This window comes from Hyla sarda, unplaced genomic scaffold (assembly GCF_029499605.1).
Source record: "Hyla sarda isolate aHylSar1 unplaced genomic scaffold, aHylSar1.hap1 scaffold_1765, whole genome shotgun sequence".
Classification (NCBI taxonomy): Eukaryota; Metazoa; Chordata; class Amphibia; order Anura; family Hylidae; genus Hyla; species Hyla sarda.
In genome coordinates this window covers 1-69,482 of record NW_026608409.1, presented here as the reverse complement: position 1 = coordinate 69,482, position 69,482 = coordinate 1, and the positions used below count along the sequence as shown (strand labels likewise).

Sequence of the window (69,482 nt, the reverse complement as noted above, 5' to 3'; positions counted from 1 at the left end):
ATGATGTCACTCACTTCCACAGGCCTTGCAGAGTGTAAACAACAACAACCCAGCTTTGTTGTGTATGTAACCAAAGGGATTTGTGATGTCACCTAGAACCTTCACAGCAGCGACAGCTTTATGAGGAGCATCAGCACTGCTCTGCCTGAGCAGAACCATCACCGCCATAGGTTGTCAAATAACCCGGATTTAACCCACACAGGTAAGTCCAATGGGGTGCAGGCATGTCCTCTATGCTTACAGCTTCCCGTGGGTGTTGGTTTGATACCGTTTGGGGACAGCCAAGGAGGCATCTGCAGGCAACAAAGGTAGGTGTGTGCTTGTGTGTGTGTTTCCTATGCAGATCCTAAGCCCAGTGTCACATGCAAGTAGGAGGAGTAAGAAGGGTTCCTGGCAAATCCGGGTTATGGATTGCATTTAAAAAGGCCCCGTGGGAGTGCAATGGGCCCCTGTCTTGCTGCTTAGCAATAATGGTATGGGTTTAGGTTCTGCTGTGTGTACTGGTGGTTGACTGCCCCCCAGCCCAGAGTGTGCATGGAAAATTGTCTGGCAGCCTCCCTGACAGCAAGCAGTGATAGTGCCCATGAAGGGGACCTTGTTGGGCCCGCCCCTTTCACGGTTATCGCTTCTCGGCCTTTTGGCTAAGATCAAGTGTAGTATCTGTTCTTATCAGTTTAATATCTGATACGTCCCCTATCTGGGGACCATATATTAAATGGATTTTTGAGAACGGGGGCCGATTTCGAAGCTTGCTTCCGTCGCCCTATGCATTGACCCGATATGGCAGTATCTTCGGGTACAGTGCACCACCCCCTTACAGGGTTAAAAAGAAAGATTCCTACTTTCATTGCTACCTGCTTGCTGGCTAGCCAGCTAGCCAGCCCTGTGGGCCTTGCTGCTGCTGCAGCCAAAAAACAAAAGGTGGTGCTGCTGCTGCTTCTGCTGCTTCTGCTTCTGCTTGTGTCTGGCCCCTGTTGGAGCGTCCAGGCACAGGACTTCTGCTGCTGCTGACTAAATGGCCTCCTTAATTGGATCATTTGAGTAGCCAGCACACCTGTGCAGGTAGGGCATGACATGATAGGCAGCTGCCTTGATAGCGGGTGGGTGCTGAATGTTCCTAATTGACAAAATAAGATTAATGCTTATGAAGAAATATAAAATCTCATCCCTTCCCCAATATCGCGCCACACCCCTACCCCTTAATTCCCTGGTTGAACGTGATGGACATATGTCTTTTTTCGACCGTACTAACTATGTAACTATGTAACATAACATGGGGGGGGGGTCTCCTGGCTGTTCACACAGGTGTGTCATTGCTGTACATTGACCATGCATTGCTTCTGTGGTATTGCAAAGGCAAAGACAAATGCTTCCAGCCATCCATTGCACTAATGGATTGGTCATCAGCTGGCTGTCTATGTCCCGCATCAATATAGACCAAAGTACAGAGGGTTAGGCTATGCTATTGTGCACCTACCTGATGCATCAGAAGGTGCGAGGCCCTTGCTAAATTCTGTGCACAGACTTTGAGATCTATGCTTTAGACTGTATCTAAACCTGCTCCAACATGGACTGACATTCTGGCCTACTTTCAGCCGATGCGACTTGTCTGTCGCTGAACAGTCGCTTTTTATGTATTCAGCACCTATGTATAATGTTGTAAAAATGCTCTAGAAGCTAAAGTCGCAGAAATGTCACACATATTTGGCCTGCAACTTTCTGTGCGACAAATTCAGACAGGAAAAATCAGTATAAATCCTTAGAAAATTATCCCCCAGTGTCTCCATCTGCTGGCGGTATTGAATAAGCATTGCTGCACTGATGGGGTATGCATTAGACGAAAAAAAAGAAGAAAAAGAAGAATAATACGCCCAGAAAAGAGGCGAAAAGGAGAAAAACGTAAAAAAACGTGAAAAAAAAGTAAGAGGAAGAGAAGGGAAAAAAAGGTGGAAATGGGTTTAAAAGTGATTTCGGCGGAGAAATATATATATATATATATATATATATATATATATATATGCGCACACACACACATAGATATAAACGTATTCTCCGTTGAGATATTGCAGCCGCTGCTGTGTCCAGGCCCAGGAGCCTTAGCACTGTGCTGTGATGTCACTCAATACCACTGACATCACTAGGTGTAAACAACATCTCTCCTTTGCTGTGTATGTGACTATGGAGCTGTTTGGTGATGTCGTCTATTACGGCCTTCATAGAAGCAACAGGAGATTGTTGCATCCATCTTGAACCCTCAGAACTACAGTGCTATGATGTCACTCACTTCCACAGGCCTTGCAGAGTGTAAACAACAACAACCCAGCTTTGTTGTGTATGTAACCAAAGGGATTTGTGATGTCACCTAGAACCTTCACAGCAGCGACAGCTTTATGAGGAGCATCAGCACTGCTCTGCCTGAGCAGAACCATCACCGCCATAGGTTGTCAAATAACCCGGATTTAACCCACACAGGTAAGTCCAATGGGGTGCAGGCATGTCCTCTATGCTTACAGCTTCCCGTGGGTGTTCGTTTGATACCGTTTGGGGACAGCCAAGGAGGCATCTGCAGGCAACAAAGGTAGGTGTGTGCTTGTGTGTGTGTTTCCTATGCAGATCCTAAGCCCAGTGTCACATGCAAGTAGGAGGAGTAAGAAGGGTTCCTGGCAAATCCGGGTTATGGATTGCATTTAAAAAGGCCCCGTGGGAGTGCAATGGGCCCCTGTCTTGCTGCTTAGCAATAATGGTATGGGTTTAGGTTCTGCTGTGTGTACTGGTGGTTGACTGCCCCCCAGCCCAGAGTGTGCATGGAAAATTGTCTGGCAGCCTCCCTGACAGCAAGCAGTGATAGTGCCCATGAAGGGGACCTTGTTGGGCCCGCCCCTTTCACGGTTATCGCTTCTCGGCCTTTTGGCTAAGATCAAGTGTAGTATCTGTTCTTATCAGTTTAATATCTGATACGTCCCCTATCTGGGGACCATATATTAAATGGATTTTTGAGAACGGGGGCCGATTTCGAAGCTTGCTTCCGTCGCCCTATGCATTGACCCGATATGGCAGTATCTTCGGGTACAGTGCACCACCCCCTTACAGGGTTAAAAAGAAAGATTCCTACTTTCATTGCTACCTGCTTGCTGGCTAGCCAGCTAGCCAGCCCTGTGGGCCTTGCTGCTGCTGCAGCCAAAAAACAAAAGGTGGTGCTGCTGCTGCTTCTGCTGCTTCTGCTTGTGTCTGGCCCCTGTTGGAGCGTCCAGGCACAGGACTTCTGCTGCTGCTGACTAAATGGCCTCCTTAATTGGATCATTTGAGTAGCCAGCGCACCTGTGCAGGTAGGGCATGACATGATAGGCAGCTGCCTTGATAGCGGGTGGGTGCTGAATGTTCCTAATTGACAAAATAAGATTAATGCTTATGAAGAAATATAAAATCTCATCCCTTCCCCAATATCGCGCCACACCCCTACCCCTTAATTCCCTGGTTGAACGTGATGGACATATGTCTTTTTTCGACCGTACTAACTATGTAACTATGTAACATAACATGGGGGGGGGGGTCTCCTGGCTGTTCACACAGGTGTGTCATTGCTGTACATTGACCATGCATTGCTTCTGTGGTATTGCAAAGGCAAAGACAAATGCTTCCAGCCATCCATTGCACTAATGGATTGGTCATCAGCTGGCTGTCTATGTCCCGCATCAATATAGACCAAAGTACAGAGGGTTAGGCTATGCTATTGTGCACCTACCTGATGCATCAGAAGGTGCGAGGCCCTTGCTAAATTCTGTGCACAGACTTTGAGATCTATGCTTTAGACTGTATCTAAACCTGCTCCAACATGGACTGACATTCTGGCCTACTTTCAGCCGATGCGACTTGTCTGTCGCTGAACAGTCGCTTTTTATGTATTCAGCACCTATGTATAATGTTGTAAAAATGCTCTAGAAGCTAAAGTCGCAGAAATGTCACACATATTTGGCCTGCAACTTTCTGTGCGACAAATTCAGACAGGAAAAATCAGTATAAATCCTTAGAAAATTATCCCCCAGTGTCTCCATCTGCTGGCGGTATTGAATAAGCATTGCTGCACTGATGGGGTATGCATTAGACGAAAAAAAAGAAGAAAAAGAAGAATAATACGCCCAGAAAAGAGGCGAAAAGGAGAAAAACGTAAAAAAACGTGAAAAAAAAGTAAGAGGAAGAGAAGGGAAAAAAAGGTGGAAATGGGTTTAAAAGTGATTTCGGCGGAGAAATATATATATATATATATATATATATATATATATATATGCGCACACACACACATAGATATAAACGTATTCTCCGTTGAGATATTGCAGCCGCTGCTGTGTCCAGGCCCAGGAGCCTTAGCACTGTGCTGTGATGTCACTCAATACCACTGACATCACTAGGTGTAAACAACATCTCTCCTTTGCTGTGTATGTGACTATGGAGCTGTTTGGTGATGTCGTCTATTACGGCCTTCATAGAAGCAACAGGAGATTGTTGCATCCATCTTGAACCCTCAGAACTACAGTGCTATGATGTCACTCACTTCCACAGGCCTTGCAGAGTGTAAACAACAACAACCCAGCTTTGTTGTGTATGTAACCAAAGGGATTTGTGATGTCACCTAGAACCTTCACAGCAGCGACAGCTTTATGAGGAGCATCAGCACTGCTCTGCCTGAGCAGAACCATCACCGCCATAGGTTGTCAAATAACCCGGATTTAACCCACACAGGTAAGTCCAATGGGGTGCAGGCATGTCCTCTATGCTTACAGCTTCCCGTGGGTGTTGGTTTGATACCGTTTGGGGACAGCCAAGGAGGCATCTGCAGGCAACAAAGGTAGGTGTGTGCTTGTGTGTGTGTTTCCTATGCAGATCCTAAGCCCAGTGTCACATGCAAGTAGGAGGAGTAAGAAGGGTTCCTGGCAAATCCGGGTTATGGATTGCATTTAAAAAGGCCCCGTGGGAGTGCAATGGGCCCCTGTCTTGCTGCTTAGCAATAATGGTATGGGTTTAGGTTCTGCTGTGTGTACTGGTGGTTGACTGCCCCCCAGCCCAGAGTGTGCATGGAAAATTGTCTGGCAGCCTCCCTGACAGCAAGCAGTGATAGTGCCCATGAAGGGGACCTTGTTGGGCCCGCCCCTTTCACGGTTATCGCTTCTCGGCCTTTTGGCTAAGATCAAGTGTAGTATCTGTTCTTATCAGTTTAATATCTGATATGTCCCCTATCTGGGGACCATATATTAAATGGATTTTTGAGAACGGGGGCCGATTTCGAAGCTTGCTTCCGTCGCCCTATGCATTGACCCGATATGGCAGTATCTTCAGGTACAGTGCACCACCCCCTTACAGGGTTAAAAAGAAAGATTCCTACTTTCATTGCTACCTGCTTGCTGGCTAGCCAGCTAGCCAGCCCTGTGGGCCTTGCTGCTGCTGCAGCCAAAAAACAAAAGGTGGTGCTGCTACTGCTTCTGCTGCTTCTGCTTCTGCTTGTGTCTGGCCCCTGTTGGAGCGTCCAGGCACAGGACTTCTGCTGCTGCTGACTAAATGGCCTCCTTAATTGGATCATTTGAGTAGCCAGCACACCTGTGCAGGTAGGGCATGACATGATAGGCAGCTGCCTTGATAGCGGGTGGGTGCTGAATGTTCCTAATTGACAAAATAAGATTAATGCTTATGAAGAAATATAAAATCTCATCCCTTCCCCAATATCGCGCCACACCCCTACCCCTTAATTCCCTGGTTGAACGTGATGGACATATGTCTTTTTTCGACCGTACTAACTATGTAACTATGTAACATAACATGGGGGGGGGGGGGGGGGTCTCCTGGCTGTTCACACAGGTGTGTCATTGCTGTACATTGACCATGCATTGCTTCTGTGGTATTGCAAAGGCAAAGACAAATGCTTCCAGCCATCCATTGCACTAATGGATTGGTCATCAGCTGGCTGTCTATGTCCCGCATCAATATAGACCAAAGTACAGAGGGTTAGGCTATGCTATTGTGCACCTACCTGATGCATCAGAAGGTGCGAGGCCCTTGCTAAATTCTGTGCACAGACTTTGAGATCTATGCTTTAGACTGTATCTAAACCTGCTCCAACATGGACTGACATTCTGGCCTACTTTCAGCCGATGCGACTTGTCTGTCGCTGAACAGTCGCTTTTTATGTATTCAGCACCTATGTATAATGTTGTAAAAATGCTCTAGAAGCTAAAGTCGCAGAAATGTCACACATATTTGGCCTGCAACTTTCTGTGCGACAAATTCAGACAGGAAAAATCAGTATAAATCCTTAGAAAATTATCCCCCAGTGTCTCCATCTGCTGGCGGTATTGAATAAGCATTGCTGCACTGATGGGGTATGCATTAGACGAAAAAAAAGAAGAAAAAGAAGAATAATACGCCCAGAAAAGAGGCGAAAAGGAGAAAAACGTAAAAAAACGTGAAAAAAAAGTAAGAGGAAGAGAAGGGAAAAAAAGGTGGAAATGGGTTTAAAAGTGATTTCGGCGGAGAAATATATATATATATATATATATATATATATATATATATATATATATATATATATGCGCACACACACACATAGATATAAACGTATTCTCCGTTGAGATATTGCAGCCGCTGCTGTGTCCAGGCCCAGGAGCCTTAGCACTGTGCTGTGATGTCACTCAATACCACTGACATCACTAGGTGTAAACAACATCTCTCCTTTGCTGTGTATGTGACTATGGAGCTGTTTGGTGATGTCGTCTATTACGGCCTTCATAGAAGCAACAGGAGATTGTTGCATCCATCTTGAACCCTCAGAACTACAGTGCTATGATGTCACTCACTTCCACAGGCCTTGCAGAGTGTAAACAACAACAACCCAGCTTTGTTGTGTATGTAACCAAAGGGATTTGTGATGTCACCTAGAACCTTCACAGCAGCGACAGCTTTATGAGGAGCATCAGCACTGCTCTGCCTGAGCAGAACCATCACCGCCATAGGTTGTCAAATAACCCGGATTTAACCCACACAGGTAAGTCCAATGGGGTGCAGGCATGTCCTCTATGCTTACAGCTTCCCGTGGGTGTTGGTTTGATACCGTTTGGGGACAGCCAAGGAGGCATCTGCAGGCAACAAAGGTAGGTGTGTGCTTGTGTGTGTGTTTCCTATGCAGATCCTAAGCCCAGTGTCACATGCAAGTAGGAGGAGTAAGAAGGGTTCCTGGCAAATCCGGGTTATGGATTGCATTTAAAAAGGCCCCGTGGGAGTGCAATGGGCCCCTGTCTTGCTGCTTAGCAATAATGGTATGGGTTTAGGTTCTGCTGTGTGTACTGGTGGTTGACTGCCCCCCAGCCCAGAGTGTGCATGGAAAATTGTCTGGCAGCCTCCCTGACAGCAAGCAGTGATAGTGCCCATGAAGGGGACCTTGTTGGGCCCGCCCCTTTCACGGTTATCGCTTCTCGGCCTTTTGGCTAAGATCAAGTGTAGTATCTGTTCTTATCAGTTTAATATCTGATACGTCCCCTATCTGGGGACCATATATTAAATGGATTTTTGAGAACGGGGGCCGATTTCGAAGCTTGCTTCCGTCGCCCTATGCATTGACCCGATATGGCAGTATCTTCGGGTACAGTGCACCACCCCCTTACAGGGTTAAAAAGAAAGATTCCTACTTTCATTGCTACCTGCTTGCTGGCTAGCCAGCTAGCCAGCCCTGTGGGCCTTGCTGCTGCTGCAGCCAAAAAACAAAAGGTGGTGCTGCTGCTGCTTCTGCTGCTTCTGCTTCTGCTTGTGTCTGGCCCCTGTTGGAGCGTCCAGGCACAGGACTTCTGCTGCTGCTGACTAAATGGCCTCCTTAATTGGATCATTTGAGTAGCCAGCACACCTGTGCAGGTAGGGCATGACATGATAGGCAGCTGCCTTGATAGCGGGTGGGTGCTGAATGTTCCTAATTGACAAAATAAGATTAATGCTTATGAAGAAATATAAAATCTCATCCCTTCCCCAATATCGCGCCACACCCCTACCCCTTAATTCCCTGGTTGAACGTGATGGACATATGTCTTTTTTCGACCGTACTAACTATGTAACTATGTAACATAACATGGGGGGGGGGGGGGTCTCCTGGCTGTTCACACAGGTGTGTCATTGCTGTACATTGACCATGCATTGCTTCTGTGGTATTGCAAAGGCAAAGACAAATGCTTCCAGCCATCCATTGCACTAATGGATTGGTCATCAGCTGGCTGTCTATGTCCCGCATCAATATAGACCAAAGTACAGAGGGTTAGGCTATGCTATTGTGCACCTACCTGATGCATCAGAAGGTGCGAGGCCCTTGCTAAATTCTGTGCACAGACTTTGAGATCTATGCTTTAGACTGTATCTAAACCTGCTCCAACATGGACTGACATTCTGGCCTACTTTCAGCCGATGCGACTTGTCTGTCGCTGAACAGTCGCTTTTTATGTATTCAGCACCTATGTATAATGTTGTAAAAATGCTCTAGAAGCTAAAGTCGCAGAAATGTCACACATATTTGGCCTGCAACTTTCTGTGCGACAAATTCAGACAGGAAAAATCAGTATAAATCCTTAGAAAATTATCCCCCAGTGTCTCCATCTGCTGGCGGTATTGAATAAGCATTGCTGCACTGATGGGGTATGCATTAGACGAAAAAAAAGAAGAAAAAGAAGAATAATACGCCCAGAAAAGAGGCGAAAAGGAGAAAAACGTAAAAAAACGTGAAAAAAAAGTAAGAGGAAGAGAAGGGAAAAAAAGGTGGAAATGGGTTTAAAAGTGATTTCGGCGGAGAAATATATATATATATATATATATATATATATATATATATATATATGCGCACACACACACATAGATATAAACGTATTCTCCGTTGAGATATTGCAGCCGCTGCTGTGTCCAGGCCCAGGAGCCTTAGCACTGTGCTGTGATGTCACTCAATACCACTGACATCACTAGGTGTAAACAACATCTCTCCTTTGCTGTGTATGTGACTATGGAGCTGTTTGGTGATGTCGTCTATTACGGCCTTCATAGAAGCAACAGGAGATTGTTGCATCCATCTTGAACCCTCAGAACTACAGTGCTATGATGTCACTCACTTCCACAGGCCTTGCAGAGTGTAAACAACAACAACCCAGCTTTGTTGTGTATGTAACCAAAGGGATTTGTGATGTCACCTAGAACCTTCACAGCAGCGACAGCTTTATGAGGAGCATCAGCACTGCTCTGCCTGAGCAGAACCATCACCGCCATAGGTTGTCAAATAACCCGGATTTAACCCACACAGGTAAGTCCAATGGGGTGCAGGCATGTCCTCTATGCTTACAGCTTCCCGTGGGTGTTGGTTTGATACCGTTTGGGGACAGCCAAGGAGGCATCTGCAGGCAACAAAGGTAGGTGTGTGCTTGTGTGTGTGTTTCCTATGCAGATCCTAAGCCCAGTGTCACATGCAAGTAGGAGGAGTAAGAAGGGTTCCTGGCAAATCCGGGTTATGGATTGCATTTAAAAAGGCCCCGTGGGAGTGCAATGGGCCCCTGTCTTGCTGCTTAGCAATAATGGTATGGGTTTAGGTTCTGCTGTGTGTACTGGTGGTTGACTGCCCCCCAGCCCAGAGTGTGCATGGAAAATTGTCTGGCAGCCTCCCTGACAGCAAGCAGTGATAGTGCCCATGAAGGGGACCTTGTTGGGCCCGCCCCTTTCACGGTTATCGCTTCTCGGCCTTTTGGCTAAGATCAAGTGTAGTATCTGTTCTTATCAGTTTAATATCTGATACGTCCCCTATCTGGGGACCATATATTAAATGGATTTTTGAGAACGGGGGCCGATTTCGAAGCTTGCTTCTGTCGCCCTATGCATTGACCCGATATGGCAGTATCTTCGGGTACAGTGCACCACCCCCTTACAGGGTTAAAAAGAAAGATTCCTACTTTCATTGCTACCTGCTTGCTGGCTAGCCAGCTAGCCAGCCCTGTGGGCCTTGCTGCTGCTGCAGCCAAAAAACAAAAGGTGGTGCTGCTGCTGCTTCTGCTGCTTCTGCTTCTGCTTGTGTCTGGCCCCTGTTGGAGCGTCCAGGCACAGGACTTCTGCTGCTGCTGACTAAATGGCCTCCTTAATTGGATCATTTGAGTAGCCAGCACACCTGTGCAGGTAGGGCATGACATGATAGGCAGCTGCCTTGATAGCGGGTGGGTGCTGAATGTTCCTAATTGACAAAATAAGATTAATGCTTATGAAGAAATATAAAATCTCATCCCTTCCCCAATATCGCGCCACACCCCTACCCCTTAATTCCCTGGTTGAACGTGATGGACATATGTCTTTTTTCGACCGTACTAACTATGTAACTATGTAACATAACATGGGGGGGGGGGGGGGGGGTCTCCTGGCTGTTCACACAGGTGTGTCATTGCTGTACATTGACCATGCATTGCTTCTGTGGTATTGCAAAGGCAAAGACAAATGCTTCCAGCCATCCATTGCACTAATGGATTGGTCATCAGCTGGCTGTCTATGTCCCGCATCAATATAGACCAAAGTACAGAGGGTTAGGCTATGCTATTGTGCACCTACCTGATGCATCAGAAGGTGCGAGGCCCTTGCTAAATTCTGTGCACAGACTTTGAGATCTATGCTTTAGACTGTATCTAAACCTGCTCCAACATGGACTGACATTCTGGCCTACTTTCAGCCGATGCGACTTGTCTGTCGCTGAACAGTCGCTTTTTATGTATTCAGCACCTATGTATAATGTTGTAAAAATGCTCTAGAAGCTAAAGTCGCAGAAATGTCACACATATTTGGCCTGCAACTTTCTGTGCGACAAATTCAGACAGGAAAAATCAGTATAAATCCTTAGAAAATTATCCCCCAGTGTCTCCATCTGCTGGCGGTATTGAATAAGCATTGCTGCACTGATGGGGTATGCATTAGACGAAAAAAAAGAAGAAAAAGAAGAATAATACGCCCAGAAAAGAGGCGAAAAGGAGAAAAACGTAAAAAAACGTGAAAAAAAAGTAAGAGGAAGAGAAGGGAAAAAAAGGTGGAAATGGGTTTAAAAGTGATTTCGGCGGAGATATATATATATATATATATATATATATATATATATATATATATGCGCACACACACACATAGATATAAACGTATTCTCCGTTGAGATATTGCAGCCGCTGCTGTGTCCAGGCCCAGGAGCCTTAGCACTGTGCTGTGATGTCACTCAATACCACTGACATCACTAGGTGTAAACAACATCTCTCCTTTGCTGTGTATGTGACTATGGAGCTGTTTGGTGATGTCGTCTATTACGGCCTTCATAGAAGCAACAGGAGATTGTTGCATCCATCTTGAACCCTCAGAACTACAGTGCTATGATGTCACTCACTTCCACAGGCCTTGCAGAGTGTAAACAACAACAACCCAGCTTTGTTGTGTATGTAACCAAAGGGATTTGTGATGTCACCTAGAACCTTCACAGCAGCGACAGCTTTATGAGGAGCATCAGCACTGCTCTGCCTGAGCAGAACCATCACCGCCATAGGTTGTCAAATAACCCGGATTTAACCCACACAGGTAAGTCCAATGGGGTGCAGGCATGTCCTCTATGCTTACAGCTTCCCGTGGGTGTTGGTTTGATACCGTTTGGGGACAGCCAAGGAGGCATCTGCAGGCAACAAAGGTAGGTGTGTGCTTGTGTGTGTGTTTCCTATGCAGATCCTAAGCCCAGTGTCACATGCAAGTAGGAGGAGTAAGAAGGGTTCCTGGCAAATCCGGGTTATGGATTGCATTTAAAAAGGCCCCGTGGGAGTGCAATGGGCCCCTGTCTTGCTGCTTAGCAATAATGGTATGGGTTTAGGTTCTGCTGTGTGTACTGGTGGTTGACTGCCCCCCAGCCCAGAGTGTGCATGGAAAATTGTCTGGCAGCCTCCCTGACAGCAAGCAGTGATAGTGCCCATGAAGGGGACCTTGTTGGGCCCGCCCCTTTCACGGTTATCGCTTCTCGGCCTTTTGGCTAAGATCAAGTGTAGTATCTGTTCTTATCAGTTTAATATCTGATACGTCCCCTATCTGGGGACCATATATTAAATGGATTTTTGAGAACGGGGGCCGATTTCGAAGCTTGCTTCCGTCGCCCTATGCATTGACCCGATATGGCAGTATCTTCGGGTACAGTGCACCACCCCCTTACAGGGTTAAAAAGAAAGATTCCTACTTTCATTGCTACCTGCTTGCTGGCTAGCCAGCTAGCCAGCCCTGTGGGCCTTGCTGCTGCTGCAGCCAAAAAACAAAAGGTGGTGCTGCTGCTGCTTCTGCTGCTTCTGCTTCTGCTTGTGTCTGGCCCCTGTTGGAGCGTCCAGGCACAGGACTTCTGCTGCTGCTGACTAAATGGCCTCCTTAATTGGATCATTTGAGTAGCCAGCACACCTGTGCAGGTAGGGCATGACATGATAGGCAGCTGCCTTGATAGCGGGTGGGTGCTGAATGTTCCTAATTGACAAAATAAGATTAATGCTTATGAAGAAATATAAAATCTCATCCCTTCCCCAATATCGCGCCACACCCCTACCCCTTAATTCCCTGGTTGAACGTGATGGACATATGTCTTTTTTCGACCGTACTAACTATGTAACTATGTAACATAACATGGGGGGGGGGGTCTCCTGGCTGTTCACACAGGTGTGTCATTGCTGTACATTGACCATGCATTGCTTCTGTGGTATTGCAAAGGCAAAGACAAATGCTTCCAGCCATCCATTGCACTAATGGATTGGTCATCAGCTGGCTGTCTATGTCCCGCATCAATATAGACCAAAGTACAGAGGGTTAGGCTATGCTATTGTGCACCTACCTGATGCATCAGAAGGTGCGAGGCCCTTGCTAAATTCTGTGCACAGACTTTGAGATCTATGCTTTAGACTGTATCTAAACCTGCTCCAACATGGACTGACATTCTGGCCTACTTTCAGCCGATGCGACTTGTCTGTCGCTGAACAGTCGCTTTTTATGTATTCAGCACCTATGTATAATGTTGTAAAAATGCTCTAGAAGCTAAAGTCGCAGAAATGTCACACATATTTGGCCTGCAACTTTCTGTGCGACAAATTCAGACAGGAAAAATCAGTATAAATCCTTAGAAAATTATCCCCCAGTGTCTCCATCTGCTGGCGGTATTGAATAAGCATTGCTGCACTGATGGGGTATGCATTAGACGAAAAAAAAGAAGAAAAAGAAGAATAATACGCCCAGAAAAGAGGCGAAAAGGAGAAAAACGTAAAAAAATGTGAAAAAAAAGTAAGAGGAAGAGAAGGGAAAAAAAGGTGGAAATGGGTTTAAAAGTGATTTCGGCGGAGAAATATATATATATATATATATATATATATATATATATATATGCGCACACACACACATAGATATAAACGTATTCTCCGTTGAGATATTGCAGCCGCTGCTGTGTCCAGGCCCAGGAGCCTTAGCACTGTGCTGTGATGTCACTCAATACCACTGACATCACTAGGTGTAAACAACATCTCTCCTTTGCTGTGTATGTGACTATGGAGCTGTTTGGTGATGTCGTCTATTACGGCCTTCATAGAAGCAACAGGAGATTGTTGCATCCATCTTGAACCCTCAGAACTACAGTGCTATGATGTCACTCACTTCCACAGGCCTTGCAGAGTGTAAACAACAACAACCCAGCTTTGTTGTGTATGTAACCAAAGGGATTTGTGATGTCACCTAGAACCTTCACAGCAGCGACAGCTTTATGAGGAGCATCAGCACTGCTCTGCCTGAGCAGAACCATCACCGCCATAGGTTGTCAAATAACCCGGATTTAACCCACACAGGTAAGTCCAATGGGGTGCAGGCATGTCCTCTATGCTTACAGCTTCCCGTGGGTGTTGGTTTGATACCGTTTGGGGACAGCCAAGGAGGCATCTGCAGGCAACAAAGGTAGGTGTGTGCTTGTGTGTGTGTTTCCTATGCAGATCCTAAGCCCAGTGTCACATGCAAGTAGGAGGAGTAAGAAGGGTTCCTGGCAAATCCGGGTTATGGATTGCATTTAAAAAGGCCCCGTGGGAGTGCAATGGGCCCCTGTCTTGCTGCTTAGCAATAATGGTATGGGTTTAGGTTCTGCTGTGTGTACTGGTGGTTGACTGCCCCCCAGCCCAGAGTGTGCATGGAAAATTGTCTGGCAGCCTCCCTGACAGCAAGCAGTGATAGTGCCCATGAAGGGGACCTTGTTGGGCCCGCCCCTTTCACGGTTATCGCTTCTCGGCCTTTTGGCTAAGATCAAGTGTAGTATCTGTTCTTATCAGTTTAATATCTGATACGTCCCCTATCTGGGGACCATATATTAAATGGATTTTTGAGAACGGGGGCCGATTTCGAAGCTTGCTTCCGTCGCCCTATGCATTGACCCGATATGGCAGTATCTTCGGGTACAGTGCACCACCCCCTTACAGGGTTAAAAAGAAAGATTCCTACTTTCATTGCTACCTGCTTGCTGGCTAGCCAGCTAGCCAGCCCTGTGGGCCTTGCTGCTGCTGCAGCCAAAAAACAAAAGGTGGTGCTGCTGCTGCTTCTGCTGCTTCTGCTTCTGCTTGTGTCTGGCCCCTGTTGGAGCGTCCAGGCACAGGACTTCTGCTGCTGCTGACTAAATGGCCTCCTTAATTGGATCATTTGAGTAGCCAGCACACCTGTGCAGGTAGGGCATGACATGATAGGCAGCTGCCTTGATAGCGGGTGGGTGCTGAATGTTCCTAATTGACAAAATAAGATTAATGCTTATGAAGAAATATAAAATCTCATCCCTTCCCCAATATCGCGCCACACCCCTACCCCTTAATTCCCTGGTTGAACGTGATGGACATATGTCTTTTTTCGACCGTACTAACTATGTAACTATGTAACATAACATGGGGGGGGGGGGGGGTCTCCTGGCTGTTCACACAGGTGTGTCATTGCTGTACATTGACCATGCATTGCTTCTGTGGTATTGCAAAGGCAAAGACAAATGCTTCCAGCCATCCATTGCACTAATGGATTGGTCATCAGCTGGCTGTCTATGTCCCGCATCAATATAGACCAAAGTACAGAGGGTTAGGCTATGCTATTGTGCACCTACCTGATGCATCAGAAGGTGCGAGGCCCTTGCTAAATTCTGTGCACAGACTTTGAGATCTATGCTTTAGACTGTATCTAAACCTGCTCCAACATGGACTGACATTCTGGCCTACTTTCAGCCGATGCGACTTGTCTGTCGCTGAACAGTCGCTTTTTATGTATTCAGCACCTATGTATAATGTTGTAAAAATGCTCTAGAAGCTAAAGTCGCAGAAATGTCACACATATTTGGCCTGCAACTTTCTGTGCGACAAATTCAGACAGGAAAAATCAGTATAAATCCTTAGAAAATTATCCCCCAGTGTCTCCATCTGCTGGCGGTATTGAATAAGCATTGCTGCACTGATGGGGTATGCATTAGACGAAAAAAAAGAAGAAAAAGAAGAATAATACGCCCAGAAAAGAGGCGAAAAGGAGAAAAACGTAAAAAAACGTGAAAAAAAAGTAAGAGGAAGAGAAGGGAAAAAAAGGTGGAAATGGGTTTAAAAGTGATTTCGGCGGAGATATATATATATATATATATATATATATATATATATATATATATATATATGCGCACACACACACATAGATATAAACGTATTCTCCGTTGAGATATTGCAGCCGCTGCTGTGTCCAGGCCCAGGAGCCTTAGCACTGTGCTGTGATGTCACTCAATACCACTGACATCACTAGGTGTAAACAACATCTCTCCTTTGCTGTGTATGTGACTATGGAGCTGTTTGGTGATGTCGTCTATTACGGTCTTCATAGAAGCAACAGGAGATTGTTGCATCCATCTTGAACCCTCAGAACTACAGTGCTATGATGTCACTCACTTCCACAGGCCTTGCAGAGTGTAAACAACAACAACCCAGCTTTGTTGTGTATGTAACCAAAGGGATTTGTGATGTCACCTAGAACCTTCACAGCAGCGACAGCTTTATGAGGAGCATCAGCACTGCTCTGCCTGAGCAGAACCATCACCGCCATAGGTTGTCAAATAACCCGGATTTAACCCACACAGGTAAGTCCAATGGGGTGCAGGCATGTCCTCTATGCTTACAGCTTCCCGTGGGTGTTGGTTTGATACCGTTTGGGGACAGCCAAGGAGGCATCTGCAGGCAACAAAGGTAGGTGTGTGCTTGTGTGTGTGTTTCCTATGCAGATCCTAAGCCCAGTGTCACATGCAAGTAGGAGGAGTAAGAAGGGTTCCTGGCAAATCCGGGTTATGGATTGCATTTAAAAAGGCCCCGTGGGAGTGCAATGGGCCCCTGTCTTGCTGCTTAGCAATAATGGTATGGGTTTAGGTTCTGCTGTGTGTACTGGTGGTTGACTGCCCCCCAGCCCAGAGTGTGCATGGAAAATTGTCTGGCAGCCTCCCTGACAGCAAGCAGTGATAGTGCCCATGAAGGGGACCTTGTTGGGCCCGCCCCTTTCACGGTTATCGCTTCTCGGCCTTTTGGCTAAGATCTTGTATCTTGTCAAGGGGCTCTGAGTTCGTCGAACCTTCGGCCTTGAGGCATCGGCGGTTTTTTAGCCGTCTTAAGCCTCATGCTGCTATAGGAGGAGGACTTACAAAGAACGGGAAGGCGATCCCCCATGGCGACCCTTAGGTTTGCTGCGCATACTGAAACTCGGATTAAGAACACCTTCCGTATTGAAGTGGATGAGGAGAAAAAGGAGAAGATGACTTTGGAATTTTTTGTCAAGAGAATTATGCTGGATTTATTGCACATTCAGAGAGAAGATGTGTTTTGCCTAAAAGACCCAGGTAAAGGACTTTTCATTCTTACCTTGACTTCCGCATCTGCATGTGACCATATGTTTGAGAAAGTTCGGGAGCTTGCCAATGAGGAGGATATGAAAGGACTTGTTTTCATTGCTCTATATTCTAATGGCGATGTTCCACTGGTGGTTACTATGCACGATCCATACGTGGATATAAGAGACATTGTCTTATTTTTAAACCAATATTGTGCGGAAGTCAAATACTCTCATAAAATAATGAATGCAATGGACTTTTGGACTGGAAAGCATAAGTTTGCTGTTAAGTTCAGAGAAGATGTGAGAGGAATTGGAGGTCTGTGTCGCCCACCTGCAAATTTTTTAATTGGGCGTAAACGTGGCTATTTATTCTACCCTGGGATGCCGTATTATTGCAGGAAATGCCATGAATATGGTCATACACAAGAATCTTGCAAAGAGGAAGTGGTTATTTGCAAAAGATGTGGCCAAAAAGGCCACACCACTTTGGACTGTCAAAATGAGATTCTGTGTAATGTGTGTAAGCAGAAAGGACACGCTTTTAAGGATTGTCCTCAACGCTCCTGGGCCAATATTGTGGCTACGTCGGCTGGTCCCTCGATGAGGAAGAGCTCCATGGATGCTGTGCCTGTGCCTAAGACCCACACCCTGAAAGTGATGCCTGAGTCTTCTGCTACCGGAATTCCTGTGATACCTGCTGTGGCTCATGTCTCCAAAAGCATTGTGTCCCCGGGGAAGGTCGTGGGACCTGAGACAGAAGTGAGGGGTTCTCCTCTCATGGAAGTTGAGGGTCCTGGACCGCCCAGAAGGGATACAGAGGAGATGGATGTAGAAGAACGGCGAAAGAGGAAAAGCAGAGACCGGAAAGAGGAAAAGGGCCTTAACATCAAAAGGAGTGGTCGAGTTAGTGCGGACGAGGGGAACGTGGAGATTGTCTGCCAAAAGGTTATAACAGCATCCGACCCTGTTAATATTGAGGAATTTGTGTCACCACCTACAGATTGGGGTTCTTTGTCTGAGGATAATGAATGACCCAGGAGCTACCAAGTGTTAATATCTCCTCCTTCAATGTGAGGAGTTTGAAGAGCCCAGAGAGGAGGGCTGCTTTATTTTCTTTCTTGTCTTCTTTGCCTACAGACATTTTATTTTTACAGGAATGTGCCATTGATTATGATATCAATTATTCATCTTTGAGATCTGAATGGACTCTTGGCCCGTCTGTGTGGTCAGGGGATAATGAGAGGAAAGTGACTGGTGTTGGCATACTGTTCAAGAGCAGTGAGTATAAAGTTACCTCCTTCACAGACATTGTACCCGGTAGAGCCCTGCTCGTTCATATTATTTATAATGACATGAATATGAGACTTTTAAATGTATATGCCTCTCCAGATAAGGATGAAAGATCTGATTTATTAGAGAAAATTCAGTTTTATTTACCGGGTTCATCCCCGCTTATCATCGCTGGTGATTTTAATTGTATAATGGCAGGAGAGGAGCGGGCTGGAGGATCTGAACAAAGGAAAGATAAGACTGGAAAACAACTAAAGGATTTTATAGTTGATTTTAATTTAAAAGATTTGTGGAGAACCTCTTTCCCTAATGACCCTGGGTATACCTGGGGGAATAGCCTTTATATGTCAAGGATTGATTATATTTTTGCTTCTGGATTTGCATTTTATGGGAATATGCAATTGACTTCTACCTTTTTTTCAGATCATAAGATTTTATCTGCTACATGTAAGTTTGATGGGGTTTGCAGAGCCAAAGGAGTCTGGCGTCTGAATGTCTCTTTGCTTGAAGATGAAGAAATTAAATGTAATTTTATCTATCTTTTTAAAAAATTGCAGAACTCAAGGACTAATTTTAATTCTCTTTTAGCATGGTGGGAATTCTGCAAGGTAAAATTTAAAGAGTATTTTATTAAGATGGGTGTTAAAAAAACAAAAGAGAAATTGAAATGGTATAGAGATCTTAACACAAAACTACAAACCTATTATCAACTCAAAGAGCTGGGTGTATATGTAGACGATCTGATTTTAAGTGTTAAAAGTGATATTCAGAAGGCTATAACTAACAAAGGGAAAGAAATAATTTTTAACTCCAAAGTTGAATGTAAAGAGAAGGATGAAAAGTGTACAAGATTCTTTTTTAAAAAGGTAATGGAAACAAAAAAGTTAATGATTAACATTGAGGATGAAACTACTAATGTAGGAATGTTATCCAAAGCTAAATCCTTTTATCAAGATCTGTTTAATGAGAAACCCATTGATATATCTGCTGCTAATTTTCTCCTAAGCACTTTAGATTGTGGTTTAAGTAAGGAGGACCAAGATGCACTTTGCACAGAAGTAAGATGCCAAGAATTAGAAATTGCTGCTAAAAGTTTATCCACAGGTAAAACACCAGGTTCTGATGGACTTCCTGTAGAGTTTTATAAAACCTTTTGGGAAATTTTTAAAGATGATTTGCTTAATATTTTTAAGGAGGCTTTTAATTCTGATGTTCTACCTTTATCTTGGAGGAGTGGTATAGTGTCTCTGATCCCCAAAAAGGGGGATAGGAACAGCTTAGAAAATTGGAGACCAATTACGCTTCTTAATGTTGATTATAAGATTATGTCAAAAATTTTTGTTAACAGAATGAAGCCATTTTTGCACAAGGTCATCCATGTGGATCAGGTATGTGGTGTCCCAGGAAGGAGTGTAGCTGAACCTTTAAATGCTATTAGGGACGTCATATGGTATCAGCAAGAGCGGAATCAAAATATAGCCATTCTATCTCTAGATTTTCATAAAGCGTTCGATAGAGTATCACATTGTTTTTTATGGATGGTTTTACAACGCATGGGTTTTCCTAACATACTTATTAAGCAAATTGCTCTCTTATATAAAGGTTCTTTTAGCAGGATTTTAATAAATGGTTTCCTTACAGATTTTATTAATTTATCATCAGGGGTAAAGCAAGGCTGCCCTCTGTCTCCTATACTGTTTATATGTGCAATAGAACCTCTGTTAAACTTAATAAGGAATGATAAAATAATAAAAGGAGTGCCAGTTCCTGGAGGTAATAATGCCACCCTTAAAGTGTGTGGCTATATGGATGATATTAATGTTTTTTGTGAAAGTTCCTTCTCTTTACAAAGAGTTGTTGATGTTACTGATTTCTTTTGTAAAGCTTCTGCTTTTAAACTTAATTTATCTAAATGTGACTGTTTTTATATAGGTAAATGGGAAAACGTGCAAATACCAAACCTAAAATTACAGTCAGGAAAAATAAAAATCCTTGGAGTCATCTTTGATAAAAATAACAATGGTGAGGAAAGTTGGCTAATGGTAAAAGAAAAGGTAAAGAAGAAAGTAGACTTTTGGTCCCTTAGGAAATTATCTTTAAAAGGTAAAATTTTGGTGATTAAGGCTATGCTAATACCCATTATGCTCTATTTAAATATGATTTATCCTCCTAATGAACTTATGTCTAGGCAACTTCAGAGGATTCTCTTTGAGTTTCTATGGAGTTCTAAAGCAGAAAAATTAAAAAGAGATATTATGTATAAGTCACAAAAAAATGGAGGAAAACAGGTTCCCTGTATTAGAAAATTTTTATACTTAAGGTTTTTTAGTTGGTGTTTTAGGGGACTTTTTATGAAAAGTGTATGGTCCTGTTTTTTAAAGTACTCTGCGGGACATATTTTTAGAAGAAGAAAATGGGTGTTTTTATCATTATCTTCTCCTGTACTTTTAACTCCGCCTAAACATTATGCCATCTTAGAAAAAATTATACGTATGTATAACCTTAAAGACTTTGACTTGTTAACCTTGAGGGATGCTCGCAAGATAGAAGTACAGTTAAATTTGCAAGAAGAAATATGTATGGTCTCTAATTTTTCTTATAATAGGTGTGTACAAATATGGAAAAAGGTAAACGAGCCATATCTTTTTAATGAGCACAAGGATTTAGCATGGATGATTATCCATGAGTGTCTTCCGGTAAGATTTTTCCAATATAGAAGAGGTCTAAATGCTGTATGTGTCTGTCCCCGGGAAAATTGCACTATAGATGAAACTGTTTTGCACCTTTTCTGGAATTGTTATTTTGCACAAAAGGTTTTTAGACTAATTGGTTCTTTATTGAAATTCCTAACAGGTCTAAAAGTTTTAAATCATGAAGTTGTTTTATATGGCAAAAGTGATGGAGTTACGAAAGAAAAAGAGAGAATTTTGTGGATTTTTATCAACTGTACAAAAAATGTATTATGGAAAGTTCGTAATATCCTTGTCTTCAAAAGAGATTTTATTTGTGAAAAAGAATGTTTGAAGATGATATACAGTGAAGTTTACTTGTACTATTTAATTGATAAAAAGAGATTTGGGCAGAAAAAAGCATTAGCTATGTGGAATTTACATTTATGGAAAACAGTATTTGAAGTATTGTAAAAATTTTCTTGTGATGTATTTAAGTTTTTGAGTTTTTTCAATAAAAATGTAAAAAAATCTGTTCTTATCAGTTTAATATCTGATACGTCCCCTATCTGGGGACCATATATTAAATGGATTTTTGAGAACGGGGGCCGATTTCGAAGCTTGCTTCCGTCGCCCTATGCATTGACCCGATATGGCAGTATCTTCGGGTACAGTGCACCACCCCCTTACAGGGTTAAAAAGAAAGATTCCTACTTTCATTGCTACCTGCTTGCTGGCTAGCCAGCTAGCCAGCCCTGTGGGCCTTGCTGCTGCTGCAGCCAAAAAACAAAAGGTGGTGCTGCTGCTGCTTCTGCTGCTTCTGCTTCTGCTTGTGTCTGGCCCCTGTTGGAGCGTCCAGGCACAGGACTTCTGCTGCTGCTGACTAAATGGCCTCCTTAATTGGATCATTTGAGTAGCCAGCACACCTGTGCAGGTAGGGCATGACATGATAGGCAGCTGCCTTGATAGCGGGTGGGTGCTGAATGTTCCTAATTGACAAAATAAGATTAATGCTTATGAAGAAATATAAAATCTCATCCCTTCCCCAATATCGCGCCACACCCCTACCCCTTAATTCCCTGGTTGAACGTGATGGACATATGTCTTTTTTCGACCGTACTAACTATGTAACTATGTAACATAACATGGGGGGGGGGGGTCTCCTGGCTGTTCACACAGGTGTGTCATTGCTGTACATTGACCATGCATTGCTTCTGTGGTATTGCAAAGGCAAAGACAAATGCTTCCAGCCATCCATTGCACTAATGGATTGGTCATCAGCTGGCTGTCTATGTCCCGCATCAATATAGACCAAAGTACAGAGGGTTAGGCTATGCTATTGTGCACCTACCTGATGCATCAGAAGGTGCGAGGCCCTTGCTAAATTCTGTGCACAGACTTTGAGATCTATGCTTTAGACTGTATCTAAACCTGCTCCAACATGGACTGACATTCTGGCCTACTTTCAGCCGATGCGACTTGTCTGTCGCTGAACAGTCGCTTTTTATGTATTCAGCACCTATGTATAATGTTGTAAAAATGCTCTAGAAGCTAAAGTCGCAGAAATGTCACACATATTTGGCCTGCAACTTTCTGTGCGACAAATTCAGACAGGAAAAATCAGTATAAATCCTTAGAAAATTATCCCCCAGTGTCTCCATCTGCTGGCGGTATTGAATAAGCATTGCTGCACTGATGGGGTATGCATTAGACGAAAAAAAAGAAGAAAAAGAAGAATAATACGCCCAGAAAAGAGGCGAAAAGGAGAAAAACGTAAAAAAACGTGAAAAAAAAGTAAGAGGAAGAGAAGGGAAAAAAAGGTGGAAATGGGTTTAAAAGTGATTTCGGCGGAGAATATATATATATATATATATATATATATATATATATATATATATATATGCGCACACACACACATAGATATAAACGTATTCTCCGTTGAGATATTGCAGCCGCTGCTGTGTCCAGGCCCAGGAGCCTTAGCACTGTGCTGTGATGTCACTCAATACCACTGACATCACTAGGTGTAAACAACATCTCTCCTTTGCTGTGTATGTGACTATGGAGCTGTTTGGTGATGTCGTCTATTACGGCCTTCATAGAAGCAACAGGAGATTGTTGCATCCATCTTGAACCCTCAGAACTACAGTGCTATGATGTCACTCACTTCCACAGGCCTTGCAGAGTGTAAACAACAACAACCCAGCTTTGTTGTGTATGTAACCAAAGGGATTTGTGATGTCACCTAGAACCTTCACAGCAGCGACAGCTTTATGAGGAGCATCAGCACTGCTCTGCCTGAGCAGAACCATCACCGCCATAGGTTGTCAAATAACCCGGATTTAACCCACACAGGTAAGTCCAATGGGGTGCAGGCATGTCCTCTATGCTTACAGCTTCCCGTGGGTGTTGGTTTGATACCGTTTGGGGACAGCCAAGGAGGCATCTGCAGGCAACAAAGGTAGGTGTGTGCTTGTGTGTGTGTTTCCTATGCAGATCCTAAGCCCAGTGTCACATGCAAGTAGGAGGAGTAAGAAGGGTTCCTGGCAAATCCGGGTTATGGATTGCATTTAAAAAGGCCCCGTGGGAGTGCAATGGGCCCCTGTCTTGCTGCTTAGCAATAATGGTATGGGTTTAGGTTCTGCTGTGTGTACTGGTGGTTGACTGCCCCCCAGCCCAGAGTGTGCATGGAAAATTGTCTGGCAGCCTCCCTGACAGCAAGCAGTGATAGTGCCCATGAAGGGGACCTTGTTGGGCCCGCCCCTTTCACGGTTATCGCTTCTCGGCCTTTTGGCTAAGATCAAGTGTAGTATCTGTTCTTATCAGTTTAATATCTGATACGTCCCCTATCTGGGGACCATATATTAAATGGATTTTTGAGAACGGGGGCCGATTTCGAAGCTTGCTTCCGTCGCCCTATGCATTGACCCGATATGGCAGTATCTTCGGGTACAGTGCACCACCCCCTTACAGGGTTAAAAAGAAAGATTCCTACTTTCATTGCTACCTGCTTGCTGGCTAGCCAGCTAGCCAGCCCTGTGGGCCTTGCTGCTGCTGCAGCCAAAAAACAAAAGGTGGTGCTGCTGCTGCTTCTGCTGCTTCTGCTTCTGCTTGTGTCTGGCCCCTGTTGGAGCGTCCAGGCACAGGACTTCTGCTGCTGCTGACTAAATGGCCTCCTTAATTGGATCATTTGAGTAGCCAGCACACCTGTGCAGGTAGGGCATGACATGATAGGCAGCTGCCTTGATAGCGGGTGGGTGCTGAATGTTCCTAATTGACAAAATAAGATTAATGCTTATGAAGAAATATAAAATCTCATCCCTTCCCCAATATCGCGCCACACCCCTACCCCTTAATTCCCTGGTTGAACGTGATGGACATATGTCTTTTTTCGACCGTACTAACTATGTAACTATGTAACATAACATGGGGGGGGGGGGGGGTCTCCTGGCTGTTCACACAGGTGTGTCATTGCTGTACATTGACCATGCATTGCTTCTGTGGTATTGCAAAGGCAAAGACAAATGCTTCCAGCCATCCATTGCACTAATGGATTGGTCATCAGCTGGCTGTCTATGTCCCGCATCAATATAGACCAAAGTACAGAGGGTTAGGCTATGCTATTGTGCACCTACCTGATGCATCAGAAGGTGCGAGGCCCTTGCTAAATTCTGTGCACAGACTTTGAGATCTATGCTTTAGACTGTATCTAAACCTGCTCCAACATGGACTGACATTCTGGCCTACTTTCAGCCGATGCGACTTGTCTGTCGCTGAACAGTCGCTTTTTATGTATTCAGCACCTATGTATAATGTTGTAAAAATGCTCTAGAAGCTAAAGTCGCAGAAATGTCACACATATTTGGCCTGCAACTTTCTGTGCAACAAATTCAGACAGGAAAAATCAGTATAAATCCTTAGAAAATTATCCCCCAGTGTCTCCATCTGCTGGCGGTATTGAATAAGCATTGCTGCACTGATGGGGTATGCATTAGACGAAAAAAAAGAAGAAAAAGAAGAATAATACGCCCAGAAAAGAGGCGAAAAGGAGAAAAACGTAAAAAAACGTGAAAAAAAAGTAAGAGGAAGAGAAGGGAAAAAAAGGTGGAAATGGGTTTAAAAGTGATTTCGGCGGAGAAATATATATATATATATATATATATATATATATATATATATATATATGCGCACACACACACATAGATATAAACGTATTCTCCGTTGAGATATTGCAGCCGCTGCTGTGTCCAGGCCCAGGAGCCTTAGCACTGTGCTGTGATGTCACTCAATACCACTGACATCACTAGGTGTAAACAACATCTCTCCTTTGCTGTGTATGTGACTATGGAGCTGTTTGGTGATGTCGTCTATTACGGCCTTCATAGAAGCAACAGGAGATTGTTGCATCCATCTTGAACCCTCAGAACTACAGTGCTATGATGTCACTCACTTCCACAGGCCTTGCAGAGTGTAAACAACAACAACCCAGCTTTGTTGTGTATGTAACCAAAGGGATTTGTGATGTCACCTAGAACCTTCACAGCAGCGACAGCTTTATGAGGAGCATCAGCACTGCTCTGCCTGAGCAGAACCATCACCGCCATAGGTTGTCAAATAACCCGGATTTAACCCACACAGGTAAGTCCAATGGGGTGCAGGCATGTCCTCTATGCTTACAGCTTCCCGTGGGTGTTGGTTTGATACCGTTTGGGGACAGCCAAGGAGGCATCTGCAGGCAACAAAGGTAGGTGTGTGCTTGTGTGTGTGTTTCCTATGCAGATCCTAAGCCCAGTGTCACATGCAAGTAGGAGGAGTAAGAAGGGTTCCTGGCAAATCCGGGTTATGGATTGCATTTAAAAAGGCCCCGTGGGAGTGCAATGGGCCCCTGTCTTGCTGCTTAGCAATAATGGTATGGGTTTAGGTTCTGCTGTGTGTACTGGTGGTTGACTGCCCCCCAGCCCAGAGTGTGCATGGAAAATTGTCTGGCAGCCTCCCTGACAGCAAGCAGTGATAGTGCCCATGAAGGGGACCTTGTTGGGCCCGCCCCTTTCACGGTTATCGCTTCTCGGCCTTTTGGCTAAGATCAAGTGTAGTATCTGTTCTTATCAGTTTAATATCTGATACGTCCCCTATCTGGGGACCATATATTAAATGGATTTTTGAGAACGGGGGCCGATTTCGAAGCTTGCTTCCGTCGCCCTATGCATTGACCCGATATGGCAGTATCTTCGGGTACAGTGCACCACCCCCTTACAGGGTTAAAAAGAAAGATTCCTACTTTCATTGCTACCTGCTTGCTGGCTAGCCAGCTAGCCAGCCCTGTGGGCCTTGCTGCTGCTGCAGCCAAAAAACAAAAGGTGGTGCTGCTGCTGCTTCTGCTGCTTCTGCTTCTGCTTGTGTCTGGCCCCTGTTGGAGCGTCCAGGCACAGGACTTCTGCTGCTGCTGACTAAATGGCCTCCTTAATTGGATCATTTGAGTAGCCAGCACACCTGTGCAGGTAGGGCATGACATGATAGGCAGCTGCCTTGATAGCGGGTGGGTGCTGAATGTTCCTAATTGACAAAATAAGATTAATGCTTATGAAGAAATATAAAATCTCATCCCTTCCCCAATATCGCGCCACACCCCTACCCCTTAATTCCCTGGTTGAACGTGATGGACATATGTCTTTTTTCGACCGTACTAACTATGTAACTATGTAACATAACATGGGGGGGGGGGGGGGGTCTCCTGGCTGTTCACACAGGTGTGTCATTGCTGTACATTGACCATGCATTGCTTCTGTGGTATTGCAAAGGCAAAGACAAATGCTTCCAGCCATCCATTGCACTAATGGATTGGTCATCAGCTGGCTGTCTATGTCCCGCATCAATATAGACCAAAGTACAGAGGGTTAGGCTATGCTATTGTGCACCTACCTGATGCATCAGAAGGTGCGAGGCCCTTGCTAAATTCTGTGCACAGACTTTGAGATCTATGCTTTAGACTGTATCTAAACCTGCTCCAACATGGACTGACATTCTGGCCTACTTTCAGCCGATGCGACTTGTCTGTCGCTGAACAGTCGCTTTTTATGTATTCAGCACCTATGTATAATGTTGTAAAAATGCTCTAGAAGCTAAAGTCGCAGAAATGTCACACATATTTGGCCTGCAACTTTCTGTGCGACAAATTCAGACAGGAAAAATCAGTATAAATCCTTCGAAAATTATCCCCCAGTGTCTCCATCTGCTGGCGGTATTGAATAAGCATTGCTGCACTGATGGGGTATGCATTAGACGAAAAAAAAGAAGAAAAAGAAGAATAATACGCCCAGAAAAGAGGCGAAAAGGAGAAAAACGTAAAAAAACGTGAAAAAAAAGTAAGAGGAAGAGAAGGGAAAAAAAGGTGGAAATGGGTTTAAAAGTGATTTCGGCGGAGAAATATATATATATATATATATATATATATATATGCGCACACACACACATAGATATAAACGTATTCTCCGTTGAGATATTGCAGCCGCTGCTGTGTCCAGGCCCAGGAGCCTTAGCACTGTGCTGTGATGTCACTCAATACCACTGACATCACTAGGTGTAAACAACATCTCTCCTTTGCTGTGTATGTGACTATGGAGCTGTTTGGTGATGTCGTCTATTATGGCCTTCATAGAAGCAACAGGAGATTGTTGCATCCATCTAGAACCCTCAGAACTACAGTGCTATGATGTCACTCACTTCCACAGGCCTTGCAGAGTGTAAACAACAACAACCCAGCTTTGTTGTGTATGTAACCATAGGGATTTGTGATGTCACCTAGAACCTTCACAGCAGCGACAGCTTTATGAGGAGCATCAGCACTGCTCTGCCTGAGCAGAACCATCACCGCCATAGGTTGTCAAATAACCCGGATTTAACCCACACAGGTAAGTCCAATGGGGTGCAGGCATGTCCTCTATGCTTACAGCTTCCCGTGGGTGTTGGTTTGATACCGTTTGGGGACAGCCAAGGAGGCATCTGCAGGCAACAAAGGTAGGTGTGTGCTTGTGTGTGTGTTTCCTATGCAGATCCTAAGCCCAGTGTCACATGCAAGTAGGAGGAGTAAGAAGGGTTCCTGGCAAATCCGGGTTATGGATTGCATTTAAAAAGGCCCCGTGGGAGTGCAATGGGCCCCTGTCTTGCTGCTTAGCAATAATGGTATGGGTTTAGGTTCTGCTGTGTGTACTGGTGGTTGACTGCCCCCCAGCCCAGAGTGTGCATGGAAAATTGTCTGGCAGCCTCCCTGACAGCAAGCAGTGATAGTGCCCATGAAGGGGACCTTGTTGGGCCCGCCCCTTTCACGGTTATCGCTTCTCGGCCTTTTGGCTAAGATCAAGTGTAGTATCTGTTCTTATCAGTTTAATATCTGATACGTCCCCTATCTGGGGACCATATATTAAATGGATTTTTGAGAACGGGGGCCGATTTCGAAGCTTGCTTCCGTCGCCCTATGCATTGACCCGATATGGCAGTATCTTCGGGTACAGTGCACCACCCCCTTACAGGGTTAAAAAGAAAGATTCCTACTTTCATTGCTACCTGCTTGCTGGCTAGCCAGCTAGCCAGCCCTGTGGGCCTTGCTGCTGCTGCAGCCAAAAAACAAAAGGTGGTGCTGCTGCTGCTTCTGCTGCTTCTGCTTCTGCTTGTGTCTGGCCCCTGTTGGAGCGTCCAGGCACAGGACTTCTGCTGCTGCTGACTAAATGGCCTCCTTAATTGGATCATTTGAGTAGCCAGCACACCTGTGCAGGTAGGGCATGACATGATAGGCAGCTGCCTTGATAGCGGGTGGGTGCTGAATGTTCCTAATTGACAAAATAAGATTAATGCTTATGAAGAAATATAAAATCTCATCCCTTCCCCAATATCGCGCCACACCCCTACCCCTTAATTCCCTGGTTGAACGTGATGGACATATGTCTTTTTTCGACCGTACTAACTATGTAACTATGTAACATAACATGGGGGGGGGGGGGGTCTCCTGGCTGTTCACACAGGTGTGTCATTGCTGTACATTGACCATGCATTGCTTCTGTGGTATTGCAAAGGCAAAGACAAATGCTTCCAGCCATCCATTGCACTAATGGATTGGTCATCAGCTGGCTGTCTATGTCCCGCATCAATATAGACCAAAGTACAGAGGGTTAGGCTATGCTATTGTGCACCTACCTGATGCATCAGAAGGTGCGAGGCCCTTGCTAAATTCTGTGCACAGACTTTGAGATCTATGCTTTAGACTGTATCTAAACCTGCTCCAACATGGACTGACATTCTGGCCTACTTTCAGCCGATGCGACTTGTCTGTCGCTGAACAGTCGCTTTTTATGTATTCAGCACCTATGTATAATGTTGTAAAAATGCTCTAGAAGCTAAAGTCGCAGAAATGTCACACATATTTGGCCTGCAACTTTCTGTGCGACAAATTCAGACAGGAAAAATCAGTATAAATCCTTAGAAAATTATCCCCCAGTGTCTCCATCTGCTGGCGGTATTGAATAAGCATTGCTGCACTGATGGGGTATGCATTAGACGAAAAAAAAGAAGAAAAAGAAGAATAATACGCCCAGAAAAGAGGCGAAAAGGAGAAAAACGTAAAAAAACGTGAAAAAAAAGTAAGAGGAAGAGAAGGGAAAAAAAGGTGGAAATGGGTTTAAAAGTGATTTCGGCGGAGAAATATATATATATATATATATATATATATATATATATATATATATATGCGCACACACACACATAGATATAAACGTATTCTCCGTTGAGATATTGCAGCCGCTGCTGTGTCCAGGCCCAGGAGCCTTAGCACTGTGCTGTGATGTCACTCAATACCACTGACATCACTAGGTGTAAACAACATCTCTCCTTTGCTGTGTATGTGACTATGGAGCTGTTTGGTGATGTCGTCTATTATGGCCTTCATAGAAGCAACAGGAGATTGTTGCATCCATCTAGAACCCTCAGAACTACAGTGCTATGATGTCACTCACTTCCACAGGCCTTGCAGAGTGTAAACAACAACAACCCAGCTTTGTTGTGTATGTAACCATAGGGATTTGTGATGTCACCTAGAACCTTCACAGCAGCGACAGCTTTATGAGGAGCATCAGCACTGCTCTGCCTGAGCAGAACCATCACCGCCATAGGTTGTCAAATAACCCGGATTTAACCCACACAGGTAAGTCCAATGGGGTGCAGGCATGTCCTCTATGCTTACAGCTTCCCGTGGGTGTTGGTTTGATACCGTTTGGGGACAGCCAAGGAGGCATCTGCAGGCAACAAAGGTAGGTGTGTGCTTGTGTGTGTGTTTCCTATGCAGATCCTAAGCCCAGTGTCACATGCAAGTAGGAGGAGTAAGAAGGGTTCCTGGCAAATCCGGGTTATGGATTGCATTTAAAAAGGCCCCGTGGGAGTGCAATGGGCCCCTGTCTTGCTGCTTAGCAATAATGGTATGGGTTTAGGTTCTGCTGTGTGTACTGGTGGTTGACTGCCCCCCAGCCCAGAGTGTGCATGGAAAATTGTCTGGCAGCCTCCCTGACAGCAAGCAGTGATAGTGCCCATGAAGGGGACCTTGTTGGGCCCGCCCCTTTCACGGTTATCGCTTCTCGGCCTTTTGGCTAAGATCAAGTGTAGTATCTGTTCTTATCAGTTTAATATCTGATACGTCCCCTATCTGGGGACCATATATTAAATGGATTTTTGAGAACGGGGGCCGATTTCGAAGCTTGCTTCCGTCGCCCTATGCATTGACCCGATATGGCAGTATCTTCGGGTACAGTGCACCACCCCCTTACAGGGTTAAAAAGAAAGATTCCTACTTTCATTGCTACCTGCTTGCTGGCTAGCCAGCTAGCCAGCCCTGTGGGCCTTGCTGCTGCTGCAGCCAAAAAACAAAAGGTGGTGCTGCTGCTGCTTCTGCTGCTTCTGCTTCTGCTTGTGTCTGGCCCCTGTTGGAGCGTCCAGGCACAGGACTTCTGCTGCTGCTGACTAAATGGCCTCCTTAATTGGATCATTTGAGTAGCCAGCACACCTGTGCAGGTAGGGCATGACATGATAGGCAGCTGCCTTGATAGCGGGTGGGTGCTGAATGTTCCTAATTGACAAAATAAGATTAATGCTTATGAAGAAATATAAAATCTCATCCCTTCCCCAATATCGCGCCACACCCCTACCCCTTAATTCCCTGGTTGAACGTGATGGACATATGTCTTTTTTCGACCGTACTAACTATGTAACTATGTAACATAACATGGGGGGGGGGGGGTCTCCTGGCTGTTCACACAGGTGTGTCATTGCTGTACATTGACCATGCATTGCTTCTGTGGTATTGCAAAGGCAAAGACAAATGCTTCCAGCCATCCATTGCACTAATGGATTGGTCATCAGCTGGCTGTCTATGTCCCGCATCAATATAGACCAAAGTACAGAGGGTTAGGCTATGCTATTGTGCACCTACCTGATGCATCAGAAGGTGCGAGGCCCTTGCTAAATTCTGTGCACAGACTTTGAGATCTATGCTTTAGACTGTATCTAAACCTGCTCCAACATGGACTGACATTCTGGCCTACTTTCAGCCGATGCGACTTGTCTGTCGCTGAACAGTCGCTTTTTATGTATTCAGCACCTATGTATAATGTTGTAAAAATGCTCTAGAAGCTAAAGTCGCAGAAATGTCACACATATTTGGCCTGCAACTTTCTGTGCGACAAATTCAGACAGGAAAAATCAGTATAAATCCTTAGAAAATTATCCCCCAGTGTCTCCATCTGCTGGCGGTATTGAATAAGCATTGCTGCACTGATGGGGTATGCATTAGACGAAAAAAAAGAAGAAAAAGAAGAATAATACGCCCAGAAAAGAGGCGAAAAGGAGAAAAACGTAAAAAAACGTGAAAAAAAAGTAAGAGGAAGAGAAGGGAAAAAAAGGTGGAAATGGGTTTAAAAGTGATTTCGGCGGAGAATATATATATATATATATATATATATATATATATATATATATATGCGCACACACACACATAGATATAAACGTATTCTCCGTTGAGATATTGCAGCCGCTGCTGTGTCCAGGCCCAGGAGCCTTAGCACTGTGCTGTGATGTCACTCAATACCACTGACATCACTAGGTGTAAACAACATCTCTCCTTTGCTGTGTATGTGACTATGGAGCTGTTTGGTGATGTCGTCTATTACGGCCTTCATAGAAGCAACAGGAGATTGTTGCATCCATCTTGAACCCTCAGAACTACAGTGCTATGATGTCACTCACTTCCACAGGCCTTGCAGAGTGTAAACAACAACAACCCAGCTTTGTTGTGTATGTAACCAAAGGGATTTGTGATGTCACCTAGAACCTTCACAGCAGCGACAGCTTTATGAGGAGCATCAGCACTGCTCTGCCTGAGCAGAACCATCACCGCCATAGGTTGTCAAATAACCCGGATTTAACCCACACAGGTAAGTCCAATGGGGTGCAGGCATGTCCTCTATGCTTACAGCTTCCCGTGGGTGTTGGTTTGATACCGTTTGGGGACAGCCAAGGAGGCATCTGCAGGCAACAAAGGTAGGTGTGTGCTTGTGTGTGTGTTTCCTATGCAGATCCTAAGCCCAGTGTCACATGCAAGTAGGAGGAGTAAGAAGGGTTCCTGGCAAATCCGGGTTATGGATTGCATTTAAAAAGGCCCCGTGGGAGTGCAATGGGCCCCTGTCTTGCTGCTTAGCAATAATGGTATGGGTTTAGGTTCTGCTGTGTGTACTGGTGGTTGACTGCCCCCCAGCCCAGAGTGTGCATGGAAAATTGTCTGGCAGCCTCCCTGACAGCAAGCAGTGATAGTGCCCATGAAGGGGACCTTGTTGGGCCCGCCCCTTTCACGGTTATCGCTTCTCGGCCTTTTGGCTAAGATCAAGTGTAGTATCTGTTCTTATCAGTTTAATATCTGATACGTCCCCTATCTGGGGACCATATATTAAATGGATTTTTGAGAACGGGGGCCGATTTCGAAGCTTGCTTCCGTCGCCCTATGCATTGACCCGATATGGCAGTATCTTCGGGTACAGTGCACCACCCCCTTACAGGGTTAAAAAGAAAGATTCCTACTTTCATTGCTACCTGCTTGCTGGCTAGCCAGCTAGCCAGCCCTGTGGGCCTTGCTGCTGCTGCAGCCAAAAAACAAAAGGTGGTGCTGCTGCTGCTTCTGCTGCTTCTGCTTCTGCTTGTGTCTGGCCCCTGTTGGAGCGTCCAGGCACAGGACTTCTGCTGCTGCTGACTAAATGGCCTCCTTAATTGGATCATTTGAGTAGCCAGCACACCTGTGCAGGTAGGGCATGACATGATAGGCAGCTGCCTTGATAGCGGGTGGGTGCTGAATGTTCCTAATTGACAAAATAAGATTAATGCTTATGAAGAAATATAAAATCTCATCCCTTCCCCAATATCGCGCCACACCCCTACCCCTTAATTCCCTGGTTGAACGTGATGGACATATGTCTTTTTTCGACCGTACTAACTATGTAACTATGTAACATAACATGGGGGGGGGGGGGGGGGGTCTCCTGGCTGTTCACACAGGTGTGTCATTGCTGTACATTGACCATGCATTGCTTCTGTGGTATTGCAAAGGCAAAGACAAATGCTTCCAGCCATCCATTGCACTAATGGATTGGTCATCAGCTGGCTGTCTATGTCCCGCATCAATATAGACCAAAGTACAGAGGGTTAGGCTATGCTATTGTGCACCTACCTGATGCATCAGAAGGTGCGAGGCCCTTGCTAAATTCTGTGCACAGACTTTGAGATCTATGCTTTAGACTGTATCTAAACCTGCTCCAACATGGACTGACATTCTGGCCTACTTTCAGCCGATGCGACTTGTCTGTCGCTGAACAGTCGCTTTTTATGTATTCAGCACCTATGTATAATGTTGTAAAAATGCTCTAGAAGCTAAAGTCGCAGAAATGTCACACATATTTGGCCTGCAACTTTCTGTGCGACAAATTCAGACAGGAAAAATCAGTATAAATCCTTAGAAAATTATCCCCCAGTGTCTCCATCTGCTGGCGGTATTGAATAAGCATTGCTGCACTGATGGGGTATGCATTAGACGAAAAAAAAGAAGAAAAAGAAGAATAATACGCCCAGAAAAGAGGCGAAAAGGAGAAAAACGTAAAAAAACGTGAAAAAAAAGTAAGAGGAAGAGAAGGGAAAAAAAGGTGGAAATGGGTTTAAAAGTGATTTCGGCGGAGAAATATATATATATATATATATATATATATATATGCGCACACACACACATAGATATAAACGTATTCTCCGTTGAGATATTGCAGCCGCTGCTGTGTCCAGGCCCAGGAGCCTTAGCACTGTGCTGTGATGTCACTCAATACCACTGACATCACTAGGTGTAAACAACATCTCTCCTTTGCTGTGTATGTGACTATGGAGCTGTTTGGTGATGTCGTCTATTACGGCCTTCATAGAAGCAACAGGAGATTGTTGCATCCATCTTGAACCCTCAGAACTACAGTGCTATGATGTCACTCACTTCCACAGGCCTTGCAGAGTGTAAACAACAACAACCCAGCTTTGTTGTGTATGTAACCAAAGGGATTTGTGATGTCACCTAGAACCTTCACAGCAGCGACAGCTTTATGAGGAGCATCAGCACTGCTCTGCCTGAGCAGAACCATCACCGCCATAGGTTGTCAAATAACCCGGATTTAACCCACACAGGTAAGTCCAATGGGGTGCAGGCATGTCCTCTATGCTTACAGCTTCCCGTGGGTGTTGGTTTGATACCGTTTGGGGACAGCCAAGGAGGCATCTGCAGGCAACAAAGGTAGGTGTGTGCTTGTGTGTGTGTTTCCTATGCAGATCCTAAGCCCAGTGTCACATGCAAGTAGGAGGAGTAAGAAGGGTTCCTGGCAAATCCGGGTTATGGATTGCATTTAAAAAGGCCCCGTGGGAGTGCAATGGGCCCCTGTCTTGCTGCTTAGCAATAATGGTATGGGTTTAGGTTCTGCTGTGTGTACTGGTGGTTGACTGCCCCCCAGCCCAGAGTGTGCATGGAAAATTGTCTGGCAGCCTCCCTGACAGCAAGCAGTGATAGTGCCCATGAAGGGGACCTTGTTGGGCCCGCCCCTTTCACGGTTATCGCTTCTCGGCCTTTTGGCTAAGATCAAGTGTAGTATCTGTTCTTATCAGTTTAATATCTGATACGTCCCCTATCTGGGGACCATATATTAAATGGATTTTTGAGAACGGGGGCCGATTTCGAAGCTTGCTTCCGTCGCCCTATGCATTGACCCGATATGGCAGTATCTTCGGGTACAGTGCACCACCCCCTTACAGGGTTAAAAAGAAAGATTCCTACTTTCATTGCTACCTGCTTGCTGGCTAGCCAGCTAGCCAGCCCTGTGGGCCTTGCTGCTGCTGCAGCCAAAAAACAAAAGGTGGTGCTGCTGCTGCTTCTGCTGCTTCTGCTTCTGCTTGTGTCTGGCCCCTGTTGGAGCGTCCAGGCACAGGACTTCTGCTGCTGCTGACTAAATGGCCTCCTTAATTGGATCATTTGAGTAGCCAGCACACCTGTGCAGGTAGGGCATGACATGATAGGCAGCTGCCTTGATAGCGGGTGGGTGCTGAATGTTCCTAATTGACAAAATAAGATTAATGCTTATGAAGAAATATAAAATCTCATCCCTTCCCCAATATCGCGCCACACCCCTACCCCTTAATTCCCTGGTTGAACGTGATGGACATATGTCTTTTTTCGACCGTACTAACTATGTAACTATGTAACATAACATGGGGGGGGGGGGGGGGGGGGTCTCCTGGCTGTTCACACAGGTGTGTCATTGCTGTACATTGACCATGCATTGCTTCTGTGGTATTGCAAAGGCAAAGACAAATGCTTCCAGCCATCCATTGCACTAATGGATTGGTCATCAGCTGGCTGTCTATGTCCCGCATCAATATAGACCAAAGTACAGAGGGTTAGGCTATGCTATTGTGCACCTACCTGATGCATCAGAAGGTGCGAGGCCCTTGCTAAATTCTGTGCACAGACTTTGAGATCTATGCTTTAGACTGTATCTAAACCTGCTCCAACATGGACTGACATTCTGGCCTACTTTCAGCCGATGCGACTTGTCTGTCGCTGAACAGTCGCTTTTTATGTATTCAGCACCTATGTATAATGTTGTAAAAATGCTCTAGAAGCTAAAGTCGCAGAAATGTCACACATATTTGGCCTGCAACTTTCTGTGCGACAAATTCAGACAGGAAAAATCAGTATAAATCCTTAGAAAATTATCCCCCAGTGTCTCCATCTGCTGGCGGTATTGAATAAGCATTGCTGCACTGATGGGGTATGCATTAGACGAAAAAAAAGAAGAAAAAGAAGAATAATACGCCCAGAAAAGAGGCGAAAAGGAGAAAAACGTAAAAAAACGTGAAAAAAAAGTAAGAGGAAGAGAAGGGAAAAAAAGGTGGAAATGGGTTTAAAAGTGATTTCGGCGGAGAAATATATATATATATATATATATATATATATATATATATATATATATGCGCACACACACACATAGATATAAACGTATTCTCCGTTGAGATATTGCAGCCGCTGCTGTGTCCAGGCCCAGGAGCCTTAGCACTGTGCTGTGATGTCACTCAATACCACTGACATCACTAGGTGTAAACAACATCTCTCCTTTGCTGTGTATGTGACTATGGAGCTGTTTGGTGATGTCGTCTATTACGGCCTTCATAGAAGCAACAGGAGATTGTTGCATCCATCTTGAACCCTCAGAACTACAGTGCTATGATGTCACTCACTTCCACAGGCCTTGCAGAGTGTAAACAACAACAACCCAGCTTTGTTGTGTATGTAACCAAAGGGATTTGTGATGTCACCTAGAACCTTCACAGCAGCGACAGCTTTATGAGGAGCATCAGCACTGCTCTGCCTGAGCAGAACCATCACCGCCATAGGTTGTCAAATAACCCGGATTTAACCCACACAGGTAAGTCCAATGGGGTGCAGGCATGTCCTCTATGCTTACAGCTTCCCGTGGGTGTTGGTTTGATACCGTTTGGGGACAGCCAAGGAGGCATCTGCAGGCAACAAAGGTAGGTGTGTGCTTGTGTGTGTGTTTCCTATGCAGATCCTAAGCCCAGTGTCACATGCAAGTAGGAGGAGTAAGAAGGGTTCCTGGCAAATCCGGGTTATGGATTGCATTTAAAAAGGCCCCGTGGGAGTGCAATGGGCCCCTGTCTTGCTGCTTAGCAATAATGGTATGGGTTTAGGTTCTGCTGTGTGTACTGGTGGTTGACTGCCCCCCAGCCCAGAGTGTGCATGGAAAATTGTCTGGCAGCCTCCCTGACAGCAAGCAGTGATAGTGCCCATGAAGGGGACCTTGTTGGGCCCGCCCCTTTCACGGTTATCGCTTCTCGGCCTTTTGGCTAAGATCAAGTGTAGTATCTGTTCTTATCAGTTTAATATCTGATACGTCCCCTATCTGGGGACCATATATTAAATGGATTTTTGAGAACGGGGGCCGATTTCGAAGCTTGCTTCCGTCGCCCTATGCATTGACCCGATATGGCAGTATCTTCGGGTACAGTGCACCACCCCCTTACAGGGTTAAAAAGAAAGATTCCTACTTTCATTGCTACCTGCTTGCTGGCTAGCCAGCTAGCCAGCCCTGTGGGCCTTGCTGCTGCTGCAGCCAAAAAACAAAAGGTGGTGCTGCTGCTGCTTCTGCTGCTTCTGCTTCTGCTTGTGTCTGGCCCCTGTTGGAGCGTCCAGGCACAGGACTTCTGCTGCTGCTGACTAAATGGCCTCCTTAATTGGATCATTTGAGTAGCCAGCACACCTGTGCAGGTAGGGCATGACATGATAGGCAGCTGCCTTGATAGCGGGTGGGTGCTGAATGTTCCTAATTGACAAAATAAGATTAATGCTTATGAAGAAATATAAAATCTCATCCCTTCCCCAATATCGCGCCACACCCCTACCCCTTAATTCCCTGGTTGAACGTGATGGACATATGTCTTTTTTCGACCGTACTAACTATGTAACTATGTAACATAACATGGGGGGGGGGGGGGGGGGGGTCTCCTGGCTGTTCACACAGGTGTGTCATTGCTGCTGTACATTGACCATGCATTGCTTCTGTGGTATTGCAAAGGCAAAGACAAATGCTTCCAGCCATCCATTGCACTAATGGATTGGTCATCAGCTGGCTGTCTATGTCCCGCATCAATATAGACCAAAGTACAGAGGGTTAGGCTATGCTATTGTGCACCTACCTGATGCATCAGAAGGTGCGAGGCCCTTGCTAAATTCTGTGCACAGACTTTGAGATCTATGCTTTAGACTGTATCTAAACCTGCTCCAACATGGACTGACATTCTGGCCTACTTTCAGCCGATGCGACTTGTCTGTCGCTGAACAGTCGCTTTTTATGTATTCAGCACCTATGTATAATGTTGTAAAAATGCTCTAGAAGCTAAAGTCGCAGAAATGTCACACATATTTGGCCTGCAACTTTCTGTGCGACAAATTCAGACAGGAAAAATCAGTATAAATCCTTAGAAAATTATCCCCCAGTGTCTCCATCTGCTGGCGGTATTGAATAAGCATTGCTGCACTGATGGGGTATGCATTAGACGAAAAAAAAGAAGAAAAAGAAGAATAATACGCCCAGAAAAGAGGCGAAAAGGAGAAAAACGTAAAAAAACGTGAAAAAAAAGTAAGAGGAAGAGAAGGGAAAAAAAGGTGGAAATGGGTTTAAAAGTGATTTCGGCGGAGAATATATATATATATATATATATATATATATATATATATATATATGCGCACACACACACATAGATATAAACGTATTCTCCGTTGAGATATTGCAGCCGCTGCTGTGTCCAGGCCCAGGAGCCTTAGCACTGTGCTGTGATGTCACTCAATACCACTGACATCACTAGGTGTAAACAACATCTCTCCTTTGCTGTGTATGTGACTATGGAGCTGTTTGGTGATGTCGTCTATTACGGCCTTCATAGAAGCAACAGGAGATTGTTGCATCCATCTTGAACCCTCAGAACTACAGTGCTATGATGTCACTCACTTCCACAGGCCTTGCAGAGTGTAAACAACAACAACCCAGCTTTGTTGTGTATGTAACCAAAGGGATTTGTGATGTCACCTAGAACCTTCACAGCAGCGACAGCTTTATGAGGAGCATCAGCACTGCTCTGCCTGAGCAGAACCATCACCGCCATAGGTTGTCAAATAACCCGGATTTAACCCACACAGGTAAGTCCAATGGGGTGCAGGCATGTCCTCTATGCTTACAGCTTCCCGTGGGTGTTGGTTTGATACCGTTTGGGGACAGCCAAGGAGGCATCTGCAGGCAACAAAGGTAGGTGTGTGCTTGTGTGTGTGTTTCCTATGCAGATCCTAAGCCCAGTGTCACATGCAAGTAGGAGGAGTAAGAAGGGTTCCTGGCAAATCCGGGTTATGGATTGCATTTAAAAAGGCCCCGTGGGAGTGCAATGGGCCCCTGTCTTGCTGCTTAGCAATAATGGTATGGGTTTAGGTTCTGCTGTGTGTACTGGTGGTTGACTGCCCCCCAGCCCAGAGTGTGCATGGAAAATTGTCTGGCAGCCTCCCTGACAGCAAGCAGTGATAGTGCCCATGAAGGGGACCTTGTTGGGCCCGCCCCTTTCACGATTATCGCTTCTCGGCCTTTTGGCTAAGATCAAGTGTAGTATCTGTTCTTATCAGTTTAATATCTGATACGTCCCCTATCTGGGGACCATATATTAAATGGATTTTTGAGAACGGGGGCCGATTTCGAAGCTTGCTTCCGTCGCCCTATGCATTGACCCGATATGGCAGTATCTTCGGGTACAGTGCACCACCCCCTTACAGGGTTAAAAAGAAAGATTCCTACTTTCATTGCTACCTGCTTGCTGGCTAGCCAGCTAGCCAGCCCTGTGGGCCTTGCTGCTGCTGCAGCCAAAAAACAAAAGGTGGTGCTGCTGCTGCTTCTGCTGCTTCTGCTTCTGCTTGTGTCTGGCCCCTGTTGGAGCGTCCAGGCACAGGACTTCTGCTGCTGCTGACTAAATGGCCTCCTTAATTGGATCATTTGAGTAGCCAGCACACCTGTGCAGGTAGGGCATGACATGATAGGCAGCTGCCTTGATAGCGGGTGGGTGCTGAATGTTCCTAATTGACAAAATAAGATTAATGCTTATGAAGAAATATAAAATCTCATCCCTTCCCCAATATCGCGCCACACCCCTACCCCTTAATTCCCTGGTTGAACGTGATGGACATATGTCTTTTTTCGACCGTACTAACTATGTAACTATGTAACATAACATGGGGGGGGGGGGGGGGGGTCTCCTGGCTGTTCACACAGGTGTGTCATTGCTGTACATTGACCATGCATTGCTTCTGTGGTATTGCAAAGGCAAAGACAAATGCTTCCAGCCATCCATTGCACTAATGGATTGGTCATCAGCTGGCTGTCTATGTCCCGCATCAATATAGACCAAAGTACAGAGGGTTAGGCTATGCTATTGTGCACCTACCTGATGCATCAGAAGGTGCGAGGCCCTTGCTAAATTCTGTGCACAGACTTTGAGATCTATGCTTTAGACTGTATCTAAACCTGCTCCAACATGGACTGACATTCTGGCCTACTTTCAGCCGATGCGACTTGTCTGTCGCTGAACAGTCGCTTTTTATGTATTCAGCACCTATGTATAATGTTGTAAAAATGCTCTAGAAGCTAAAGTCGCAGAAATGTCACACATATTTGGCCTGCAACTTTCTGTGCGACAAATTCAGACAGGAAAAATCAGTATAAATCCTTAGAAAATTATCCCCCAGTGTCTCCATCTGCTGGCGGTATTGAATAAGCATTGCTGCACTGATGGGGTATGCATTAGACGAAAAAAAAGAAGAAAAAGAAGAATAATACGCCCAGAAAAGAGGCGAAAAGGAGAAAAACGTAAAAAAACGTGAAAAAAAAGTAAGAGGAAGAGAAGGGAAAAAAAGGTGGAAATGGGTTTAAAAGTGATTTCGGCGGAGAAATATATATATATATATATATATATATATATATATATATATATGCGCACACACACACATAGATATAAACGTATTCTCCGTTGAGATATTGCAGCCGCTGCTGTGTCCAGGCCCAGGAGCCTTAGCACTGTGCTGTGATGTCACTCAATACCACTGACATCACTAGGTGTAAACAACATCTCTCCTTTGCTGTGTATGTGACTATGGAGCTGTTTGGTGATGTCGTCTATTACGGCCTTCATAGAAGCAACAGGAGATTGTTGCATCCATCTTGAACCCTCAGAACTACAGTGCTATGATGTCACTCACTTCCACAGGCCTTGCAGAGTGTAAACAACAACAACCCAGCTTTGTTGTGTATGTAACCAAAGGGATTTGTGATGTCACCTAGAACCTTCACAGCAGCGACAGCTTTATGAGGAGCATCAGCACTGCTCTGCCTGAGCAGAACCATCACCGCCATAGGTTGTCAAATAACCCGGATTTAACCCACACAGGTAAGTCCAATGGGGTGCAGGCATGTCCTCTATGCTTACAGCTTCCCGTGGGTGTTGGTTTGATACCGTTTGGGGACAGCCAAGGAGGCATCTGCAGGCAACAAAGGTAGGTGTGTGCTTGTGTGTGTGTTTCCTATGCAGATCCTAAGCCCAGTGTCACATGCAAGTAGGAGGAGTAAGAAGGGTTCCTGGCAAATCCGGGTTATGGATTGCATTTAAAAAGGCCCCGTGGGAGTGCAATGGGCCCCTGTCTTGCTGCTTAGCAATAATGGTATGGGTTTAGGTTCTGCTGTGTGTACTGGTGGTTGACTGCCCCCCAGCCCAGAGTGTGCATGGAAAATTGTCTGGCAGCCTCCCTGACAGCAAGCAGTGATAGTGCCCATGAAGGGGACCTTGTCGGGCCCGCCCCTTTCACGGTTATCGCTTCTCGGCCTTTTGGCTAAGATCAAGTGTAGTATCTGTTCTTATCAGTTTAATATCTGATACGTCCCCTATCTGGGGACCATATATTAAATGGATTTTTGAGAACGGGGGCCGATTTCGAAGCTTGCTTCCGTCGCCCTATGCATTGACCCGATATGGCAGTATCTTCGGGTACAGTGCACCACCCCCTTACAGGGTTAAAAAGAAAGATTCCTACTTTCATTGCTACCTGCTTGCTGGCTAGCCAGCTAGCCAGCCCTGTGGGCCTTGCTGCTGCTGCAGCCAAAAAACAAAAGGTGGTGCTGCTGCTGCTTCTGCTGCTTCTGCTTCTGCTTGTGTCTGGCCCCTGTTGGAGCGTCCAGGCACAGGACTTCTGCTGCTGCTGACTAAATGGCCTCCTTAATTGGATCATTTGAGTAGCCAGCACACCTGTGCAGGTAGGGCATGACATGATAGGCAGCTGCCTTGATAGCGGGTGGGTGCTGAATGTTCCTAATTGACAAAATAAGATTAATGCTTATGAAGAAATATAAAATCTCATCCCTTCCCCAATATCGCGCCACACCCCTACCCCTTAATTCCCTGGTTGAACGTGATGGACATATGTCTTTTTTCGACCGTACTAACTATGTAACTATGTAACATAACATGGGGGGGGGGGGGGGGGGGGTCTCCTGGCTGTTCACACAGGTGTGTCATTGCTGTACATTGACCATGCATTGCTTCTGTGGTATTGCAAAGGCAAAGACAAATGCTTCCAGCCATCCATTGCACTAATGGATTGGTCATCAGCTGGCTGTCTATGTCCCGCATCAATATAGACCAAAGTACAGAGGGTTAGGCTATGCTATTGTGCACCTACCTGATGCATCAGAAGGTGCGAGGCCCTTGCTAAATTCTGTGCACAGACTTTGAGATCTATGCTTTAGACTGTATCTAAACCTGCTCCAACATGGACTGACATTCTGGCCTACTTTCAGCCGATGCGACTTGTCTGTCGCTGAACAGTCGCTTTTTATGTATTCAGCACCTATGTATAATGTTGTAAAAATGCTCTAGAAGCTAAAGTCGCAGAAATGTCACACATATTTGGCCTGCAACTTTCTGTGCGACAAATTCAGACAGGAAAAATCAGTATAAATCCTTAGAAAATTATCCCCCAGTGTCTCCATCTGCTGGCGGTATTGAATAAGCATTGCTGCACTGATGGGGTATGCATTAGACGAAAAAAAAGAAGAAAAAGAAGAATAATACGCCCAGAAAAGAGGCGAAAAGGAGAAAAACGTAAAAAAACGTGAAAAAAAAGTAAGAGGAAGAGAAGGGAAAAAAAGGTGGAAATGGGTTTAAAAGTGATTTCGGCGGAGAAATATATATATATATATATATATATATATATATATATATATATATGCGCACACACACACATAGATATAAACGTATTCTCCGTTGAGATATTGCAGCCGCTGCTGTGTCCAGGCCCAGGAGCCTTAGCACTGTGCTGTGATGTCACTCAATACCACTGACATCACTAGGTGTAAACAACATCTCTCCTTTGCTGTGTATGTGACTATGGAGCTGTTTGGTGATGTCGTCTATTACGGCCTTCATAGAAGCAACAGGAGATTGTTGCATCCATCTTGAACCCTCAGAACTACAGTGCTATGATGTCACTCACTTCCACAGGCCTTGCAGAGTGTAAACAACAACAACCCAGCTTTGTTGTGTATGTAACCAAAGGGATTTGTGATGTCACCTAGAACCTTCACAGCAGCGACAGCTTTATGAGGAGCATCAGCACTGCTCTGCCTGAGCAGAACCATCACCGCCATAGGTTGTCAAATAACCCGGATTTAACCCACACAGGTAAGTCCAATGGGGTGCAGGCATGTCCTCTATGCTTACAGCTTCCCGTGGGTGTTGGTTTGATACCGTTTGGGGACAGCCAAGGAGGCATCTGCAGGCAACAAAGGTAGGTGTGTGCTTGTGTGTGTGTTTCCTATGCAGATCCTAAGCCCAGTGTCACATGCAAGTAGGAGGAGTAAGAAGGGTTCCTGGCAAATCCGGGTTATGGATTGCATTTAAAAAGGCCCCGTGGGAGTGCAATGGGCCCCTGTCTTGCTGCTTAGCAATAATGGTATGGGTTTAGGTTCTGCTGTGTGTACTGGTGGTTGACTGCCCCCCAGCCCAGAGTGTGCATGGAAAATTGTCTGGCAGCCTCCCTGACAGCAAGCAGTGATAGTGCCCATGAAGGGGACCTTGTTGGGCCCGCCCCTTTCACGGTTATCGCTTCTCGGCCTTTTGGCTAAGATCAAGTGTAGTAATACAGGAGATCTGGTCAGAAGGTACTCGGGTACCCCTCTCCTCGGCCTTGTGGGATCGCCCAGGTTTATTGCCTGGGCTTCACCCACTTGTTGCTATTGGGGAGAGGGCCTAGTCCCAGGGTAACGAGTAGCGATCGCCTCTCAAGACCTTCGGGTGGAGAGAGGTTAGAACCATGGATGATGATCCGGATCCAGGTTCTGTGCCGGCATACGCAAGGATCAAAAACACCGTGAGAGTCATTCTCACGGATGATACCAAAAGGGCGGACGATTTGAAATTCGTAGTAGAGGACGTGCTCGGAGGAGTTTTCGGAATACAGAAGGGCGAGATATTGGCAATCCAGGACTACCCGAAGCGTAAAATTTTTGATGTGACGTTCACACAAAATGGCATCCACAGAGATTTTGTTACCAGAGCTGCTGCGAGTAAAGACAAAAAGCTTCAGGGTGTCCGGATTATTGAGCACGTTCTAGACGATATTAAGCTGGTGGTAGTAAAGATGTATTCCCCTTTCGCCAACCTACACGATGTTGAGTTGTTTTTACAAGTCTATTTTAGTAAGGTTGAGTGCAGAGGAAAAATCATGAACAGCTGTGGCATCTGGACATCTAAGTGGAGATTTCAGGTTACATGCAAAAAAGATGACAGATTGCCAGGGGGAATACAACTACCACCAGCTCGTTTTAAAATAAATAATATGTGTGGCGACCTCTTTTATGCGGGGATGCCAAGCTACTGCAGGAAGTGTCACAGATATGGACACACAAAAGAAAACTGTGAAAGTACATGCAAAAAATGTGGTAGCACACAGCACGAGACAGAGAAATGCACAAGAGGAGGGAGGTGCAATTTCTGTCAACAATTCGGTCACCTTTTCTCCTCTTGTCCCCACAGACATAGGACGGAGCAGCAGTGGCAACCCTGGAGGCAGCAAGGACAGCAACCGGGACACCAGCCGAGGCAAGCAGAGCCAGTGATTACCCCCCCACAAGAGGTAAGCGGTGAGATGGAGAAGGAGAAAGACCCCCCTCAGGCAAAAGGAGGGGACCCTAAAGAGCAGAGGATGGCCAAAAAACGTGCAAGTGGTGAAAAAACTGGCCCCCAGGAGCATGCTGGGTTAAGAGAGGAGCGGACGGCGGCCGAATCCGCTCCTCAGCAACCTCTGGCTCAGGGTCCCCCTGAGAGCGATGATCCGGGTGGAGAGGTGAAGGTTAAAAGGCGGAGGGGCTCCAGAAGACTCTATTCGGAGGCGGTCCAGGGGGAGCCGATGGAAGTACCTGCGGATGCAGGGAACCCAAGTGACGTTCCTCCACAGGTCCCCATAGGGGATACCCCCCCTCCTCCCTGCCAGGAGGAGGTTTCAGGGGTGACCGTCTCTGAGGTACCAGAGACGGAACTAAGTGAACACCCGACCCCTATGGAGGGGCAAGAGGTGGAAGAACCCAATGAGTCTGGAGCCCTGATTGCCAGGATGCCCGAGAACAACTATGCCTCAATCATGATGGAGGAGGGGGGTCGGCTGAGTGATGGTGCCTCCTCTCCTGCTTCCTCTATGCGTACAATTGAGTCAGATTTTGGGGGGTATGAGGCTTCGGAGGGGGAATCAGAGGTGTAAGACGTTTTCTTGTACATTCCCATGGCTGAGTTGTCCGGTCTGTCCTTGAACGTGAGAAGTGTGAGCGCCAGAGTAAGAAGGGTTGCCCTATTTAATTACTTGTCGGTTTTTGCTGCTTCCGTCCTTTTCCTGCAGGAATGTGGCATCCCGCACAGATTAAATTATAAAGAATATGAAGATGATTGGGTGCACGGTCCATCAGTCTGGTCTGGATCAAATGAGTCCAGATCAGCAGGGGTCGCCATACTTTTTAAAGGGAACGTTTTAATTGAGAGTTTTAACGAAATTTTACCAGGCAGAATTTTATTGGTCAGCGCTTTTATTAATGGTATTAAATGGCAGTTTTTAAATTTTTATGGTTCTCCTGATAAGAATGAAAGAATAAAAATGTTGGAGATTTTACCCCTTTTTATTAACAATTCTAGTCCTCTTGTTTTATCAGGTGATTTTAATTGTATTTTAAGGGGAGAACGCCGTTTTTCGAACGCAGTGAGTAGGAACTATGATAAGACGTCTTTTATGTTAAAAAACTTGATTTTAGATTTTAATCTCACTGATGTTTTTAAAAAATGTAATTTTAACGTACCAGAGGAAGACGGTGTTACCTGGAGCAATGCAAGCTGTAGCTCCAGGATAGATTTTATTTTTTGTTCTTATCAAGTACTGCCTTTTAACTGTGATCTTTTTACCAATGTTTTTTCTGACCATAAATTATTGTATTTTAAAGTTAAAAGTGATTTTAAAAGGAGAACTGGTAGGAATGCCTGGAAGTTAAACGTGTCCCTTTTAGAAGATCCGCAGGTTTTATCAGATTTTATCACCTTTTACAAGGAATGCAGACGAGTAAAAGACCCCAACACTCCCACCAGTATCTGGTGGGAAAAAATGAAACTAAAAATAAAAGAATTTTTTATCCGTGTTGGGGTTAGGAAAGCTAAAGAAAAACGTGAATTTTATAATATCCTAAATACTCGTCTGCAAACCCTGTACAAATTCAGAGCACATGGGATGGAGGTGGAGAAGGAGGTACATGATCTTAAAAAAGAAATAACTAAGTGCCTGGAGCAGAAAGGAAAAGAAATTATCTTTAGGTCTCGAATACAGCATCTTGAGGAAAACGAGACCTGCTCCAGGTATTTTTTTAAGAAAATACATGAAAATAGAAGGTTAATAGAAAACATTGAAGGAGTGAATGATGTACAGGGTATTTTAAAAAAGGTGCAAGAGTTTTATGCGGATCTTTTTAATGTAAAACACATTGATGAATGTTTTATGAATGACTCGTTAAAGGAGATCACCAATTTTTTAGATCCTGTCTCACAGTCTTTTTTATTGCAGAATATTTCAGAGCAGGAGATTTTAGAGACCGTCAAGAGTTTTAAAACAGGTAAAGTGCCTGGGCCGGATGGTATACCCATTGAATTTTATGTTACTTTTTATGGTATTTTAAAAGAAGATTTGTTCTCCCTTTTTACGGAAGTCTTTAAGTCTAAAATCCTCCCAGGCTCATGGAAGAAGGGTGATGTCTCCCTGCTATTCAAAAAGGGAGACCGGTCGGAACTCAAAAACTGGAGACCAATCACCCTTCTGAACTGCGACTATAAAATAATGGCGAAACTGTGTGCTAACCGCTTAAAGAACGTAATCCATAAAATAATTCATACAAACCAAGTCTGTGGGGTGCCTGGGAGGAGTTTATGGGAGAACCTAAACCTTTTAAAGGATGTAATTAGCGACACCAAATTAAGAAAAGGAAAGCTGGCGGTTTTATCCATAGATTTTGAAAAAGCTTTCGACAGGGTGTCGCATTTTTATCTTTTTAAGGTTTTAGAGAAAATGGGTATACCTGATGGCTTTTTATTGTCTCTTAGAGCTTTTTATGATAACTGTACTAGTAAAATTTTAGTAAATGGTTTTAAGACACAGGGCGTGATTTTAAATTCCGGAGTGAAGCAGGGGTGTCCCTTGTCCCCACTACTCTTCATTTGCGCAATAGAGCCTCTTTTATGTACAATACGAAAGGATAAGCAGATCCATGGAGTCCCCCTGCCAGGAGGAGGGGGACTAGAGGCGAAGGTAGTGGGGTACATGGACGATGTTGCGGTGTTTTGCAGGGACACCCCATCGCTTCAGAAGACGCTAAAACAGATTCAATATTTTAATTGTGCCTCCGGTTTTAAAGTCAATTTTAACAAAAGTAACATTTTAAACATAGGCGGAATGCCTTTGTATGATGTGCCCGTCCCTGTGTCTGAGTCGGTGCAGATTTTAGGTGTCTCCTTTGACGAGTCTAATAATGGTTTTAATAGCTGGGACTTGGTGGCTCAAAAAATAAATAAGAAAATATGTATGTGGAACATGCGAGAACTTACAATGGAAGGGAAGGTTTTAATTACAAAAATGGTGCTTTTACCTATTTTATTGTATTTAAGTCTGGTTTTCCCACCCCCCGAAATGGTTCTAAAGAAAATAACAAAAGCTTGTTTTACTTTCTTTTGGAGTTCTAAGAGCGAAAAATTAAAGAGACAAATTGTGATAAAACCGAACTCCAGGGGCGGTAAGGATTTTCCAGATTTTAAAGCTTTCCTTTTAATAAAGTTTTTTAGCATGTGTTTTACTACTGTTTTTAAAGATAGCTACTGGTCTTATTTTGTTCGTTTTAATACTGGTTATTTTATGCGGAGGAACGGCTGGTTTTCTACAGTTTTAAGTTGCCCTTATTCTTTGAATTTACCCCCTCAATACATGATTTTAGGAAAAATTTTAAACTTATATAATTTTAAAGGTAAAAGTGTTCAGGATCTGTGCAATAGCAAAAAACTACTAAAGGAAATAAAAGAAACCAGTACCGTGACTCCCATCAAAAATTTTAACGAACAGAAGTGTATACAGATTTGGAAGATGTTGAGTATTAATTATCTTTTTAATTCACAGAAGGACCTGGCCTGGAGCTGCGCACACGAGTGTCTTCCATGCCGGGCATTCCAGCACCGAAGAGGATTATCCAACTCTGCAACCTGCCCGAGGGAGGGATGCCGACAAGAGGAGACCGTGCACCATCTAATATGGACTTGTTTTTACTCACAGAAAATATGGACAAAGATACTCCCTCTGGTAAAAAGGATAACTGGACTAAAAGACTTAAATATTGCAGTGGTTTTTTATGGTTGCCTGGAATGCCCAACACGGACTCAAGAGACAATTGCATGGAAGATCATAAACTGTGTGAAGGCAGCTCTGTGGAAGGCCAGGAATATTTTATTGTTCAAGCATGAGGTTTTATCTGTGAAGGACATTTTATCTATCTGTTTTTATGAAATGTACCAGTACTATCTTTTAGACAAGAAGAGATTTCCGCTTTTATCTAGAAAATGGTTTTTAAAAGAATGGAATTCTATCTTGTAAAGCCACCAAGTGCCCATTTTATGTTTTAATATGTTGTAAATATGTTATTTATATGTAAATGTTTTTATTGACATATTTGCACAACTTTGTTAACATTATTTAATTTTTAATAAAGTTGCCCCCGTAAGGGTAGTCAAGTTAAAAAAAAAAATCTGTTCTTATCAGTTTAATATCTGATACGTCCCCTATCTGGGGACCATATATTAAATGGATTTTTGAGAACGGGGGCCGATTTCGAAGCTTGCTTCCGTCGCCCTATGCATTGACCCGATATGGCAGTATCTTCGGGTACAGTGCACCACCCCCTTACAGGGTTAAAAAGAAAGATTCCTACTTTCATTGCTACCTGCTTGCTGGCTAGCCAGCTAGCCAGCCCTGTGGGCCTTGCTGCTGCTGCAGCCAAAAAACAAAAGGTGGTGCTGCTGCTGCTTCTGCTGCTTCTGCTTGTGTCTGGCCCCTGTTGGAGCGTCCAGGCACAGGACTTCTGCTGCTGCTGACTAAATGGCCTCCTTAATTGGATCATTTGAGTAGCCAGCACACCTGTGCAGGTAGGGCATGACATGATAGGCAGCTGCCTTGATAGCGGGTGGGTGCTGAATGTTCCTAATTGACAAAATAAGATTAATGCTTATGAAGAAATATAAAATCTCATCCCTTCCCCAATATCGCGCCACACCCCTACCCCTTAATTCCCTGGTTGAACGTGATGGACATATGTCTTTTTTCGACCGTACTAACTATGTAACTATGTAACATAACATGGGGGGGGGGGGGGGGGGGGGTCTCCTGGCTGTTCACACAGGTGTGTCATTGCTGTACATTGACCATGCATTGCTTCTGTGGTATTGCAAAGGCAAAGACAAATGCTTCCAGCCATCCATTGCACTAATGGATTGGTCATCAGCTGGCTGTCTATGTCCCGCATCAATATAGACCAAAGTACAGAGGGTTAGGCTATGCTATTGTGCACCTACCTGATGCATCAGAAGGTGCGAGGCCCTTGCTAAATTCTGTGCACAGACTTTGAGATCTATGCTTTAGACTGTATCTAAACCTGCTCCAACATGGACTGACATTCTGGCCTACTTTCAGCCGATGCGACTTGTCTGTCGCTGAACAGTCGCTTTTTATGTATTCAGCACCTATGTATAATGTTGTAAAAATGCTCTAGAAGCTAAAGTCGCAGAAATGTCACACATATTTGGCCTGCAACTTTCTGTGCGACAAATTCAGACAGGAAAAATCAGTATAAATCCTTAGAAAATTATCCCCCAGTGTCTCCATCTGCTGGCGGTATTGAATAAGCATTGCTGCACTGATGGGGTATGCATTAGACGAAAAAAAAGAAGAAAAAGAAGAATAATACGCCCAGAAAAGAGGCGAAAAGGAGAAAAACGTAAAAAAACGTGAAAAAAAAGTAAGAGGAAGAGAAGGGAAAAAAAGGTGGAAATGGGTTTAAAAGTGATTTCGGCGGAGAAATATATATATATATATATATATATATATATATATATATATATATGCGCACACACACACATAGATATAAACGTATTCTCCGTTGAGATATTGCAGCCGCTGCTGTGTCCAGGCCCAGGAGCCTTAGCACTGTGCTGTGATGTCACTCAATACCACTGACATCACTAGGTGTAAACAACATCTCTCCTTTGCTGTGTATGTGACTATGGAGCTGTTTGGTGATGTCGTCTATTACGGCCTTCATAGAAGCAACAGGAGATTGTTGCATCCATCTTGAACCCTCAGAACTACAGTGCTATGATGTCACTCACTTCCACAGGCCTTGCAGAGTGTAAACAACAACAACCCAGCTTTGTTGTGTATGTAACCAAAGGGATTTGTGATGTCACCTAGAACCTTCACAGCAGCGACAGCTTTATGAGGAGCATCAGCACTGCTCTGCCTGAGCAGAACCATCACCGCCATAGGTTGTCAAATAACCCGGATTTAACCCACACAGGTAAGTCCAATGGGGTGCAGGCATGTCCTCTATGCTTACAGCTTCCCGTGGGTGTTGGTTTGATACCGTTTGGGGACAGCCAAGGAGGCATCTGCAGGCAACAAAGGTAGGTGTGTGCTTGTGTGTGTGTTTCCTATGCAGATCCTAAGCCCAGTGTCACATGCAAGTAGGAGGAGTAAGAAGGGTTCCTGGCAAATCCGGGTTATGGATTGCATTTAAAAAGGCCCCGTGGGAGTGCAATGGGCCCCTGTCTTGCTGCTTAGCAATAATGGTATGGGTTTAGGTTCTGCTGTGTGTACTGGTGGTTGACTGCCCCCCAGCCCAGAGTGTGCATGGAAAATTGTCTGGCAGCCTCCCTGACAGCAAGCAGTGATAGTGCCCATGAAGGGGACCTTGTTGGGCCCGCCCCTTTCACGATTATCGCTTCTCGGCCTTTTGGCTAAGATCAAGTGTAGTATCTGTTCTTATCAGTTTAATATCTGATACGTCCCCTATCTGGGGACCATATATTAAATGGATTTTTGAGAACGGGGGCCGATTTCGAAGCTTGCTTCCGTCGCCCTATGCATTGACCCGATATGGCAGTATCTTCGGGTACAGTGCACCACCCCCTTACAGGGTTAAAAAGAAAGATTCCTACTTTCATTGCTACCTGCTTGCTGGCTAGCCAGCTAGCCAGCCCTGTGGGCCTTGCTGCTGCTGCAGCCAAAAAACAAAAGGTGGTGCTGCTGCTGCTTCTGCTTCTGCTTGTGTCTGGCCCCTGTTGGAGCGTCCAGGCACAGGACTTCTGCTGCTGCTGACTAAATGGCCTCCTTAATTGGATCATTTGAGTAGCCAGCACACCTGTGCAGGTAGGGCATGACATGATAGGCAGCTGCCTTGATAGCGGGTGGGTGCTGAATGTTCCTAATTGACAAAATAAGATTAATGCTTATGAAGAAATATAAAATCTCATCCCTTCCCCAATATCGCGCCACACCCCTACCCCTTAATTCCCTGGTTGAACGTGATGGACATATGTCTTTTTTCGACCGTACTAACTATGTAACTATGTAACATAACATGGGGGGGTCTCCTGGCTGTTCACACAGGTGTGTCATTGCTGTACATTGACCATGCATTGCTTCTGTGGTATTGCAAAGGCAAAGACAAATGCTTCCAGCCATCCATTGCACTAATGGATTGGTCATCAGCTGGCTGTCTATGTCCCGCATCAATATAGACCAAAGTACAGAGGGTTAGGCTATGCTATTGTGCACCTACCTGATGCATCAGAAGGTGCGAGGCCCTTGCTAAATTCTGTGCACAGACTTTGAGATCTATGCTTTAGACTGTATCTAAACCTGCTCCAACATGGACTGACATTCTGGCCTACTTTCAGCCGATGCGACTTGTCTGTCGCTGAACAGTCGCTTTTTATGTATTCAGCACCTATGTATAATGTTGTAAAAATGCTCTAGAAGCTAAAGTCGCAGAAATGTCACACATATTTGGCCTGCAACTTTCTGTGCGACAAATTCAGACAGGAAAAATCAGTATAAATCCTTAGAAAATTATCCCCCAGTGTCTCCATCTGCTGGCGGTATTGAATAAGCATTGCTGCACTGATGGGGTATGCATTAGACGAAAAAAAAGAAGAAAAAGAAGAATAATACGCCCAGAAAAGAGGCGAAAAGGAGAAAAACGTAAAAAAACGTGAAAAAAAAGTAAGAGGAAGAGAAGGGAAAAAAAGGTGGAAATGGGTTTAAAAGTGATTTCGGCGGAGAAATATATATATATATATATATATATATATATATATATATATATATGCGCACACACACACATAGATATAAACGTATTCTCCGTTGAGATATTGCAGCCGCTGCTGTGTCCAGGCCCAGGAGCCTTAGCACTGTGCTGTGATGTCACTCAATACCACTGACATCACTAGGTGTAAACAACATCTCTCCTTTGCTGTGTATGTGACTATGGAGCTGTTTGGTGATGTCGTCTATTACGGCCTTCATAGAAGCAACAGGAGATTGTTGCATCCATCTTGAACCCTCAGAACTACAGTGCTATGATGTCACTCACTTCCACAGGCCTTGCAGAGTGTAAACAACAACAACCCAGCTTTGTTGTGTATGTAACCAAAGGGATTTGTGATGTCACCTAGAACCTTCACAGCAGCGACAGCTTTATGAGGAGCATCAGCACTGCTCTGCCTGAGCAGAACCATCACCGCCATAGGTTGTCAAATAACCCGGATTTAACCCACACAGGTAAGTCCAATGGGGTGCAGGCATGTCCTCTATGCTTACAGCTTCCCGTGGGTGTTGGTTTGATACCGTTTGGGGACAGCCAAGGAGGCATCTGCAGGCAACAAAGGTAGGTGTGTGCTTGTGTGTGTGTTTCCTATGCAGATCCTAAGCCCAGTGTCACATGCAAGTAGGAGGAGTAAGAAGGGTTCCTGGCAAATCCGGGTTATGGATTGCATTTAAAAAGGCCCCGTGGGAGTGCAATGGGCCCCTGTCTTGCTGCTTAGCAATAATGGTATGGGTTTAGGTTCTGCTGTGTGTACTGGTGGTTGACTGCCCCCCAGCCCAGAGTGTGCATGGAAAATTGTCTGGCAGCCTCCCTGACAGCAAGCAGTGATAGTGCCCATGAAGGGGACCTTGTTGGGCCCGCCCCTTTCACGGTTATCGCTTCTCGGCCTTTTGGCTAAGATCAAGTGTAGTATCTGTTCTTATCAGTTTAATATCTGATACGTCCCCTATCTGGGGACCATATATTAAATGGATTTTTGAGAACGGGGGCCGATTTCGAAGCTTGCTTCCGTCGCCCTATGCATTGACCCGATATGGCAGTATCTTCGGGTACAGTGCACCACCCCCTTACAGGGTTAAAAAGAAAGATTCCTACTTTCATTGCTACCTGCTTGCTGGCTAGCCAGCTAGCCAGCCCTGTGGGCCTTGCTGCTGCTGCAGCCAAAAAACAAAAGGTGGTGCTGCTGCTGCTTCTGCTGCTTCTGCTTCTGCTTGTGTCTGGCCCCTGTTGGAGCGTCCAGGCACAGGACTTCTGCTGCTGCTGACTAAATGGCCTCCTTAATTGGATCATTTGAGTAGCCAGCACACCTGTGCAGGTAGGGCATGACATGATAGGCAGCTGCCTTGATAGCGGGTGGGTGCTGAATGTTCCTAATTGACAAAATAAGATTAATGCTTATGAAGAAATATAAAATCTCATCCCTTCCCCAATATCGCGCCACACCCCTACCCCTTAATTCCCTGGTTGAACGTGATGGACATATGTCTTTTTTCGACCGTACTAACTATGTAACTATGTAACATAACATGGGGGGGGGGGGGGGTCTCCTGGCTGTTCACACAGGTGTGTCATTGCTGTACATTGACCATGCATTGCTTCTGTGGTATTGCAAAGGCAAAGACAAATGCTTCCAGCCATCCATTGCACTAATGGATTGGTCATCAGCTGGCTGTCTATGTCCCGCATCAATATAGACCAAAGTACAGAGGGTTAGGCTATGCTATTGTGCACCTACCTGATGCATCAGAAGGTGCGAGGCCCTTGCTAAATTCTGTGCACAGACTTTGAGATCTATGCTTTAAACTGTATCTAAACCTGCTCCAACATGGACTGACATTCTGGCCTACTTTCAGCCGATGCGACTTGTCTGTCGCTGAACAGTCGCTTTTTATGTATTCAGCACCTATGTATAATGTTGTAAAAATGCTCTAGAAGCTAAAGTCGCAGAAATGTCACACATATTTGGCCTGCAACTTTCTGTGCGACAAATTCAGACAGGAAAAATCAGTATAAATCCTTAGAAAATTATCCCCCAGTGTCTCCATCTGCTGGCGGTATTGAATAAGCATTGCTGCACTGATGGGGTATGCATTAGACGAAAAAAAAGAAGAAAAAGAAGAATAATACGCCCAGAAAAGAGGCGAAAAGGAGAAAAACGTAAAAAAACGTGAAAAAAAAGTAAGAGGAAGAGAAGGGAAAAAAAGGTGGAAATGGGTTTAAAAGTGATTTCGGCGGAGAAATATATATATATATATATATATATATATATATATATATATATATGCGCACACACACACATAGATATAAACGTATTCTCCGTTGAGATATTGCAGCCGCTGCTGTGTCCAGGCCCAGGAGCCTTAGCACTGTGCTGTGATGTCACTCAATACCACTGACATCACTAGGTGTAAACAACATCTCTCCTTTGCTGTGTATGTGACTATGGAGCTGTTTGGTGATGTCGTCTATTACGGCCTTCATAGAAGCAACAGGAGATTGTTGCATCCATCTTGAACCCTCAGAACTACAGTGCTATGATGTCACTCACTTCCACAGGCCTTGCAGAGTGTAAACAACAACAACCCAGCTTTGTTGTGTATGTAACCAAAGGGATTTGTGATGTCACCTAGAACCTTCACAGCAGCGACAGCTTTATGAGGAGCATCAGCACTGCTCTGCCTGAGCAGAACCATCACCGCCATAGGTTGTCAAATAACCCGGATTTAACCCACACAGGTAAGTCCAATGGGGTGCAGGCATGTCCTCTATGCTTACAGCTTCCCGTGGGTGTTGGTTTGATACCGTTTGGGGACAGCCAAGGAGGCATCTGCAGGCAACAAAGGTAGGTGTGTGCTTGTGTGTGTGTTTCCTATGCAGATCCTAAGCCCAGTGTCACATGCAAGTAGGAGGAGTAAGAAGGGTTCCTGGCAAATCCGGGTTATGGATTGCATTTAAAAAGGCCCCGTGGGAGTGCAATGGGCCCCTGTCTTGCTGCTTAGCAATAATGGTATGGGTTTAGGTTCTGCTGTGTGTACTGGTGGTTGACTGCCCCCCAGCCCAGAGTGTGCATGGAAAATTGTCTGGCAGCCTCCCTGACAGCAAGCAGTGATAGTGCCCATGAAGGGGACCTTGTTGGGCCCGCCCCTTTCACGGTTATCGCTTCTTGGCCTTTTGGCTAAGATCAAGTGTAGTATCTGTTCTTATCAGTTTAATATCTGATACGTCCCCTATCTGGGGACCATTATATTAAATGGATTTTTGAGAACGGGGGCCGATTTCGAAGCTTGCTTCCGTCGCCCTATGCATTGACCCGATATGGCAGTATCTTCGGGTACAGTGCACCACCCCCTTACAGGGTTAAAAAGAAAGATTCCTACTTTCATTGCTACCTGCTTGCTGGCTAGCCAGCTAGCCAGCCCTGTGGGCCTTGCTGCTGCTGCAGCCAAAAAACAAAAGGTGGTGCTGCTGCTGCTTCTGCTGCTTCTGCTTCTGCTTGTGTCTGGCCCCTGTTGGAGCGTCCAGGCACAGGACTTCTGCTGCTGCTGACTAAATGGCCTCCTTAATTGGATCATTTGAGTAGCCAGCACACCTGTGCAGGTAGGGCATGACATGATAGGCAGCTGCCTTGATAGCGGGTGGGTGCTGAATGTTCCTAATTGACAAAATAAGATTAATGCTTATGAAGAAATATAAAATCTCATCCCTTCCCCAATATCGCGCCACACCCCTACCCCTTAATTCCCTGGTTGAACGTGATGGACATATGTCTTTTTTCGACCGTACTAACTATGTAACTATGTAACATAACATGGGGGGGGGGGCTCCTGGCTGTTCACACAGGTGTGTCATTGCTGTACATTGACCATGCATTGCTTCTGTGGTATTGCAAAGGCAAAGACAAATGCTTCCAGCCATCCATTGCACTAATGGATTGGTCATCAGCTGGCTGTCTATGTCCCGCATCAATATAGACCAAAGTACAGAGGGTTAGGCTATGCTATTGTGCACCTACCTGATGCATCAGAAGGTGCGAGGCCCTTGCTAAATTCTGTGCACAGACTTTGAGATCTATGCTTTAGACTGTATCTAAACCTGCTCCAACATGGACTGACATTCTGGCCTACTTTCAGCCGATGCGACTTGTCTGTCGCTGAACAGTCGCTTTTTATGTATTCAGCACCTATGTATAATGTTGTAAAAATGCTCTAGAAGCTAAAGTCGCAGAAATGTCACACATATTTGGCCTGCAACTTTCTGTGCGACAAATTCAGACAGGAAAAATCAGTATAAATCCTTAGAAAATTATCCCCCAGTGTCTCCATCTGCTGGCGGTATTGAATAAGCATTGCTGCACTGATGGGGTATGCATTAGACGAAAAAAAAGAAGAAAAAGAAGAATAATACGCCCAGAAAAGAGGCGAAAAGGAGAAAAACGTAAAAAAACGTGAAAAAAAAGTAAGAGGAAGAGAAGGGAAAAAAAGGTGGAAATGGGTTTAAAAGTGATTTCGGCGGAGAAATATATATATATATATATATATATATATATATATATATATATATATGCGCACACACACACATAGATATAAACGTATTCTCCGTTGAGATATTGCAGCCGCTGCTGTGTCCAGGCCAAGGAGCCTTAGCACTGTGCTGTGATGTCACTCAATACCACTGACATCACTAGGTGTAAACAACATCTCTCCTTTGCTGTGTATGTGACTATGGAGCTGTTTGGTGATGTCGTCTATTACGGCCTTCATAAAAGCAACAGGAGATTGTTGCATCCATCTTGAACCCTCAGAACTACAGTGCTATGATGTCACTCACTTCCACAGGCCTTGCAGAGTGTAAACAACAACAACCCAGCTTTGTTGTGTATGTAACCAAAGGGATTTGTGATGTCACCTAGAACCTTCACAGCAGCGACAGCTTTATGAGGAGCATCAGCACTGCTCTGCCTGAGCAGAACCATCACCGCCATAGGTTGTCAAATAACCCGGATTTAACCCACACAGGTAAGTCCAATGGGGTGCAGGCATGTCCTCTATGCTTACAGCTTCCCGTGGGTGTTGGTTTGATACCGTTTGGGGACAGCCAAGGAGGCATCTGCAGGCAACAAAGGTAGGTGTGTGCTTGTGTGTGTGTTTCCTATGCAGATCCTAAGCCCAGTGTCACATGCAAGTAGGAGGAGTAAGAAGGGTTCCTGGCAAATCCGGGTTATGGATTGCATTTAAAAAGGCCCCGTGGGAGTGCAATGGGCCCCTGTCTTGCTGCTTAGCAATAATGGTATGGGTTTAGGTTCTGCTGTGTGTACTGGTGGTTGACTGCCCCCCAGCCCAGAGTGTGCATGGAAAATTGTCTGGCAGCCTCCCTGACAGCAAGCAGTGATAGTGCCCATGAAGGGGACCTTGTTGGGCCCGCCCCTTTCACGGTTATCGCTTCTCGGCCTTTTGGCTAAGATCAAGTGTAGTATCTGTTCTTATCAGTTTAATATCTGATACGTCCCCTATCTGGGGACCATATATTAAATGGATTTTTGAGAACGGGGGCCGATTTCGAAGCTTGCTTCCGTCGCCCTATGCATTGACCCGATATGGCAGTATCTTCGGGTACAGTGCACCACCCCCTTACAGGGTTAAAAAGAAAGATTCCTACTTTCATTGCTACCTGCTTGCTGGCTAGCCAGCTAGCCAGCCCTGTGGGCCTTGCTGCTGCTGCAGCCAAAAAACAAAAGGTGGTGCTGCTGCTGCTTCTGCTGCTTCTGCTTCTGCTTGTGTCTGGCCCCTGTTGGAGCGTCCAGGCACAGGACTTCTGCTGCTGCTGACTAAATGGCCTCCTTAATTGGATCATTTGAGTAGCCAGCACACCTGTGCAGGTAGGGCATGACATGATAGGCAGCTGCCTTGATAGCGGGTGGGTGCTGAATGTTCCTAATTGACAAAATAAGATTAATGCTTATGAAGAAATATAAAATCTCATCCCTTCCCCAATATCGCGCCACACCCCTACCCCTTAATTCCCTGGTTGAACGTGATGGACATATGTCTTTTTTCGACCGTACTAACTATGTAACTATGTAACATAACATGGGGGGGGGGGGGGGGGTCTCCTGGCTGTTCACACAGGTGTGTCATTGCTGTACATTGACCATGCATTGCTTCTGTGGTATTGCAAAGGCAAAGACAAATGCTTCCAGCCATCCATTGCACTAATGGATTGGTCATCAGCTGGCTGTCTATGTCCCGCATCAATATAGACCAAAGTACAGAGGGTTAGGCTATGCTATTGTGCACCTACCTGATGCATCAGAAGGTGCGAGGCCCTTGCTAAATTCTGTGCACAGACTTTGAGATCTATGCTTTAGACTGTATCTAAACCTGCTCCAACATGGACTGACATTCTGGCCTACTTTCAGCCGATGCGACTTGTCTGTCGCTGAACAGTCGCTTTTTATGTATTCAGCACCTATGTATAATGTTGTAAAAATGCTCTAGAAGCTAAAGTCGCAGAAATGTCACACATATTTGGCCTGCAACTTTCTGTGCGACAAATTCAGACAGGAAAAATCAGTATAAATCCTTAGAAAATTATCCCCCAGTGTCTCCATCTGCTGGCGGTATTGAATAAGCATTGCTGCACTGATGGGGTATGCATTAGACGAAAAAAAAGAAGAAAAAGAAGAATAATACGCCCAGAAAAGAGGCGAAAAGGAGAAAAACGTAAAAAAACGTGAAAAAAAAGTAAGAGGAAGAGAAGGGAAAAAAAGGTGGAAATGGGTTTAAAAGTGATTTCGGCGGAGAAATATATATATATATATATATATATATATATATATATATATATATATATATGCGCACACACACACATAGATATAAACGTATTCTCCGTTGAGATATTGCAGCCGCTGCTGTGTCCAGGCCCAGGAGCCTTAGCACTGTGCTGTGATGTCACTCAATACCACTGACATCACTAGGTGTAAACAACATCTCTCCTTTGCTGTGTATGTGACTATGGAGCTGTTTGGTGATGTCGTCTATTACGGCCTTCATAGAAGCAACAGGAGATTGTTGCATCCATCTTGAACCCTCAGAACTACAGTGCTATGATGTCACTCACTTCCACAGGCCTTGCAGAGTGTAAACAACAACAACCCAGCTTTGTTGTGTATGTAACCAAAGGGATTTGTGATGTCACCTAGAACCTTCACAGCAGCGACAGCTTTATGAGGAGCATCAGCACTGCTCTGCCTGAGCAGAACCATCACCGCCATAGGTTGTCAAATAACCCGGATTTAACCCACACAGGTAAGTCCAATGGGGTGCAGGCATGTCCTCTATGCTTACAGCTTCCCGTGGGTGTTGGTTTGATACCGTTTGGGGACAGCCAAGGAGGCATCTGCAGGCAACAAAGGTAGGTGTGTGCTTGTGTGTGTGTTTCCTATGCAGATCCTAAGCCCAGTGTCACATGCAAGTAGGAGGAGTAAGAAGGGTTCCTGGCAAATCCGGGTTATGGATTGCATTTAAAAAGGCCCCGTGGGAGTGCAATGGGCCCCTGTCTTGCTGCTTAGCAATAATGGTATGGGTTTAGGTTCTGCTGTGTGTACTGGTGGTTGACTGCCCCCCAGCCCAGAGTGTGCATGGAAAATTGTCTGGCAGCCTCCCTGACAGCAAGCAGTGATAGTGCCCATGAAGGGGACCTTGTTGGGCCCGCCCCTTTCACGGTTATCGCTTCTCGGCCTTTTGGCTAAGATCAAGTGTAGTATCTGTTCTTATCAGTTTAATATCTGATACGTCCCCTATCTGGGGACCATATATTAAATGGATTTTTGAGAACGGGGGCCGATTTCGAAGCTTGCTTCCGTCGCCCTATGCATTGACCCGATATGGCAGTATCTTCGGGTACAGTGCACCACCCCCTTACAGGGTTAAAAAGAAAGATTCCTACTTTCATTGCTACCTGCTTGCTGGCTAGCCAGCTAGCCAGCCCTGTGGGCCTTGCTGCTGCTGCAGCCAAAAAACAAAAGGTGGTGCTGCTGCTGCTTCTGCTGCTTCTGCTTCTGCTTGTGTCTGGCCCCTGTTGGAGCGTCCAGGCACAGGACTTCTGCTGCTGCTGACTAAATGGCCTCCTTAATTGGATCATTTGAGTAGCCAGCACACCTGTGCAGGTAGGGCATGACATGATAGGCAGCTGCCTTGATAGCGGGTGGGTGCTGAATGTTCCTAATTGACAAAATAAGATTAATGCTTATGAAGAAATATAAAATCTCATCCCTTCCCCAATATCGCGCCACACCCCTACCCCTTAATTCCCTGGTTGAACGTGATGGACATATGTCTTTTTTCGACCGTACTAACTATGTAACTATGTAACATAACATGGGGGGGGGGGGGTCTCCTGGCTGTTCACACAGGTGTGTCATTGCTGTACATTGACCATGCATTGCTTCTGTGGTATTGCAAAGGCAAAGACAAATGCTTCCAGCCATCCATTGCACTAATGGATTGGTCATCAGCTGGCTGTCTATGTCCCGCATCAATATAGACCAAAGTACAGAGGGTTAGGCTATGCTATTGTGCACCTACCTGATGCATCAGAAGGTGCGAGGCCCTTGCTAAATTCTGTGCACAGACTTTGAGATCTATGCTTTAGACTGTATCTAAACCTGCTCCAACATGGACTGACATTCTGGCCTACTTTCAGCCGATGCGACTTGTCTGTCGCTGAACAGTCGCTTTTTATGTATTCAGCACCTATGTATAATGTTGTAAAAATGCTCTAGAAGCTAAAGTCGCAGAAATGTCACACATATTTGGCCTGCAACTTTCTGTGCGACAAATTCAGACAGGAAAAATCAGTATAAATCCTTAGAAAATTATCCCCCAGTGTCTCCATCTGCTGGCGGTATTGAATAAGCATTGCTGCACTGATGGGGTATGCATTAGACGAAAAAAAAGAAGAAAAAGAAGAATAATACGCCCAGAAAAGAGGCGAAAAGGAGAAAAACGTAAAAAAACGTGAAAAAAAAGTAAGAGGAAGAGAAGGGAAAAAAAGGTGGAAATGGGTTTAAAAGTGATTTCGGCGGAGAATATATATATATATATATATATATATATATATATATATATATATATGCGCACACACACACATAGATATAAACGTATTCTCCGTTGAGATATTGCAGCCGCTGCTGTGTCCAGGCCCAGGAGCCTTAGCACTGTGCTGTGATGTCACTCAATACCACTGACATCACTAGGTGTAAACAACATCTCTCCTTTGCTGTGTATGTGACTATGGAGCTGTTTGGTGATGTCGTCTATTACGGCCTTCATAGAAGCAACAGGAGATTGTTGCATCCATCTTGAACCCTCAGAACTACAGTGCTATGATGTCACTCACTTCCACAGGCCTTGCAGAGTGTAAACAACAACAACCCAGCTTTGTTGTGTATGTAACCAAAGGGATTTGTGATGTCACCTAGAACCTTCACAGCAGCGACAGCTTTATGAGGAGCATCAGCACTGCTCTGCCTGAGCAGAACCATCACCGCCATAGGTTGTCAAATAACCCGGATTTAACCCACACAGGTAAGTCCAATGGGGTGCAGGCATGTCCTCTATGCTTACAGCTTCCCGTGGGTGTTGGTTTGATACCGTTTGGGGACAGCCAAGGAGGCATCTGCAGGCAACAAAGGTAGGTGTGTGCTTGTGTGTGTGTTTCCTATGCAGATCCTAAGCCCAGTGTCACATGCAAGTAGGAGGAGTAAGAAGGGTTCCTGGCAAATCCGGGTTATGGATTGCATTTAAAAAGGCCCCGTGGGAGTGCAATGGGCCCCTGTCTTGCTGCTTAGCAATAATGGTATGGGTTTAGGTTCTGCTGTGTGTACTGGTGGTTGACTGCCCCCCAGCCCAGAGTGTGCATGGAAAATTGTCTGGCAGCCTCCCTGACAGCAAGCAGTGATAGTGCCCATGAAGGGGACCTTGTTGGGCCCGCCCCTTTCACGGTTATCGCTTCTCGGCCTTTTGGCTAAGATCAAGTGTAGTATCTGTTCTTATCAGTTTAATATCTGATACGTCCCCTATCTGGGGACCATATATTAAATGGATTTTTGAGAACGGGGGCCGATTTCGAAGCTTGCTTCCGTCGCCCTATGCATTGACCCGATATGGCAGTATCTTCGGGTACAGTGCACCACCCCCTTACAGGGTTAAAAAGAAAGATTCCTACTTTCATTGCTACCTGCTTGCTGGCTAGCCAGCTAGCCAGCCCTGTGGGCCTTGCTGCTGCTGCAGCCAAAAAACAAAAGGTGGTGCTGCTGCTGCTTCTGCTGCTTCTGCTTCTGCTTGTGTCTGGCCCCTGTTGGAGCGTCCAGGCACAGGACTTCTGCTGCTGCTGACTAAATGGCCTCCTTAATTGGATCATTTGAGTAGCCAGCACACCTGTGCAGGTAGGGCATGACATGATAGGCAGCTGCCTTGATAGCGGGTGGGTGCTGAATGTTCCTAATTGACAAAATAAGATTAATGCTTATGAAGAAATATAAAATCTCATCCCTTCCCCAATATCGCGCCACACCCCTACCCCTTAATTCCCTGGTTGAACGTGATGGACATATGTCTTTTTTCGACCGTACTAACTATGTAACTATGTAACATAACATGGGGGGGGGGGGGGGGGTCTCCTGGCTGTTCACACAGGTGTGTCATTGCTGTACATTGACCATGCATTGCTTCTGTGGTATTGCAAAGGCAAAGACAAATGCTTCCAGCCATCCATTGCACTAATGGATTGGTCATCAGCTGGCTGTCTATGTCCCGCATCAATATAGACCAAAGTACAGAGGGTTAGGCTATGCTATTGTGCACCTACCTGATGCATCAGAAGGTGCGAGGCCCTTGCTAAATTCTGTGCACAGACTTTGAGATCTATGCTTTAGACTGTATCTAAACCTGCTCCAACATGGACTGACATTCTGGCCTACTTTCAGCCGATGCGACTTGTCTGTCGCTGAACAGTCGCTTTTTATGTATTCAGCACCTATGTATAATGTTGTAAAAATGCTCTAGAAGCTAAAGTCGCAGAAATGTCACACATATTTGGCCTGCAACTTTCTGTGCGACAAATTCAGACAGGAAAAATCAGTATAAATCCTTAGAAAATTATCCCCCAGTGTCTCCATCTGCTGGCGGTATTGAATAAGCATTGCTGCACTGATGGGGTATGCATTAGACGAAAAAAAAGAAGAAAAAGAAGAATAATACGCCCAGAAAAGAGGCGAAAAGGAGAAAAACGTAAAAAAACGTGAAAAAAAAGTAAGAGGAAGAGAAGGGAAAAAAAGGTGGAAATGGGTTTAAAAGTGATTTCGGCGGAGAAATATATATATATATATATATATATATATATATATATATATATATATATGCGCACACACACACATAGATATAAACGTATTCTCCGTTGAGATATTGCAGCCGCTGCTGTGTCCAGGCCCAGGAGCCTTAGCACTGTGCTGTGATGTCACTCAATACCACTGACATCACTAGGTGTAAACAACATCTCTCCTTTGCTGTGTATGTGACTATGGAGCTGTTTGGTGATGTCGTCTATTACGGCCTTCATAGAAGCAACAGGAGATTGTTGCATCCATCTTGAACCCTCAGAACTACAGTGCTATGATGTCACTCACTTCCACAGGCCTTGCAGAGTGTAAACAACAACAACCCAGCTTTGTTGTGTATGTAACCAAAGGGATTTGTGATGTCACCTAGAACCTTCACAGCAGCGACAGCTTTATGAGGAGCATCAGCACTGCTCTGCCTGAGCAGAACCATCACCGCCATAGGTTGTCAAATAACCCGGATTTAACCCACACAGGTAAGTCCAATGGGGTGCAGGCATGTCCTCTATGCTTACAGCTTCCCGTGGGTGTTGGTTTGATACCGTTTGGGGACAGCCAAGGAGGCATCTGCAGGCAACAAAGGTAGGTGTGTGCTTGTGTGTGTGTTTCCTATGCAGATCCTAAGCCCAGTGTCACATGCAAGTAGGAGGAGTAAGAAGGGTTCCTGGCAAATCCGGGTTATGGATTGCATTTAAAAAGGCCCCGTGGGAGTGCAATGGGCCCCTGTCTTGCTGCTTAGCAATAATGGTATGGGTTTAGGTTCTGCTGTGTGTACTGGTGGTTGACTGCCCCCCAGCCCAGAGTGTGCATGGAAAATTGTCTGGCAGCCTCCCTGACAGCAAGCAGTGATAGTGCCCATGAAGGGGACCTTGTTGGGCCCGCCCCTTTCACGGTTATCGCTTCTCGGCCTTTTGGCTAAGATCAAGTGTAGTATCTGTTCTTATCAGTTTAATATCTGATACGTCCCCTATCTGGGGACCATATATTAAATGGATTTTTGAGAACGGGGGCCGATTTCGAAGCTTGCTTCCGTCGCCCTATGCATTGACCCGATATGGCAGTATCTTCGGGTACAGTGCACCACCCCCTTACAGGGTTAAAAAGAAAGATTCCTACTTTCATTGCTACCTGCTTGCTGGCTAGCCAGCTAGCCAGCCCTGTGGGCCTTGCTGCTGCTGCAGCCAAAAAACAAAAGGTGGTGGTGCTGCTGCTGCTTCTGCTTCTGCTTGTGTCTGGCCCCTGTTGGAGCGTCCAGGCACAGGACTTCTGCTGCTGCTGACTAAATGGCCTCCTTAATTGGATCATTTGAGTAGCCAGCACACCTGTGCAGGTAGGGCATGACATGATAGGCAGCTGCCTTGATAGCGGGTGGGTGCTGAATGTTCCTAATTGACAAAATAAGATTAATGCTTATGAAGAAATATAAAATCTCATCCCTTCCCCAATATCGCGCCACACCCCTACCCCTTAATTCCCTGGTTGAACGTGATGGACATATGTCTTTTTTCGACCGTACTAACTATGTAACTATGTAACATAACATGGGGGGGGGGGGGGGGTCTCCTGGCTGTTCACACAGGTGTGTCATTGCTGTACATTGACCATGCATTGCTTCTGTGGTATTGCAAAGGCAAAGACAAATGCTTCCAGCCATCCATTGCACTAATGGATTGGTCATCAGCTGGCTGTCTATGTCCCGCATCAATATAGACCAAAGTACAGAGGGTTAGGCTATGCTATTGTGCACCTACCTGATGCATCAGAAGGTGCGAGGCCCTTGCTAAATTCTGTGCACAGACTTTGAGATCTATGCTTTAGACTGTATCTAAACCTGCTCCAACATGGACTGACATTCTGGCCTACTTTCAGCCGATGCGACTTGTCTGTCGCTGAACAGTCGCTTTTTATGTATTCAGCACCTATGTATAATGTTGTAAAAATGCTCTAGAAGCTAAAGTCGCAGAAATGTCACACATATTTGGCCTGCAACTTTCTGTGCGACAAATTCAGACAGGAAAAATCAGTATAAATCCTTAGAAAATTATCCCCCAGTGTCTCCATCTGCTGGCGGTATTGAATAAGCATTGCTGCACTGATGGGGTATGCATTAGACGAAAAAAAAGAAGAAAAAGAAGAATAATACGCCCAGAAAAGAGGCGAAAAGGAGAAAAACGTAAAAAAACGTGAAAAAAAAGTAAGAGGAAGAGAAGGGAAAAAAAGGTGGAAATGGGTTTAAAAGTGATTTCGGCGGAGAAATATATATATATATATATATATATATATATATATATATATATATATGCGCACACACACACATAGATATAAACGTATTCTCCGTTGAGATATTGCAGCCGCTGCTGTGTCCAGGCCCAGGAGCCTTAGCACTGTGCTGTGATGTCACTCAATACCACTGACATCACTAGGTGTAAACAACATCTCTCCTTTGCTGTGTATGTGACTATGGAGCTGTTTGGTGATGTCGTCTATTACGGCCTTCATAGAAGCAACAGGAGATTGTTGCATCCATCTTGAACCCTCAGAACTACAGTGCTATGATGTCACTCACTTCCACAGGCCTTGCAGAGTGTAAACAACAACAACCCAGCTTTGTTGTGTATGTAACCAAAGGGATTTGTGATGTCACCTAGAACCTTCACAGCAGCGACAGCTTTATGAGGAGCATCAGCACTGCTCTGCCTGAGCAGAACCATCACCGCCATAGGTTGTCAAATAACCCGGATTTAACCCACACAGGTAAGTCCAATGGGGTGCAGGCATGTCCTCTATGCTTACAGCTTCCCGTGGGTGTTGGTTTGATACCGTTTGGGGACAGCCAAGGAGGCATCTGCAGGCAACAAAGGTAGGTGTGTGCTTGTGTGTGTGTTTCCTATGCAGATCCTAAGCCCAGTGTCACATGCAAGTAGGAGGAGTAAGAAGGGTTCCTGGCAAATCCGGGTTATGGATTGCATTTAAAAAGGCCCCGTGGGAGTGCAATGGGCCCCTGTCTTGCTGCTTAGCAATAATGGTATGGGTTTAGGTTCTGCTGTGTGTACTGGTGGTTGACTGCCCCCCAGCCCAGAGTGTGCATGGAAAATTGTCTGGCAGCCTCCCTGACAGCAAGCAGTGATAGTGCCCATGAAGGGGACCTTGTTGGGCCCGCCCCTTTCACGGTTATCGCTTCTCGGCCTTTTGGCTAAGATCAAGTGTAGTATCTGTTCTTATCAGTTTAATATCTGATACGTCCCCTATCTGGGGACCATATATTAAATGGATTTTTGAGAACGGGGGCCGATTTCGAAGCTTGCTTCCGTCGCCCTATGCATTGACCCGATATGGCAGTATCTTCGGGTACAGTGCACCACCCCCTTACAGGGTTAAAAAGAAAGATTCCTACTTTCATTGCTACCTGCTTGCTGGCTAGCCAGCTAGCCAGCCCTGTGGGCCTTGCTGCTGCTGCAGCCAAAAAACAAAAGGTGGTGCTGCTGCTGCTTCTGCTGCTTCTGCTTCTGCTTGTGTCTGGCCCCTGTTGGAGCGTCCAGGCACAGGACTTCTGCTGCTGCTGACTAAATGGCCTCCTTAATTGGATCATTTGAGTAGCCAGCACACCTGTGCAGGTAGGGCATGACATGATAGGCAGCTGCCTTGATAGCGGGTGGGTGCTGAATGTTCCTAATTGACAAAATAAGATTAATGCTTATGAAGAAATATAAAATCTCATCCCTTCCCCAATATCGCGCCACACCCCTACCCCTTAATTCCCTGGTTGAACGTGATGGACATATGTCTTTTTTCGACCGTACTAACTATGTAACTATGTAACATAACATGGGGGGGGGGGGGGGGGTCTCCTGGCTGTTCACACAGGTGTGTCATTGCTGTACATTGACCATGCATTGCTTCTGTGGTATTGCAAAGGCAAAGACAAATGCTTCCAGCCATCCATTGCACTAATGGATTGGTCATCAGCTGGCTGTCTATGTCCCGCATCAATATAGACCAAAGTACAGAGGGTTAGGCTATGCTATTGTGCACCTACCTGATGCATCAGAAGGTGCGAGGCCCTTGCTAAATTCTGTGCACAGACTTTGAGATCTATGCTTTAGACTGTATCTAAACCTGCTCCAACATGGACTGACATTCTGGCCTACTTTCAGCCGATGCGACTTGTCTGTCGCTGAACAGTCGCTTTTTATGTATTCAGCACCTATGTATAATGTTGTAAAAATGCTCTAGAAGCTAAAGTCGCAGAAATGTCACACATATTTGGCCTGCAACTTTCTGTGCGACAAATTCAGACAGGAAAAATCAGTATAAATCCTTAGAAAATTATCCCCCAGTGTCTCCATCTGCTGGCGGTATTGAATAAGCATTGCTGCACTGATGGGGTATGCATTAGACGAAAAAAAAGAAGAAAAAGAAGAATAATACGCCCAGAAAAGAGGCGAAAAGGAGAAAAACGTAAAAAAACGTGAAAAAAAAGTAAGAGGAAGAGAAGGGAAAAAAAGGTGGAAATGGGTTTAAAAGTGATTTCGGCGGAGAATATATATATATATATATATATATATATATATATATATATATATATGCGCACACACACACATAGATATAAACGTATTCTCCGTTGAGATATTGCAGCCGCTGCTGTGTCCAGGCCCAGGAGCCTTAGCACTGTGCTGTGATGTCACTCAATACCACTGACATCACTAGGTGTAAACAACATCTCTCCTTTGCTGTGTATGTGACTATGGAGCTGTTTGGTGATGTCGTCTATTACGGCCTTCATAGAAGCAACAGGAGATTGTTGCATCCATCTTGAACCCTCAGAACTACAGTGCTATGATGTCACTCACTTCCACAGGCCTTGCAGAGTGTAAACAACAACAACCCAGCTTTGTTGTGTATGTAACCAAAGGGATTTGTGATGTCACCTAGAACCTTCACAGCAGCGACAGCTTTATGAGGAGCATCAGCACTGCTCTGCCTGAGCAGAACCATCACCGCCATAGGTTGTCAAATAACCCGGATTTAACCCACACAGGTAAGTCCAATGGGGTGCAGGCATGTCCTCTATGCTTACAGCTTCCCGTGGGT

At 45.2% G+C, this 69,482-nt stretch overlaps 25 non-coding genes and 2 pseudogenes across 25 annotated transcripts; all 27 read left to right on the top strand.

The window, feature by feature from the left end:
• Positions 1-621: 621 nt before the first annotated feature.
• Positions 622-812, top strand: LOC130313447 (U2 spliceosomal RNA). Its single transcript, XR_008861369.1, has one exon. It is a non-coding gene; the product is annotated as a U2 spliceosomal RNA (small nuclear RNA).
• A 2,079-nt stretch (positions 813-2,891) lies between these two features.
• LOC130313446 (U2 spliceosomal RNA) lies at positions 2,892-3,082 on the top strand. Its single transcript, XR_008861368.1, has one exon. It is a non-coding gene; the product is annotated as a U2 spliceosomal RNA (small nuclear RNA).
• Positions 3,083-5,156: 2,074 nt separating this feature from the next.
• LOC130313448 (U2 spliceosomal RNA) lies at positions 5,157-5,347 on the top strand. The gene has a single exon (XR_008861370.1). It is a non-coding gene; the product is annotated as a U2 spliceosomal RNA (small nuclear RNA).
• Positions 5,348-7,449: 2,102 nt separating this feature from the next.
• LOC130313445 (U2 spliceosomal RNA) lies at positions 7,450-7,640 on the top strand. The gene has a single exon (XR_008861367.1). It is a non-coding gene; the product is annotated as a U2 spliceosomal RNA (small nuclear RNA).
• A 2,089-nt stretch (positions 7,641-9,729) lies between these two features.
• Positions 9,730-9,920, top strand: LOC130313437 (U2 spliceosomal RNA). Its single transcript, XR_008861361.1, has one exon. It is a non-coding gene; the product is annotated as a U2 spliceosomal RNA (small nuclear RNA).
• Positions 9,921-12,011: 2,091 nt separating this feature from the next.
• Positions 12,012-12,202, top strand: LOC130313443 (U2 spliceosomal RNA). The gene has a single exon (XR_008861366.1). It is a non-coding gene; the product is annotated as a U2 spliceosomal RNA (small nuclear RNA).
• A 2,082-nt stretch (positions 12,203-14,284) lies between these two features.
• Positions 14,285-14,475, top strand: LOC130313442 (U2 spliceosomal RNA). Its single transcript, XR_008861365.1, has one exon. It is a non-coding gene; the product is annotated as a U2 spliceosomal RNA (small nuclear RNA).
• Positions 14,476-21,340: 6,865 nt separating this feature from the next.
• LOC130313449 (U2 spliceosomal RNA) lies at positions 21,341-21,533 on the top strand. The gene has a single exon (XR_008861371.1). It is a non-coding gene; the product is annotated as a U2 spliceosomal RNA (small nuclear RNA).
• Positions 21,534-23,623: 2,090 nt separating this feature from the next.
• LOC130313441 (U2 spliceosomal RNA) lies at positions 23,624-23,814 on the top strand. The gene has a single exon (XR_008861364.1). It is a non-coding gene; the product is annotated as a U2 spliceosomal RNA (small nuclear RNA).
• A 2,092-nt stretch (positions 23,815-25,906) lies between these two features.
• Positions 25,907-26,097, top strand: LOC130313440 (U2 spliceosomal RNA). The gene has a single exon (XR_008861363.1). It is a non-coding gene; the product is annotated as a U2 spliceosomal RNA (small nuclear RNA).
• Positions 26,098-28,176: 2,079 nt separating this feature from the next.
• LOC130313439 (U2 spliceosomal RNA) lies at positions 28,177-28,367 on the top strand. Its single transcript, XR_008861362.1, has one exon. It is a non-coding gene; the product is annotated as a U2 spliceosomal RNA (small nuclear RNA).
• Positions 28,368-30,458: 2,091 nt separating this feature from the next.
• Positions 30,459-30,649, top strand: LOC130313436 (U2 spliceosomal RNA). The gene has a single exon (XR_008861360.1). It is a non-coding gene; the product is annotated as a U2 spliceosomal RNA (small nuclear RNA).
• A 2,087-nt stretch (positions 30,650-32,736) lies between these two features.
• On the top strand, positions 32,737-32,927 carry LOC130313435 (U2 spliceosomal RNA). Its single transcript, XR_008861359.1, has one exon. It is a non-coding gene; the product is annotated as a U2 spliceosomal RNA (small nuclear RNA).
• A 2,081-nt stretch (positions 32,928-35,008) lies between these two features.
• On the top strand, positions 35,009-35,199 carry LOC130313434 (U2 spliceosomal RNA). The gene has a single exon (XR_008861358.1). It is a non-coding gene; the product is annotated as a U2 spliceosomal RNA (small nuclear RNA).
• A 2,097-nt stretch (positions 35,200-37,296) lies between these two features.
• Positions 37,297-37,487, top strand: LOC130313433 (U2 spliceosomal RNA). The gene has a single exon (XR_008861357.1). It is a non-coding gene; the product is annotated as a U2 spliceosomal RNA (small nuclear RNA).
• Positions 37,488-39,584: 2,097 nt separating this feature from the next.
• Positions 39,585-39,775, top strand: LOC130313431 (U2 spliceosomal RNA). Its single transcript, XR_008861356.1, has one exon. It is a non-coding gene; the product is annotated as a U2 spliceosomal RNA (small nuclear RNA).
• Positions 39,776-41,866: 2,091 nt separating this feature from the next.
• LOC130313430 (U2 spliceosomal RNA) lies at positions 41,867-42,057 on the top strand. The gene has a single exon (XR_008861355.1). It is a non-coding gene; the product is annotated as a U2 spliceosomal RNA (small nuclear RNA).
• A 2,095-nt stretch (positions 42,058-44,152) lies between these two features.
• Positions 44,153-44,285, top strand: LOC130313452 (U2 spliceosomal RNA; annotated as a pseudogene).
• A 5,026-nt stretch (positions 44,286-49,311) lies between these two features.
• Positions 49,312-49,516, top strand: LOC130313451 (U2 spliceosomal RNA; annotated as a pseudogene).
• A 2,090-nt stretch (positions 49,517-51,606) lies between these two features.
• LOC130313429 (U2 spliceosomal RNA) lies at positions 51,607-51,797 on the top strand. The gene has a single exon (XR_008861354.1). It is a non-coding gene; the product is annotated as a U2 spliceosomal RNA (small nuclear RNA).
• Positions 51,798-53,870: 2,073 nt separating this feature from the next.
• On the top strand, positions 53,871-54,061 carry LOC130313428 (U2 spliceosomal RNA). The gene has a single exon (XR_008861353.1). It is a non-coding gene; the product is annotated as a U2 spliceosomal RNA (small nuclear RNA).
• A 2,090-nt stretch (positions 54,062-56,151) lies between these two features.
• Positions 56,152-56,343, top strand: LOC130313425 (U2 spliceosomal RNA). The gene has a single exon (XR_008861350.1). It is a non-coding gene; the product is annotated as a U2 spliceosomal RNA (small nuclear RNA).
• A 2,087-nt stretch (positions 56,344-58,430) lies between these two features.
• LOC130313427 (U2 spliceosomal RNA) lies at positions 58,431-58,621 on the top strand. Its single transcript, XR_008861352.1, has one exon. It is a non-coding gene; the product is annotated as a U2 spliceosomal RNA (small nuclear RNA).
• Positions 58,622-60,719: 2,098 nt separating this feature from the next.
• Positions 60,720-60,910, top strand: LOC130313426 (U2 spliceosomal RNA). The gene has a single exon (XR_008861351.1). It is a non-coding gene; the product is annotated as a U2 spliceosomal RNA (small nuclear RNA).
• A 2,089-nt stretch (positions 60,911-62,999) lies between these two features.
• LOC130313454 (U2 spliceosomal RNA) lies at positions 63,000-63,190 on the top strand. Its single transcript, XR_008861374.1, has one exon. It is a non-coding gene; the product is annotated as a U2 spliceosomal RNA (small nuclear RNA).
• A 2,096-nt stretch (positions 63,191-65,286) lies between these two features.
• Positions 65,287-65,477, top strand: LOC130313453 (U2 spliceosomal RNA). The gene has a single exon (XR_008861373.1). It is a non-coding gene; the product is annotated as a U2 spliceosomal RNA (small nuclear RNA).
• A 2,087-nt stretch (positions 65,478-67,564) lies between these two features.
• LOC130313450 (U2 spliceosomal RNA) lies at positions 67,565-67,755 on the top strand. The gene has a single exon (XR_008861372.1). It is a non-coding gene; the product is annotated as a U2 spliceosomal RNA (small nuclear RNA).
• Positions 67,756-69,482: the final 1,727 nt, after the last annotated feature.